Genomic DNA, 72,089 nt, shown 5'->3' with positions numbered 1-72,089 from the left:
CTGGGGCTCAAACTCATATCTCCTGCCTCTCCTGCATTTGCAGGCAGATTTTTTACCACTGAGCTACCTGGGAAGCCCCTTATAGAGTTGTAATGATGACTAAGACACAGTGCTGGCATACAGTAAATGTTCCATGAAAGTAGTTCTTATTTTTACTCTTGCTGTGTGACCCTGGAAAAGTTATTTCCTCACTGTAGCATGTGAGGGATGATAATCGTTACATAAATTACAATGATTTAATCAGATAATCCTTGTAGAATACCCAGTGTCTGCAATACAGTAGCTGCTCATTAAATACTAGTTTCCTCCCTTGTATTCCCAGTTGTATGTTCCACTCTTTTCCTTCACTTTTTCACCTGCATGTGACCAATCCTTCAGCCAAACTGAGTAACTTGTTCAAAGATGGTCCACAGTGTTTGCTATCACATCTTTTGCTCATTGAATCATCTTTTTTTCTGCATTCCTGTCTCTGTCTATAGCAACCCTGGGCACATTTTAAGGCCTAATCTCAAATACCACTTGCTTCATGATGTATTACATAAGTAAGCTTCCCAACTGGGTTATTTCTCCTTCCTTCAAACACTCCCTTAACATTCTGTTTTCTTTCTTTTTGGAACAGAGAAAGGCCATGCAAGGAGACATGTGGTTCATGCCTTACAAAACCCTGAACTCTTGTTTTATTTCTTTTTTATTTTATTTTATTTTTATTTTTTTGAACTCTTGTTTTATTTCTTTATCAGTGCATAACCTTCTTCCTTTTTCAAATTGTAGGTCTTCAGTTCTCTGTATGTGTCATAAACCTGCTCCCCAAATATTGATAGTGTAGTCATCAGTCTCCTACTCATCCACCAATCCAAACACATTTATCCACCAGACTCTAACTGATTATCTAGGAAATCTTCATCTCTAGAAAAACTGGATTCTTTCTTGCGGAAAGAAGAAAAAAAATTATTTTGTTGAATTCACATATTGAGTTAACTGCCTTTGGTGTGTCCTCATAGTAACCCTAGGATACCCTTTCATAAATCACACCCGATTTCATTGCAAAATATTGGAACTGTTTACATGAGTGAGTCCTACAGTGAATTTTAAGCTCCTCAAAGGGAAATCAGGACTTGTATTCTATTCGTCTTTGTAGCCCTAGTCCCATATACATTGTCTTACCTGCTAACCATGTGCAGTGTTTGAAAATCATAAGAACTAGGTGAAGTTACCCTTAACAATTCACTCCAGCAGTCTCATAACACACACAGAATATTCCTGTCCGTTGGTTGAAGCACAAATTTAATTCCTTGTGAAAACAGAAAATTGCTATACTTTGAAAAACTAAATATGTATGCTCAAAAAAGAGAAAAATACTATTTCTCCCATATCTTTTCTACATTTGGCTCATATGGCAACCCAACTATTAAATTAGCTAATTATCTTCTTTATGAAATAGAAATATTCCTGAAAAACTTCCAGATGATAACATTGTAAAATTAAGTTATGGTGTAAATACATGAAAAAAGTATCCTCTCTCTTCAAAGAAAGTCACTTGAATAGCAAGAATGCTCTGGAAGAGCAAAACAAGAAATGCTCCCTTTATCATGTGTGGGATGTAAATTTTTCCCTTATGTACTTTTCTTTACATCTAAATTTTTACATACTGATTAAACCTGTACATATCAGTTGAGGTCATGTAAAGAAACTGAATCCATATATAGCAGCCAACATTGCAGATAATAGATAAAAGAATTTCAATGGACCAAAAACAAGAACATGTGAAAGATGGCCATATCATGTTTTTCATTAAGTTGATTAATTTTTATTTATTAAATAATATTTCACTTCTTTCTTTTCTCTTCATTTTTCTGGTTCACCCAAGCAAGCCTTTCATCTACACCAACTATCTTTAAAAAAGCACAGTTTTTTTCAAAAGGAAAAATATGAATATCTTATCTGTAATATAAACAAAGTTAATTCTTGAAAAAGAGACTGCAAGTCTATTCAAAAGCTTCTTGCAGCTTGCTCTCTTCATGGCAATTTTTTTTTTTTTGCATTCACTGAACATTTGCTGAATAGCTGAAGGGAAGAAAATTTTGTTCTATTTTTGTTTTCCCAGAAGTTGTGCTGTATTTCTTGGAATGAATTTCAGTCCTTTCTTTCCATCTTCAGATAACGATGACATATGAACTTTCTCACAAGGTCATCAGCCAGAGCTAGAGGATTTGTGGGGATACACATTTTGAAGCCCAAAAGTCTTGGGAATGAGAAAGAACTTGAATACAGATATTGGCTGTTCTCAATACTGTGGACTCTCCAGAAAAGATGGGCTTAAATATTTAGTATTTTGGTGCTGGAAATTAATCAAATGAACAATGGTGCAAAAGTAAAAATGTGGAGGTCAATTTTGGCCTTGGCTAGTGTGGCAACTTGAACTTGGATTTCTCAGCTGAACATTTGGTCTTCATATTATGCTTAGTACCTAAACTCACCCCTTCAAGAGCCAGGCACAGTTCCTTGGTTGGCTGAGGTTTTTCCTGTGTGTGCTCAAAGATAAATAAAACAACCGACTCACTGCTCCTCTTGCCAATGTGTCTTTCTGTTGCACAAACAGAAAACAACCATATGGGCTGCCATGAATAGATTTGGCAAGGCTGGCTTGTAGGGATAACTTCCATATGGTGTAAAATTAGAATTAATTATTCAAACAAAGACAGTTACAGACCCCTCAGGTATTTTAAGTGTTCTGAAAGAAAAAAAAAAAGATCAAGAAAGGAAAAGATACTGAAACATTTCAGAGTCTATCTAAATAAATTTAGACAGGCCCTGGCATATAGCATATTATTTAAACTCTCTAGGACTTAAATAATACTTTAAGGAAAAAATGTTCACTACTGACATACACCAAAATTGATTTAAAAAATAGAATATATACATACAAGAGAGGCAATTCTTAGTACTCTTCAAAGAGGATCAGTAAATAAAAGGTATGCAAACAACCAAGCAAATCTACAATAAAAATTCACACATGCATATAAATACAAGAGTCTAAAATATTATCTCGATAAAGAGAATATAGTTTATCTTTATAAAGTTTTTATGGAGAAAGCGACACTTGGAGTTGTCAATTGACTTGTTCAAAAAGATATCATAGGCTTAGATGCCTTGGGTTTCACCTGACTTCAAACAGTTCTCTGTGTGCATGTTTATATGTGAGTGTATGTATCATTTGTATTGGATTGTATGTCATTTTTATATTAGATTATAGGTATCTAATGAATGAAGATTATGTATTCTAATATTCATAATATCTGTGTTCTAATGTAGTACATAAATCATTGCCTGGCAAATGATAAACAGTTAAAAATTATTTGCTGAATAAAATTTATAAAAACAAGTCAACATATTACTGACAAGGCAATTTCTAAGCACAATAATGATAATCCATTCATTTGCTAATTTTTCTACAATCACTTTTAAACTACTTACTTTATTCTAGATGCTGTATTAATTGGAATTTGTATCAGTCTCAAGAAAATTATAGTCTATAGATGGCTAGGATTATATATAAATAAATAATTGTAAGTACCATGATAAATCTTTCATCAGTTATATAAAAAGCATAGTACTGTAGTCTAGTCTTAATAAGTGGTAATTCTAATTAATGTAAATGGGCCAAACTCACCAGTTAACATACAGCCTATGGCTTCCCTGGTGGCTCAGATAGTAAAGAACCTGCCTGCAGGTGCAGGAGATGTGGGTTCAATTCCTGGGCTAGGAAGATCCCCTGGAGAAGGGAAGGGCAACCCACTCTGGTATTCTTGCCTGGAGAATCCCATGGATAGAGGAGCCAGGCGGGCTACGGTCCATAGGGTCACAAAGAGTTGGACTTTACTGAAGCAACTTAGCGTGCATGCATGAGTGAAATGTATAAAAGAGGTAATAAGAACAGGAAAAGAAAAAGTCTTACAGGCTCAAGGAATGATAACTATATAAGTTGTAAAGTGGTGCAAAAATCCTTAACAAAATTCTAGCAATCAGAATCCAACAACACATTAAAAAGATCATACATCATGACCAAGTGGGCTTTATCCCAGGGATGCAAGGATTCTTCAATATCCACAAATCAATCAATGTAATATACCACATTAACAAATTGAAAAATAAAAGCCATATGATTATCTCAATAGATGCAGAGAAAGACTTTGACAAAATTCAACATCCATAGGAACATGCCTCAACATAATAAAAGTATATGTGACAAACCCACAGCAAACATTATCCTCAATGGTGAAAAATTGAAAGCATTTCCCCTAAAGTCAGGAACAAGACAAGGGTGCCCACTTTCACCATTACTATTCAACATAGTTTTGGAAGTTTTGGCCACAGCAATCAGAGCAGAAAAAGAAATAAAAGGAATCCAAATTGCAAAAGAAGAAGTAAAACTCTCACTGTTTGCAGATGACATGATCCTCTACATAGAAAACCCTAAAGACTCCACCAGAAAATTACTAGAGCTAATCAATGAATATAGTAAAGTTGCAGGATATAAAATCAACACACAGAAATCCCTTGCATTCCTATGCACTAATAATGAGAAAATAGAAAGAGAAATTAAGGAAACAATCCCATTCACCACTGAAGCGAAAAGAATAAAATACTTATGAATATATCTACCTAAAGAAACTGAGATGGCTGCACTTACTCGATGGATGTGAGTCTGAGTGAACTCCAGAGGTTGGTGATGGACAGGGAGGCCTGGTGTGCTGCGATTCATGGGGTTGCAAAGAGTCAGATACGACTGAATGACTGAACTGAACTGAAAGAAACTAAAGACCTATGTATAGAAAACTATAAAACACTGGTGAAAGAAATCAAAGAGGACACTAATAGATGAAGAAATATACCGTGTTCATGGATCGGAAGAATCAATATAGTGAAAAAGTATACTACCCAAAGCAATCTATAGATTCAATGCAATCCCTATCAAGCTACCAATGGTATTTTTCACAGAGCTAGAACAAATAATTTCACAATTTGTATGGAAATACAAAAAACCTCAAATAGCCAAAGCAATCTTGAGAAAGAAGAATGGAACTGGAGGAATCAACCTGCCTGACTTCAGGCTCTACAACAAAGCCACAGTCATCAAGACAGTATGGTACTGGCACAAAGACAGAAATATAGATCAATGGAACAAAATAGAAAGCCCAGAGATAAATCCATGCACCTATGGACACATTATCTTTGACAAAGGAGGCAAGAATATACAATGGAGAAAAGACAATCTCTTTAACAAGTGGTGCTGGGAAAACTGGTCAACCACTTGTAAAAGAATGAAACTAGAACATTTTCTAACACCATACACAAAAATAAACTCAAAATGGATTAAATATCTAAACGCAACCAGAAACTATACAGCTCCTAGAGAACATAGGCAAAACACTCTCTGACATAAATCACAGCAGGATTCTCTATGACCCACCTCCCAGAATATTGGAAATAAAAGCAAAAATAAACAAATGGGACCTAATTAAAATTAAGAGCTTCTGCACAACAAAGAAAACTATAAGCCTTCAGAATGGGAGAAAATAATAGCAAATGAAGCAACTGACAAACAACTAATCTCAAAAATATACAAGCAACTCCTGCAGCTCAATTCCAGAAAAATAAATGACCCAATCAATAAATGGGCCAAAGAACTAAACAGACATTTCTCCAAAGAAGACATACAGATGGCTAACAAACACATGAAAAGATGCTCAACATCACTCATTATCAGAGAAATGCAAATCAAAACCACAATGAGGTACCATTTCATGCCAATCAGAATGGCTGCTATCCAAAAGTCTACAAGCAATAAATGCTGGAGAGGGTGTGGAGAAAAGGAAACCCTTTTACACTGTTGGTGGGAATGCAAACTAGTTCAGCCACTATGGAGAACAGTGTGGAGATTCCTTAAAAAACTGGAAATAGAACTGCCTTATGACCCAGGCTTCCCTGGTGGCTCAGATGGTAAAGTGTCTGCCTGTAGACAGGGAGAACTGGGTTCGATCCCTGGGTTGAGAAGACCCCCTGGAGAAGGAAATGGCAACCCACTCCAGTACTCTTGCCTGGAAAATTCCGTGGACTGAGGAGCCTGGTAGACTACAGTCCATGGGGTCACAAAAAGTGGGACACAACTGAGCGACTTCACTTCACTTATGACCCAGCAATCCCACTGCTGGGCATACACACCAAGGAAACCAGAATTGAAAGAGACACGTGTACCCCAATGTTCACTGCAGCACTGTTTATAATAGCCAGGACATGGAAGCAACCTAGATGTCCATAAGCAGATGAATGGATAAGAACGCTGTGGTACATATACACAACGGAGTATTACTCAGCCATTAAAAAGAATACATTTGAATCAGTTCTAATGAGGTGGATGAAACTGGAGCCTATTATACAGAGTGAATTATGCCAGAAAGTAAAACACCAATACAGTATTCAGTTCAGTTCAGTTCATTTCAGTCGCTCAGTTACGTCCAACTCTTTGTGACCCCATGAATCGCAGCACACCAGGCCTCCCTGTCCATCACCAACTCCCAGAGTTCACTCAAACTCACGTCCATCGAGTCAGTGATGCCATCCAGCCATCTCATCCTCTGTCGTCCCCTTCTCCTCCTGCCCCCAATCCCTCCCAGCATCAGAGTCTTTTCCAATGAGTCAACTCTTTGCATGAGGTGGCCAAAGTACTGGACTTTCAGCTTTAGCATCATTCCTTCCAAAGAACACCCAGGGCTGATCTCCTTCAGAATGGACTGGTTGGATCTCCTTGCAGTCCAAGGGACTCTCAAGAGTCTTCTCCAACACCACAGTTCAAAGCATCAATTCTTCAGTGCTCAGCTTTCTTTATAGTCCAACTCACACATCCATACATGACTACTGGAAAAACCATAGCCTTGACTAGATGGACATTTGTTGGTAAAGTAATGTCTCTGCTTTTGAATATGCTGTCTAGGTTTGTCATAACTTTCCTTCCAAGGAGTAAGCATCTCTTAATTTCATGGCTGCAATCACCATCTGCAGTGATTTTGGAGCACAAAAACATAAAGTCTGACACTGTTTCCACTGTTTCCCCATCTATTTGCCATTAAATGATGGGACCAGATGCCATGATCTTAGTTTTCTGAAAGTTCAGCTTTAAGCCAACTTTTTCACTCTCCTCTTTTCACTCTCATCAAGAGGCCTTTTATTTCCTCTTCACTTTCTGCCATAAGGGTGGTGTTATCTGCATATCTGAGGTTATTGATATTCCTCCTGGCAATCTTGATTCCAACTTGTGATTCTTCCAGCCCAGCATTTCTCATGATGTACTCTGCATAGAAGTTAAATAAGCAGGGTGACAATATACAGCCTTGATGTACTCCTTTTCCTATTTGGAACTAGCCTGTTGTTCCATGTCCAGTTCTAAATGTTGCTTCCTGACCTGCATACAGGTTTCTCAAGAGGCAGGTCAGGTGGTCTAGTATTCCTATCTCTTTCAGAATTTTCTACAGTTTATTGTGATCCACACAGTCAAAGGCTTTGGCATAGTCAATCAAGCAGAAATAGATGTTTTTCTGGAACTCTCTTGCTTTTTCCATGATCCAGCGGATGTTGGCAATTTGACCTCTGGTTCCTCTGCCTTTTCTAAAACCAGCCTGAACATCTGGAAGTTCACGGTTCCTGTATTGCTGATGCATATATATGGACTTTAGAAAGATGGTAATGATAACCCTGTAAGTGAGACAGCAAAAGAGACACAGATGTGTACAACAGACTTATGGACTCTGTGGGAGAGGGCGAGGGTGGGATGATTTGGGAGAATGGCATTGAAACATGTATAGTATCATATGTGAAATGAATTGCCAGTTCAGGTTCCATGCATGATATAGAATGCTTGGGGCTGGTGCACTGGGATGACCCAGAGGGATGATATGGGGAGGGAGGTGGGAGAGGGGTTCAGGATGGGGAACACGTGTACACCCATGGTGGATTCATGTTGATGTATGGCAAAACGAATACAATATTGTAAAGTAATTAGCCTCCAATTAAAATAAATAAATTTATATTTAAAAAGTTATAAAGTGGAATTAGGCATTGTGTTTTTTAAAAACACAAGATCTTAAGTGTACTAACCATACACATACGCACATACTATACACACACACACGTACAAGGAAGCTACGTGAGGTGATAAATGAGTTAATTTACTTGACTATAGTAATAGTTTCACACACTGCTATACCTTAAACGATCACACTGTACAACCTAAATAGATATAATTTTTGTCAATTATACCTCAATAAAACCAAAACACACAAGACAAAGCTGGAGAATTAGGCAGGACCATGTGAAAATGCCAAAGGTCAAATTTTAAAAATCTTTTGTTAAAAAACTTTAAAAAATTATTTATTTATTTGGCTGCACTGGGTCTTGGTTGCAACACGCATATTTTTAGTTGCGGCATGTGGGATCTAGTTCTCTGACCAGGGATTGAACCCAGGTTCCCTTCATTGGGAGCATAGAGTCTTCACCACTGGACCACCAGGGAAGTCCCATAACTTCTTTGAAACTTAAAGGCATTTTAAAGCCATTGAAAAACTTTAAGAAAGAAAAGAGTGATATAATTAAATTGTGTTTTAAAAAATGAGTCTGGGTGAAGTGAAAAGAATAGATTAAAAAGAGTTAAGAGTTTATGCATGGAGATCAGTTTACGGGGTCAATGTAGTAGTTCATGTACAGAGTGATGGGAGCGTAAACCAAGAAAATGTTGAAAGGGAACAAAGGAAGAGGGATATGAAAGTTATTTAGAAGGTAACATTGAACCAATGAATGTAGAGATAAAGGTGTGTTGTCAAAGATGGTGGCCCTTGTTTCTGGTTTGCACAAGTTGGTGCTAATTGAGATTAGTTCATAGCTTGTGGGAGAAATTAAAATGGATATACATAGTGAGTTGAAATGCTTTCATGATATCTAGTTAGAAATATAGAGTAGGTGGTTGGGGTCTCATCTGAAGTGGAAATACAAATTTGATAGTCATCAGCTCATGCAAATAAAGTGGCTACATTTATTTTTTAAAATAAATGAAAATACACCTTTTCCTAGATGGTTTCTCACTTGTCTTCCTCCACAGAATAGATGGTTTTGTACTCAGAGATGAGGAAGGGGATAAATGAGTCCTTAGGAGTAAGTGACTGTCATTTCCTTTTGCTTACTATTTTTCAACTCTTTCACCAGTAACTATAATAAACCAAATTATAATAGTAGTAATAATAAAATCAAACAATATATTGCACAATCTCAACAAAATTAAGTTATATATAGTGAATTTAAACCACTTAAGTCCACTGGAATGATTTGTTCAGAGTAGGCGATCAATACATATTTGCTGCTTGACCAAGTCACACAAAAAGTATTACTAAATCACTTTATAATGATGGCTTATAATTGAGTTTGTTATAAGAACCATAATTATGGCCATAAATACTTTTATGTATTTGAGAAGACAAGAGAAAGCCCTTCCAAATCTGAAGAGGCTGACATTGGCTACCATAGTTCAATGACCTAGCTTGACCTCAGACCCAAAGTTTCAGGCTGTCACTCAGACCTTGGTGGGCTGTGGGCCTTCACACCTAATATAATTTGGCAAACACAAAGTGTTTTATAAGACAGGGGATGTGGAAAGAACTCGGTAATTTTGCCAGTGTTTTTAACCACTCACCGTCCCAAATACTGCCTCAGTCAAATTAATTTACAAAGGTCTTGCATTTTCCATGTCCTTTTCCATTCCCTCTCTAGGGACCGAGGACTTGGCATGAATCCTAGCTCTAGTAGCCCCAAGGGATCAGGCTGAATAGTTAGCTATCTGGAAGGACCAGAAAAAGACACTATTTAAGAAGCAAGTTCAAGTTCAAGGAAAGCAAGTCAAGGGTAAAGCCAGAGGAATAATAAAATATACACTGGGGCTTAGGGTAGAGTCTGGGGCTATAGACAGGAAATGTGGCAAGAAATCAAGAGATCAGTGATAGTTCTCCTACTCAAATGCTAGGACACAAGAATATGGAAAAAATCCAAGTGCAGTTGTGAAGACCTTTGCAAATTAATAAATAATTAATAAAATAAAAAATAAAACAAGAGTGTCAGGAGTTTCTTTTATTGGGGTTGGGCAATGGGGCATTTAAAATTTCAGGATCATCTCAGACACCTGAGTCCTTTTGCAGTACACTCCTCCTTTCTTTCGGAATGTTTCCCTTTCCCTTTGCTAACTTAAATCCTTTCTATTTTCTGCACACCAATACAAGTCCTATATCTTGTTTAAATGTTGATATAATATTTAATGGGCCTGAGAACTAGTGTGGGAAAATCTGTTTCCTAATGAAAATGCCAAGTCACTGCAGCGTGTTTGTTTTAGGAAGTAAATTTTGCCATCTTTGGTGTGTCTTAAAGTATTGTGTCCTCTTTTCTCCAGAACTTTCAGCGAATTTTTTTCTTTTCTTTCTTTACCATTAAAATTTTATTTATTTATATATTTATTTCTCTATTTTTGGCTGTGCTGGGTCTTTGTTGCTGTGTGCAGGCTTTCTCTCATTGAGGTGAATGGGGGCTACTCTCTAGGTGTGGTATGTGGGCTTTTCCTTGCTGTGGCTTCTCTTGTTGCAAAGTAGAGAACTCAAATGGCATGAACTCAATAGTTGTGGCACACCAGCTTAGTTGCCCTGTGGCACGGGGGATCTTCCCTGGGAGAACAATCAAACTTGTGTTCCCTGCATTGGCAGGTGAATTCTTACCACTGGATCACCAGGGAAACCCCTCTCTTCTTTTGCTTTGGAAAAGTTTTCTAATTTCAGGGAATAATTACTGAGGATGTCTTAGCACTTTAAATTTAATGTGTCATATTATTCTTGAGGGTTTCCTAGGTGGTGCTCAGTTCAATTCAGTCACTCAGTCATGTCTCACTGTTTGCAACCCCATGAACCACAGCACACCAGGCCTCCCTATCCATCACCCACTCCTGGAGTCTACCCAAACTCATGTCCATTGAGTCTGTGATGCCATCCAACCAGCTCATCCTCTGTTGTCCCCTTCTCCTCCTGCCTTCAATCTTTCCCAGCATCAGGGTCTTTTCAAATGAGTCAGCTCTTCGTATCAGGTGGTCAAAGTATTGGACTTTCAGCTTCAAAATCAGTCCTTCCAACGAACATTCAGGACTGATCTCCTTTAGGATGGACTGGTTGGATATCCTTGCAGTCCAAGGGACTCTCAAGAGTCTTCTCCAACAAAAGCATCAATTCTTTGGTGCTCAGCTTTCTTTATAGTCCAAATCTCACATCCATACATGACCACTGGAAAAACCATAGCCTTGACTAGACTGGCCTTTGTTGGCAAAGTAATGTTTCTGCTTTTTAATATGCTGTCTAGGGTGGTCGTAACTTTCCTTCTAAGGAGTAAATGTCTTTTAATTTCATAGCTGCAATCACCATCTGCAGTGATTTTGAAGCCCCCCCAAATAAAGTCAGCCACTGTTTCCACTGTTTCTACATCTATTTGCCATGAAGTGATGAGACCGGATGCCATGATCTTTGTTTTCTAAATGTTGAGCTTTAAGCCAACTTTTACACTCTCCTCTTTCACTCTCATCAAGAGGCTCTTTAGTTCTTCTTCACTTTCTGCCATAAGGGTGGTGTCATCTGCATATCTGAGGTTATTGATATTTCTCCCAGCAATCTTGATTCCAGTCTGTGCTTCCTCCAGCCCAGTGTTCCATATGATGTACTCTGCATAGAAGTTAAATAAGCAGGGTGACAATATATAGCCTTGATGTACTCCTTTTCCTATTTGGAACTAGTCTGTTGTTCCATGTCCAATTCTAACTGTTGCTTCCTGACCTGCATATAGGTTTCTCAAGAGGCAGGTCAGGTGGTCTGGTATTCCCATCTCTTGAAGAATTTTCCACAGTTTATTGTGATCCACACAGTCAAAGGCTTTGGCATAGTCAATAAAGCAGAAATAGATGTTTTTCTGGAACTCTCTTGCTTTTTCCATGATCCAGTGGATGTTGGCAATTTGACCTCTGGTTCCTCTGCCTTTTCTAAAACCAGCTTGAACATCAGGAGGTTCATGGTTCACGTATTGCTGAAGCCTGGCTTGGAGAATTTTGAGCATTACTTTATTAGCGTGTGATGCTAGTGGTAAAGAAATTGCTACCAATGTAGGAAAGATGGTTTTGATTCCTGGGTTGGGAAGATTCCCTGGAGGAGGGTGTGGCAACCCACCCTAGTATACTTGCCTGGAGAATTCCATGGACAGAGGAGCTGGTGAGCTACAGTTTATGGGGTCACATGGAGTCTGACATGACTGAAGCAACTTAGCCCACAGCACATAATACTTCTTGCAGGTTAGGAATCATGTTTTACTTATATTGCTTTATATACTTTTGAATAATAATGATATCTATCATTCATGAAGTGCCAAATATATTCCAGATATTTCACCTTTATTATTTTTAATTTTCGTAAAAACTGTTCCAGATATGGATATTATTCCCATTTTGGGTTTAAAAAGGTTATGCTTAGTCACTCAGTTATGTCCAACTGTTTGCTACCCCATGGACTGTAGCCTGTTAGACTACTCTGTGCTTGGAATTCTCCGGGAAAGAATACTGGAGTGGGTTGCCATACCCTCCTGCAGGAGATCTTCCCGACCCAGGGATCGAATCCAGGTCTCCTGCATTGCAGGCAGATTCTTTACCACCTGAGCCACCAGTGAAGCCCTTAGAAAGTGTAACTTGCTCAAAGATTGAACCAGTAGATGCTGGAGTTGAGATCAGAACTCGGGTTTGATCTTTCTTCTCTACGCTAGGCTGTCCTGGAACACTTGTTGACTTGATTGATTTGAATTGTTGATTACATAATTTATGTTCCCCATCTCCTAGAGTTTCTGTGACCTTCTCCAGAGCCAGTCTAAACAGGAGCCAATGAGAGAGAGAGAAGGAGAAAAAGAGAGAGATGCGCATTTTGTGCCTTCTCATTTCAAATGAGAAAAGCTTCCATTTTTTCTCTTTTGGTTTTTGTCTTTCTTCTTTTATGTCTTTGCTACTTTTTGTACTTTTGCTGCTGCTGCTGCATCGCTTCAGTCGTGTCCGACTCTGTGCGACCCCATAGACGGCAGCCCACCAGGCTCCCTCGTCCCTGGGATTCTCCAGGCAAGAACACTGGAGTGGGTTGCCATTTCCTTCTCCAATGCATGAAAGGGAAAAGTGAAAGTGAAGTTGCTCAGTCATGTTCGACTCTTAACCGACCCCATGGACTGCAGCCTACCAGGCTCCTCTGTCCATGGGATTTTCCAGGCAAGAGTACTGAAGTGGGTTGCCATTGCCTTCTCTTGCTCATAAACACACTCATTTATTTTAAGAAAATTAACTTTCTTGCATATCAATCCTTCTTACCACCTCCCCGATACAGTTTTCCGTCAATAAATGGCTGGTCTAATCTAAAAATTTTGCAAAAGCTCTTTAGATAACGACCTAAATTTTTAAAAGTTAATTTGTTTAGCAGGGGTTGCTGATTTCTATGGCCTTCCAAGGGGGAGGGAAATATACATACAGTTTCTTAGAGGAGAAAACCAATAGATTCCAGCAAAGGTTTTCTCGGAGGCAGTGAAGCTAATTTTCTAACCCAAATAGATAAACTCGGTGGAGTCTCTTGATTTGTTCAGATCTGGTCCTGAGGTTTATGGCTCTACTTACTGTGCCCCAGCCCTGTGTTCAAGAGCCTTCTATACGCCCAGATAGCTCTGGGTCTTTTGATGGTCATGGCCATGTGCTCATACATTATCAGAACATCATAGATGTGATGGAAAGAAACTAGTGAAAACAGGTTTGGAGGTGTTTCCCAGAGATCAAAGCTATGTATTGTGCTCTCAGTGTGTGCTATATGCTTTGTAAATATATATATATATATAATGATATATAATATATATCATTTAAACATAATATATAATAAATTAATAATAATAAGAGGAACGAGACCCAAGGAAAGCTCCAGACAGACCCATTTGAGTGGGGCCTTTGATGATTGATGAGGGGCTGCCAACAAGGAAAGGTGGGGGTGGGCATTTCTAGGTAAAATGAACAGTTAATACCTTAGTACAAATCAGGCAAAGGAAAAACAAAGAAAGCTTGTGAAGTGTGTGACATCTGCCCATGTTTTAATGTTTCTCAAGCAGGATAACAGATAAGTGCTCTGTGCTAAGTCATTTACTTGTGCTATTTCATTTAATCTTCACCTTGATGCATTTGGACTGTGGTGTTGGAGAAGACTTTTGAGAGTCCCTTGGACTGCAAGGAGATCCAGCCAGTCCATTCTGAAGAAGATCAGCCATGGGATTTCTTTGGAAGGAATGATGCTAAAGTTGAAACTCCAGTATTTTGACCATCTCATGGGAAGAGTTGACTCATTGGAAAAGACTCTGATGCTGGGAGGGATTGGGGGCAGGAGGAGAAGGGGGACGATAGAGGATGAGAGGGCTGGATGGAATCACTGACTCAATGGACGTGAGTCTGAGTGAGCTCTGGGAGTTGGTGATGAACAGGGAGGCCTGGCGTGCTGCAATTCATGGTGTTGCAAAGAGTTGCACACGACTGAGTGACTGAACTGAACTGAACTGAGGAAGTTAGAATTGAAGAACTGATGCTTTTGAACTGTGGTGTTGGACAAGACTCTTGAGAGTCCCTTGGACTGCAAGGAGATCCAACCAGTCCATCCTAAAGGAAGTCGGTCCTGAATATTAATTAAAAGGACTGATGCTGAAGCTGATGCTCCAATGCTTTGGCCACCTGATGCGAAGAACGAACTCCTTAGAAAAGACCCTGATGCTGGGAATGATTGAAGGTGGGAGGAAAAGGGGACGACAGAGGATGAGATGGTTGGATGGCATCACTGACTCAATGGACATGAGTTTGAGTAATGTCCAGGAGCTGGTGATGGACAGAGAAGCCTGGCATGCTGTGGTTCATGGGGCTGCAGAGTCGGACATGACTGAACGACTGAACTGAATTGAACCAAACTGAGGAAATTAGTTCTGTTATGATTCCTCTTTTTCATGGTAGAAACAGGCACAGAGAAACCAGTAATGTTTTGAGAGTCATTACTTTTATTATACTATTGATAAGTAGTAGAATCAGATTGTCTGCCCCCAGAGTCTGTGTGCTAAATGCTATGTTATACTTCCTTCCACATGTTTTTTGAACTAGAAATAAATAGTAGTGTTAGTTCCTTCTGTGGGTCACTTGTGTCTTTCACTAATTGTAAACCCCTATGTATTTTTAATTAATTTTTATTGTAGTATAGTTGCTTCCCTGGTGACTCAGTGGTTAAGAATCCTCCGGCAATGTGGGAAGATCTTCCCTAGGCTGGGAAGATCCCTTGGAGAAGGACATGGCAGCCCACTCCAATATTCTTGCCTGGAGAATCCCCATGGACAGAGGAACCTGGTGGGCTACAGTCCACAGGGTCACAAAGAGTTGGACATGAATGAGTGACTAGGTACATAGTTGTTTTATAATGTTGTATTAGTTTCTGCTGCACAGCAAAGCAAATAAGTTATATGCATATTTCCTCTTTTTTAGACTTCCTTCCCATTTAGGTCACCATAGAGCACTGAGTAGAAGTCCCAGGGCTAAATAGTAGGTTCTCACTAGTTGTCTATTTCGTACATAGTGTCAATAGTGTATATATATATCAATACCAATCTCCTAACTTATCTCACTCCTGCTTCCCTTGGTAACCTTAAATTTGTTTTCTATATCCGTGACTCTATTTCTGCTTTGCAAATAAGTTCATCTGTATCATTTTCCTAGATTTCACATATAAGTGATATTATAAGATATTTGTCTTTCTCTTTCTGACTTACTTCATTCTGTATGACAATCTCTAGAGTCACCTATGTCACTGTGAATGGCACTATTCTGTTCCTTTTTTTTATCACTGTGTAATATTCCATTATATAATGTACCATATCTTTTTTATCCATTCCTCTGCTGATGGACATCCATGTCCTGGCTGTTGTAAATAGAGCTGCAATATCCTATAAATCCTTAAATTTTAATAGCCCTTCATAAAATCTCCTTAGGAGAAAAAAAGAAAAGCAGATCTGAAAGGAAAAGAAAAACCTTGAAAGTGGAAGGAGAGGGCCAAAAATAAACTCAATCCTGGGTTTAGTTATAGGTCGGAATATCATGTTGGGACAGGAAGTGATAAAGGCCACCATCCCTGCTTAACACTAGAAGGGCAGTGAGAGCCCAAAAAGCATGCAAGGCAAGATTCAGACAAAAATGTGTCTCATTCACTGGGATAATGTGCCAACTTTCATAAAAGGAAGATAGAGGTTCCTGCTAGGGTTTAAGTAATTCATGTTCCTGCCAGTTGCCTTCGGGAATTTCTTGTATTCTGGGCTCTATTTTCCACTGAGGTGCTCTACAAAGATCTGAGGGAATAAGCACATGTTGAAGCTCTGGATTCTGAGGGCTTTGGGGGAGCAGATTTGTGAGAAAAGAGTGGAAAGGAAGCAAGGAGGAGGATGTTTATTTTTAATAAAGAGACCCTGCCCTCCCTTCCTGAACTCAAATCCGTCTAGACTTGTTTTTTCCATTTTGCACAATGTTCACAACAACAGAATAAATGTATTAAAGTCAAACAAACTGGGGGCTGAGTTTTGGCATGGAGAGTCAGACAGGAATAGAATCAGCTGCTTTGAGCTGAGTCGAATAATTGATTTACAAACCAGTGGTAGATTAAGGCTGTGCTGGCCTGAACTGAACCAAAGTTATTTTCATTCTGAGGAGACAATAAGGAAGCGATATGTCTGGCCTGGTGCCCAGGACAGGAACTATCAGTCCGTTGTGCACTCTTTGTCCTTCAGTTTTCCAAAATTGACAATGTTAGTTCACGAAATCTTTCCAGTCACATTTCCCATCACTTATATTGTGTGGTGGGAACTAGGTTTCAGAGAAGTAAGATGTCTTCCCTTGTTAGTGCTGGATCAAACCATGTCTCAAACAGTACCTACAAAGGGGCAGGGGGTGGGGGGATGGCTTCTCTGGTGGCTCAGACAGTAAAGAATCCGCCTGCAATGCAAGAGACCTGGGTTTGGTCCCTGGGTTGGGATGATTCCCTGGAGGTGAGCATGGCAACCCACTCCAGTATTCTTTCTGGGAGAATCTCCATGGACAGAGGAGCCTTGTGGGCTATAGTCCATGGGGTCTCAAAAGAGTCGGACATGACTAAGCACAGCATAGCACCTACAAAGGAGGAGTTTCAGTTTTGGCTCTTCTGGGTTGAGAAATTAATGTAGAAACAATTTGGCTTGAACACAGCTGATCATATATTCTGAGTTAACACTTTATGAATTGATAGACTTCATGTTTGAGGATTCTCCTGTTTTGTCCCTTCTCCTTCTTAGCCATTCAAGACTGCCTTTTATAGTACATCTGGACAGGGTGTGTGTGTGTGTGTGTGTGTGTGTGTGTGTGTGTCTAAACAGGGCTGGTTACAGGAGTTTCTGAGTCCAGGCCAAAGTCAATGTGTATTTTTACATCTCAGAATGTTTTGCATTCCTCAACTCATTTAATCTTGACTATATAAATGTGAGGAGTTTGAAAGTTTATGACAACCCTATTTTATATGCTGGGAAAATGAGATCTATGGTATTCCCAAGATGACATGCTGAATTTAATGGGCAAATCCAGATTCAAACCCAAATGTCCCCTCTCTTCATGATGAAGAGGGACTTCATCATGTCCCTCTTCTACTGTTCCTTCCTATTAATATGAATTAGAGAAGTTGTTTAATAAAGGAAGACTGGAAGGTATGTGTGCTTCTAGGTTTATTTTCACAAGAGATGCTTCTGTTTCTTCAATATGTTGGGTGCATTTTGAAAAGTGTTTGGATTCTTAAGAGTCACTTCTTTTTTGGACTCTATTATTTTAAATTTTAATTCTCCATGTCTAGTCTAAAGAGACAGATCCTTGCATATACCTCTTTGTGGACTATCCACAGCCAACACTTCTAGTGGACAATCATTATGAAAATTTATTAGAGGTAAGATGTCTTAATCAAACAAAATCTGTGACAGTCTCTTAAAAAATGTTTTGTTTGTTTATTTGTTCGTTTGGCTGCATTGGGTCTTAGTTGCAGCATGCGAAATCTTCATTGCATTACGCAGGATCTTTCATTGTGTTTCACAGACTCTCTGGTTGTGGCACATGGGCTTAGTTGCCTCCCACCCCAGGGCCTGTGGGTTCTTAGATCCCTGATGAGGGATTGAGCCCATGTACTCTGCATTGCAAGGTGGAGTTTTAACCACTGGGCCACTGGGCCACTGGGGAAGTCCCCCATGACCATCTTTTAAGTGCTGAACAGAGGAGTAACTTGATGGAAGGGACAGTTGCCTGGAGAGGTGATTTTTTTTCCTTTAGAGATTTCCTATTCCCTTGACTTTTCTTCCTTTTCATACAACTGTGAGCACTTTGCTCAGATTCTAAGGGGTCAGTCCCTCATAGGAAAAAAATTAAATCTTTTATCTCGATGGATTATTGAGTATCTGTTTTTTTAAGGATAAACTGAAACAGTCAAGAATTTGTAGAGGTGCATGAGAAATCACCGTTGGCTTCCCAAATGAAAACACCTTTGCTGTGGTTTGGATTTTATTCTGTTTTTGGTGACTAAGAGTTGTATCTATTATATGGTTTTTTCCAAATACATCCCTTTTAAGATCCCACTTGATGGTTATCACAGCCTTCCTCATTCATTCCTTACTTATATAGCAACAAAGTCCTTTTAAAGTTTATTCTTAAAATTTCTATCTCTTCGCAGAAGTTGAGAACATTGTGGTTAAAACCAGATATTTTGAAAACTATGTGAAAGTTGTGTTTTGTGACTTTTCAGACATGGCTTGTGCTAATAAGATGCTAAAATATAATTAAAATCACACAATTAGAAAATGGTGACTTTCTCCCTGAAGAAGTCCTGATGAACTTGAATATGCTGTAATTTAGCAAATTGGAAAATGAGATGGTGGAAGGAGAAAGAGAGGGTCATAAGTTGACGGCAATTCTAAAACTGTCACCTTTGGTAAATTGCCATTTTAACACTTGGTCTAGCTTCCATAATTATATCCAGGCTTAACCTCACTGACTACCATTCTTTTCCAAACACTGGTTGGCCCCAGCTCTGCAATAGTTCTCTGACCCGTTAGCCTGTTGCCTTACAAATCAACATCCCATCATTGGCTGCTACCATTCTTGCATTGCACCATCGTGTAAATATCTTACCACAAAACCACCTGCCTGCCCACAAACACCTCACATTTCCACTTGTTGACTGACTTAGCCTCTTCCCCTCTCCAGCCCTGGCATATTATTAGTGGTGTGAAGGGAAACGAGCAGGTGGAGTGAGCAGAATGAGTCAATGCAAGTAATTATTTCCCATTTTCATTCAGTGGCACGTCTGCCCAAGTAGTGGAGTGCCCACTGAGAGCAGTGAGAGTCCCATGGTCACAGAGATAAAAGTGGATGGTGTGGGACAGGGCCAGAACTTGCAATATAATGTTCAACATGTACCTGCTTCCTTCCAGATACTTCTTTCCCTGGACCCTTTGTGCTCAGCGCTCATATTATAACTCAACCTGTCTCAACCTCTCCCCCACGTAGTCACCTGGAGCAATATCCTAGGATAGGTAAAGATGGAGGAAGAAGTGGAGACAGAGACCATGTGTTGGTGAGAAAGTAATAAAAGATGGAACTCAGGGTTGGCAATTATTAGCAAGAAAGGGAATGTACAAGAAGGAATGAGGATCAGGAAGTGGAGACAGGAAGGTAAGACACTGTTGATATTGTTAAATATCTTTTCCCAACAAGCAATGTGCATGAGTGCATGCTCAGTCATATCCAACTCTTTGAGACTCCATGGATTATAGCCCACCAGGCTCCTATGTTCATGGGATTTTCCAGGCAAGAATACTGGAGTGGGTTGCCATTTCCTCCTCCAGGGGATCTTCCTGACCCAGGGATCTCATTCTTGTCTCTAGGGGCTCCTGCTTTGGCAGACAGATTCTTTACCACTGAGCCACCTGGGAAACATGATTTGCATCAAATGATCAGCGTCAGGGTATAAAGGCGACTTCTCCATTCTCCAATTTGGTATGACCCTGAAAAGACATTTCAGCACTTAATAGCCCCATGGGATAATTTGAGACGTTATGTGACAATATCACATACCAGCTTTTCCTTCTGCCCAATCCGATTTTCTTCATTTCCTCATAGGTCCTAAGAACACTGCCCACCACCCCCTGCTCCCCCTGCAATAAACTTCCTGAAGGAAATTCAGTCTCAGAGTCTTCTTTCTGGGAAATAGGACCTGAAACACTACACATTTGTTAATTTTTAAATTCTTACTTCACTACAGCTGGAATTACATCAAATCTCATCTATTTTTTTTCTTCCTCGAGCCTAGGCTAAAACCATGTTACCATATTAAGAATAGTGGGTCTAATGTAGACATCGAATCCTGCTATTAAGACTGAGTGCAACTGTTTGGACAATGACACAGTAAAGTCTGGATTCCACACAACTTTTCAAAACCCATACATGCAGCTTTTAACCTCCTCATCCTTCACTCTCCCTAACCTTCTGCTCTAGTGTCACTCAGAGATTTTGCTGTGAAACTCACAGAAACAATGACCTCTGGTTGCAGAACAGAAAAACAAGAATGACACCTTGACCTACCTTAGATATGATCTGAATGCAGGTGAATCTCACGCCTGTTTACGGAAGTATGATTTTAAAATTCATTTGTTTCTTTGATTTCTCAAGTATATTTTCTCCAAAGGTTCAGAATGTAAAAGAAGTTTTAAATGTTCTTCTTTTTCTATTCTTATGTCTCTGGATGTAAAAGTGCTGTAATTAGGGGCATGCGTCAGATACCATCCCACTTCCTGTTTATTTTCCTTGCTTAGGAAACCAGATCCTTTCAGGAAGGTGAAATACATGGCGAATGTTGTTAGTCGCTCAGTTGTGTCTAGTGTCTGACTTTTTGTAACCCCATGGGCTGTAGCCCTCCAGGCTCCTCTGTCCATGGGATTTTCCAGGCACGAATACTAGAATGGGTTGCCATTTCCTTCTTCAAGGGATCTTCCTGACCCAGGGATGGAACCCAGGTCTCTTGCATTGCAGGCAGATTCCTTACTGTCTGAATCACATAGGGCTGGTTCCAAACTCAATTGTGAAATAAATTTGTCTGTGGTGAGCCTCTTCCCTTTTGTGGGATACTCCTGCCACTTTTTTCTTCCCTTGACTTCTCTTCCCCAGCCCACCACCAGCCTCTCATCCATCTCTTCACATAGCTCTCCATCCAATTTTATCCAGCTTTCCCTGCTCCACTTTTCTCTATCCATGACCCAGAATCAGTCTGATGGATTCTGTGCTGCCCGTTGTCACTACAGTTGAAACTCCCCTGTTCTGTCCTTCATCAGTCAAGGCCAACTTTCTCTCTTAGGAGGCATTTCTGCCTGACTTCAGTTCAGTTCAGTTCAGTCGCTCAGTCGTGTCCGACTCTTTGCAACCCCATGAATCGCAGCACGCCAGGCCTCCCTGTCCATCACCATCTCCCGGAGTTCACTCAGATTCACGTCCATCGAGTCCGTGATGTCATCCAGCCATCTCATCCTCAGTCGTCCCCTTCTCCTCCTGCCCCCAATCCCTCCCAGCATCAGAGTCTTTTCCAATGAGTCAACTCTTCGCATGAGGTTGCCAAAGTACTGGAGTTTCAGCTTCAGCATCATTCCTTCCAAAGAAATCCCAAAGCTGATCTCCTTCAGAATGGACTGGTTGAATCTCCTTGCAATCCAAGGGACTCTCAAGAGTCTTCTCCAACACCACAGTTCAAAAGCATCCATTCTTCGGCGCTTAGCCTTCTCCACAGTCCAACTCTCATATCTATACATGACCACTGGAAAAACCATAGCCTTGACTAGATGGACATTAGTCTGCAAAGTAATGTCTCTGCTTTTTAATATGCTGTCTAAGTTGGTCATAACTTTTCTTCCAAGGAGTAAGTGTCTTTTGATTTCATGGCTGCAGTCACCATCTGCAGTGATTTTGGAGCCCAGAAAAATAAAGTCTGACACTGTTTCCACTGTTTCCCCATCTATTTCCCATGAAGTGATGGGACCAGATGCCATGATCTTCGTTTACTGAATGTTGAGCTTTAAGCCAACTTTTTCACTCTCCTCTTTCACTTTCATCAAGAGGCTCTTTAGCTCCTCTTCACTTTCTGCCATAAGGGTGGTGTCATCTGCATATCTGAGGTTATTGATATTTCTCCCGGCAATCTTGATTCCAGCTTGTGTTTCTTCCAGTCTGGGGTTTCTCATGATGTAATCTGCACAGAAGTTAAATAAGCAGGGTGACAATATACAGCCTTGACGTACTCCTTTTCCTATTTGGAACCAGTCTGTTGTTCCATGTCCAGTTCTAACTGTTGCTTCCCGACCTGTATACACGTTTATCAAGAGGCAGGTCAGGTGGTCTGGTATTCCCATCTCTTTCAGAATTTTCCACAGTTTATTGTGATCCACACAGTCAAAGGGTTTGGCATAGTCAATCAAGCAGAAATAGATGTTTTTCTGGAACTCTCTTGCTTTTTCCATGATCCAGCGGATGTTGGCAATTTGATCTCTGGTTCCTCTGCCTTTTCTAAAACCAGCTTGAAAATCAGGGAGTTCACAGTTCACGTATTGCTGAAGCCTGGCTTGGAGAATTTTGAGCATTACTTTACTAGCATGTGCGATGAGTGCAATTGCGCGGTAGTTTGAGCATTCTTTTGCATTGCCTTTCTTTGAGATTGGAATGAAAACTGACCTTTTCCAGTCCTGCCTGACTTACTTATAGTTGATTAGTATTTAAATAAATGAATGGACATATGAATAAGTGAAGTGCCCTCTCATAATGGGCCACTTAGCACCCATCTTATCCCCACACACCCAAGGTATATGTGTATTCATAAGGGCCTGATAAAGACAGTATGCCTTCCTTTGTAGCATGACCAAACCAGGTGAGTTGACAGAGAAATCTCATAACAGGTGAGTGGTAGAAGATTGCAGATAAACAATGAATGTTTCTGATGACTTGACATCTGGGAATTTGCTGCCCCTGGAGAGACTGCTCCTCCCAGAGCTAGCCAATCCTAGTGATAATAAACAATTCACCTGATAGAGTTTCTTTCATATGCAAAGCAACAAGTCCATACTTTATACCCCAACTACTTCTTTTACTGAGCTTTCACAAGACTCTCATTGCATTCTGGGACACAGTCCATTTGCTCTAATAACACCAGGGCCAGGTTCAAGGCAACTAAGGACAGTTTCTATAGCCCAGAGTCTGCTGAAATTATTTATATCAGTCCATCCTGCTTACCCTGCCTCGACTGTTCCTTCCCACCAAAGCCACAATGAAGGCCCTTTGCCCATATTTCCCCCTTGGTCCTTCTGTCTCTTGACCAACCCTGGTGCTTCCCCAAGTGGTTCTTTGTGACAGAGCTGTTCCCTCCTCTTGGGAACTGTGAGAAACAAGCTCTCTTTTCAGTGGCGATCATCTCCTGATCTGTCAGCTTCACCATATCCGGGTGATAACGAAGCTTACATTTTACAAGTTATAGTTATTTCAAGGGAGGTCGGGGTGGAGCTCAGTGGTAGAGCAAATGCATAGCAGGAATGAGGCCCCAGATTCAACTCCCAGTACCTCCATATCTGATAAAACCAAAACTTTTAAAGTTTCAACTCTTTCTACAATCTCAGGTGTGAGGCCCCGCCCCCCATCCTAATTCTTTTAAGACCCTGAAGGAAGCCTCTCCTTTGCTATAAGTTCAGACGATTAGATAAATGATTATTACCCAGAAAAGGGAGGGCAGCATTAAATTAAAAAAATAAAAGTAATGATTGAGATTTTCCTGGCAGTCCAGTGCTTAAGACTTCACCTTCTAGTGCAGGGAGTACAGGTTTGATCCCTGGTTGGGGGGATCCTACATGCGCTGGGGCCAAAACACCAGAATATAAAACAAAAACATTATTGCAACAAATTCAATAAAGACTTTACACAAATGGTCCACATTAGAAAAAGTCTTCAAAAAAAGTAATGGCAAACCTTATTTAATATATATTGTCACTTTGAGATCTCAAAAAAAATCCTATGAATTATTATTGTATTATCCTTGATGAGTGGAAGTTCTAAGATAGTGTTTTTTCCAATGTCACAGAGCCACAGACACAGAGAGGTCTCAAATATAAAGTTTCCTGGCATTCCTCTGACTCATGCTGCTCCCACTCCTTCCTTCTGTCATAGTCTTCCAAACCATCTAATAGTTTCTACAAAGTATTGTATAACATCACCACTTCCTTCATAATTTAAGGAAAAAATATGGCAGTCTTGCCAACTAGGACTAATGAATGGTTGTTTCCACAGTGAAAAATAGCTGTGACATATTAATATTTAGATATTTCAACAATAATACAGCCTTGGAGAAAGGAATATAGAGTCTTAGGAAGATAATATTTCAACAATAATACAGCCTTGGGGAAAGGAATATAGAGTCTTAGGAAGATAATTAACCTGCTCCAGTGTCCTTGCCTGGAGAATCCCAGGGACGGCGGAGCCTGGTGGGCTGCCGTCCATAGGGTCGCACAGAGTCGGACACAACTGAAGCGCCTTAGCAGCAGCAGTATCAGGAAGATAATTACACAAAGAGATGATCTAGAGATGACAGAAGTTTCTAGTACTAAGTCTGATCTTTAGTGAATGAATGAGAACCTTTAGAGATTTCTTCTTTCTAGAGAAGTTCCATTCTTTGCTCATAAGTCCCTGGTGGCTCAGACGGTAAAGAATCTACCTGCAAAGCAGGAGACCCAGATTCAGTCCCTGGGTTGGGAAGATTCCCTGGAGAAGGGAAAGGCTACTCATTCCAGTATTCTTGCCTAGAGAGTTCCATGAACAGAGGAGTCTGGCAGGCTACAGTCTATGTGGTTGCAAAGAGTCAGACGCAACTGAGCAACTAACACTTTCCCATACAAAGAACAAGATTGGCTGTGAAGGAGACAGACAAGAATATCTTTCAGTTTTGGAGAAACATAAACCTAAAAGGAATAATTAAATACCATAAGATAAAAAGAAACATACAAAGTACAAAGTATAATGAAATTGCTATTGAAGGTCATCAAGAGAAAAATACCCTGGAAGGATGTTAAGATCTGTGTAGCCAATGCTGACCATAGTTATTGGCAGGAAGACTTCAGGTGAAATAATTGAAAAATGAACCAATATTGAACAGAATATAGCTTATGGGGAATTTATGTGTTAGCATTTACCAAATACCTACAAGGGTTTGGAATCCCATTCTTTTAAGCAAAAAAGAGGGAATGTTGACAAAAGAGGAAAAGAGAAAATAATAAAGTCAATTAAATGACTTGGAAATTTTTTTAAAAGGTGAAAAATTTGGATTACGACAAATATAGAGGAAAGAAGACAGGTTAGGAAGGTTTTAGAGCAATCAGCAAGGAGTTAAAGGTACTATTTAGAGATGGTGATTGGCAGCCGTTAGGAATTTCCATGCAGAATAAGTTAGAAGAAACGAGCTTGTGTGGTTAGTAGACCTCAGCAGGATATCAGGAAGAATTTCCTGATGGTAAATGTCAAGAGTTCTGGTTCGCAGGATCAAAGGGCAGCTTCTGGGATGTGCCTATCCCAGGAATATTTTTCAGCCTCAAGCAGGAGACTGTTTGGGTGGTTTTCAGCAGCGCTGTGGATGGATGGGTCTGCCTCCTTGGAATCCACTGGTCTCATGTTGCCGAGGGGCGTGCCCTCCACAGCTGCTTTCATGGACTCCCAGCCAGCAGCCAACACCCAGCTCACAGGCCACGGAGTTTTCCCCCCAGAAAGGAACAACTAAGTCTTTCAGTGTCTGTTCCCCACTTGGACCAGCCCTTAGGTATACACTGTGGTTTTTCAGCTCTTCAGCACTTAGGCACTTTCCTTCGGAGCCAAAGGCCTCCTGGGAACAATGCAGCATTTGTGTGTTGACAGTAACAGCCTGTGGGCCAGAGACACTCAGCCAGACTCTCCCTCTGTCCCACATGGGCTGGATCGCACACCTCATCTGCAATAACCCACACTCGGTCAGCCCCAGCTCGGCCCCAGGGGCCAGGCGCCCTACTTCTCTTCCCCACTCGCCCCCAACTTCTCATCTAGTTCAATCCCCAGCTCCACTACCATGTTTATCCCAATGGTCATGCAGGATGGTCTCCACCAGCTCCCACCCCACCACGGGGAACAAGGACACAGAGGTGGCTCATGGCCTGACTCTAAACAGTAGGCACTGAAGAGGGAGCTCCACTCTGCTGAGCTGGGCAGGGGGGTATTTACAAGAGGTTAGGTCTGCAAAGAGATGCCAGCCTTTTCCTATACGATAGGGCTTTTAATTTATTATGCGGTTGTTGATGCATATGGGGAGTTGGGAATGTGAAACAAGCATAGAGTTGTACACGGTCTGTTTCTGCCAAGTTCAGAGACTTGGAAATATTGTTAGACTTCTGGCATGAAGACAATTCCAGAAAGGTGTTTAAAACCATGTTTGTGTCCTTGGCTCTGAGTCAGAGAGGGACAAGGGCTTACGAAGAGTAGGGTTTCAACCCTTAGGCAACTCTACAAGAGGTTGTATGTAAGATTCGTGCAGTATGAATTCAATATTAAATGATCCATCAGAACAGTCTCCCTCTAGGAATGCTCCCCACCCCCCAACCTCTCCCTGTCCCCCACTTTACAGCAAGAGCACAGTGTATCTCTTAAAACCTCCATCCAGTGTATGGGTCCACTCAATATGAATGTAGAAGAGAAAAATCAGATGGGTAGTAGAGAGTATAGAAAATTTAAAAGAAAGGGCAAGTAGAGTAATTGAGATTTTAAGGAACAAACTGGAGTTTTGTGTGTGTGTGTGTATGTGTGTGTGTGTGTGAAGCTTGGTGAGTCTGTTATATAGTTTCTCTGAGATTTGAGTCTTTTTATTGACCCCTTTTTATTCGGCATAAAGTAGTTACTTGATTGTATGCAGAAGAAACAGGGAAGCAATCAGAGTTCCACCTTTGACGTCTTCTCTTCTGATTCATGATTTTCTCTCTGAAAAACATCATGACATAGATATTCAGCTCTGGAGCCCAATCTTGTTTTTGAACTCTGAGATTAACAAATTAAGCTATTTAATCCCTCCTGAAAGCTCTAAATTCATCTCCCACTGTTATCTCATGAATTCTTCATATGAATTTGACTTGTTTCCCATCGATATTGTACACAGAATGGTAAAATCCAAAATTCAGCTCCTTTGAATATGCAAGACCTTCCCCAAAGTGCTTTTGGAGTTCTGTTTTGGTTTGGTTCCCATGACTATGGGCTTCCCTGATAGCTCAGTTGGTAAAGAATCCACCTGCAATGCAGGAGACCCCGGTTAAATTCCTGGGTCAGGAAGATCCCCGGGAGAAGGAATAGGCTACCCACTCCAGTACTCTTGGGCTTCCCTTGAGGCTCAGCTGGTAAAGAATCCACCTGCAATGCGGGAGACCTGGGTTCGATCCCTGGGTTGGGAAGATCCCCTGGAGAAGGGATAGGCTACCCACTCCAATACTGTGGCCTGGAGAATCCCATGGACTGTAGTGCATAGGGTCACAAAGAGTCTGACACAACTGAGCGACGTTCACTCACTCCCATGATTACATCCTAAAAAGAGTCTCGACCCTGACCACCACATCTTCCTACTCCTTTACATTTAATCAAATCCAGTGGAGATCAAAGAATTTTTATTCAATAGGAAATTAAAGGGACTGAGAGGTAACATGGATCTGATTCAATGGACATGAGTTTGAGCATGCTCCGGGAGTTGGTGATGGACAGGGAAGCCTGGCATTCTGCAGTCCAAGGGGTTGCACAGAGTCGGACATGACTGAGCTACAGAACTGAACTGAGAGGGATAAAAACCTCAACTTGCTTTACCTGCAGTTTCATACTTACCAATCCCTTCCCTTTCAGGAATCCGTCACAAAAATTTTGCACTTGCTCTATTAAGACTTCTGTTATAGGTAATGTATCCCACTTATCATCCAGAGTCTGGTAAATTGCTAAAGCAGGCAGTTCAGACATTTTTAGTTTGAAAAATGATATCGCCTTTTCATTTTGCTTCACTCCACTGTCCACCAGAATAAAAAGAATCTGCAGTTGGGGAAATTTGAAAGAGAAAGATCTGTCTGAGGTCCTTGGAATAAAGAGACACTTGGTGATTGTTGCAGTTTACACTGATTGAACTTAGGGTCTGTGCCACACAGTTTAAATCTTCATTGAATTAAAGTGAATTTCTTCTTTTACTTTGCATTGTTTTAGGTTTTTTTTCCTTTCGATCAGGTCTATTTAATTTTAAGAACATAGAATTGGAAGACAGTTTAATGATTAGCTAAGGGAGAAAGTATGGTCTAAATGGCTAAACATGGAGAATTCTTTTTAAATGTTGCCTCTGGTACTTTCTAGCTGTCTGAATTTGGGTACATTACTAGCCTCTCTGAGATTGAATGTTCTCATTGGATTTTGTTGGGGGGAGACCGAATGAGAGAATAGATAATATTTCTAGTACAGTTTTTAACATATATAGCAAGTGCTTGATAGGGCTTCCCTGGTGGCTCAGACTGTAAATAATTGTTAACTATTTTATATTATTAAACCAAACCTTCTGCCCAATGAGGAAATCTCCTTGATAACAGTTTAGTTAGAGAGTTATCTATATTTAGCAGCACTGAAAACTTCCAATGTTAGGGAAACAACCACCAGAAAGATTTTTTTCTTTCTTTTTTTTTTTTTTTTACTAAATAGCTCTCATCATTGGGGTCTCTAGTTCAATGCAGTAGACTTGAAGTAGTTGAAGTTTTACTATTTCACTGACATAAGCAGAACTGCACAAAGTGGGGAAGGGAAAAAAAACATTTATTGCTTATCCAGTAGGCAGTAGGTACAAGATATGTGTTTTATGTGAGAAATAAGCCCTGAGGTCTAAAACTTCAGAGTTTATAGTAAGGAGTAAATAAATCTCGGGGCTTCCCCGGTGGCTCAGTGGTAAAGAATCTGCCAGCAATTCAGGAGACATGGGTTTGATCCCTGGGTCAGAAAGATCCCTGGAGGAGGGCATGGCAACCCACTCCAGGATTCTTGGCTGGAAAATCCCATGGACGAGGAGTCTGGCAGGCTACCAAGCCATAGAGTCACCAGGAGTCAGACACAGATGAAGTTACTTGGCACAGCACAGATACATGAAGCTCTCATGACTAACAGGTGATTTTTATGTTCAGTCTCTTTGGATCTCTATTTTTTGTCCACCCATCAATGAATAAAAAAGAAATAGACTTACTGCTAATGGAAGATATGATTAAATACATCTTTAACAGTTTAAAATACACCTTAAGTTTTAAGGCAGAGTAATGGGATTGATTATACTCCAGTTCTTACTTCGTTATCTCTTAACCATAATTATGTTCCTCATTTCTCTCGCTTCCCTAGCCCCATCTCTCTTTTTCTGGTGTCCTACAGCTGAGTATTCAAAAGTGAATCTCCCGGTCCAGACTTACCCTCCCCTGGAAGAGCTTAGCTGCCTCCTGAAATCTGTGCAAGTTTTCTTCAAACTCTGAGGAGGCCTTGTTCATAATCAGTAGAAGATGAATTGGAATCATACTATTGAATAGCCCAATTGCAGTCTGGCAAATTGAAATGTATTAAAGCAGAATGAAAGAGAAAAGGAGGGGAAAAAATATTAGTGGCAACTCAACGACTAGGTACACTGGACCATAAATGATAGCTGTCCACCCATCACACCAATGGCAATTCCTACAAGATGGCTTTGGATCAGTTTCACTCTCCCAGTTTTTACGCAACTTAGTAGATCCCTCATCCCCACACTGAACAGGGTGGAGCTGAGTAACCAAAGGGATACTGCAGTAGTGATGGAGTGTGATCTCCAAGGGTTAGGTCATAGAAGACATAGTAGCATCTGCTTTGTTCTCTCCTGTATCACTTACTCTCTTATACTGTCCACTCAACCAGCCCTGGGAAGAGATTCACATAGTTCCTATGAAGGAACTAAGTTCTCCTGCTAACAACCAGCACTAACTTGCCAATCAGTTGACTAAACCATCTTGGAAGAAATCTTCCAGCCCCCATCAAACCTTCAGATGTTGCCTCCCTGACCAATGGCTGCAACCTCACATGAGCCCCTGGGATCAGAGGCCCCCATCCCTAGCCACTCCCAAACTTGACCCACAGAAACTGTATGAGATAATCAATTATTTTTCTGTTCTAAGTTGTTACATTTTGGAATAAACTGTTATGCATCATTAGACAACAAATACACCATGGAATATTTTAGTCACTTTTTTCAACCTCTTTTGAAATGTGGCAAGGGCAGTCAGATTTTGGGAATTCCCTGGTGGTCCAGTGGTTAGGACTCCAAGCTTTCACTGTCGGAAGTGTGGGTTCATTCCCTGATTAGGGAACAAAGATCCTGCTGGCCACACAGCACAGCAAAAACAAAGCAAAACAAACATAAAACCAAGAGAAGCCGATACACTTACAATGGGATTTGGAATCCTTGTTAGTAGTGTACACTTTTGAGTGCTTATGATGTGCTGGGTAGTGTTTTCAGGTCTTTATGTATAATAACTAATTTAATCCTCAAAGTCCCAGTTTTATAAAGAAAGACACTGAGGTGCAAGATCTCCTAAAGTCACATAAGTGATGAGCTGGAATTCTCAGCAGGCAGAGTGACTTGAGAGTCTGTACTTAAAGAATACAGACTCTATACATGAGACTATCCATGAGACTCCTATACAGCTGATGGCAAAACCTCAACTAAATCAACTCAGCCCTAAGCACGGTTGAGTTAGTCCATTTCAGGTCAGCCGTAAGATAACTGCTGCAGGAGACGGGAAGTTTGGCCCTTCTTTGCTGATTAGAGCTGCTGATTGCCCCTGGGGCTGTGGATGGTCGAGTGGAGGAGACAGCTGTGAGGCAGAGGGAGGACAGAAGGGAGACTGTAAAACTATGACTCTAGCCCCCGTCATTTCCCTTTTCAGAAACAGCGCTGCAACTATCCCTATTTTAAACAAAATCCCATTTCTTCTTACCTCTCCCTTCTAAATACAGAGAGTATTGCTATAAAACTAGCGTGTGCACAGAGAGAGAGAGCTGTAGGTTAATGAACCTTTGGGCAAAGTCCCAGGATGATGGGAATGGGAGTCACTAAATAGGATTCTTCCAGAAGCTACATACTACCCCGTAGAGAATTTTCAGCTCTACTGGCCGACATGTAGGCAAGGAGGATCCAATAAGTTATTTCCAAAAACTTTCTCCCTGGAGTTTAAAACAGGGCTTCAATTTTAAATTGGGAAGGTTAGAAATTTAAAAAATTGTCTCTTGTTTTGTTACTTAAATTTATAGCGTGCAATCTACCCTCCTAGAAAAGAGATAGAGGATAAATCTTGGGAAGAGTCAAAAAACCAAAGCTAAAGAGTCAAATGATATAGTGAGAGGATAGAGGAAGAGATTGAACATTGCAGAAATGATGAGTTTAATCGTAATAGACACAGTCCGATTTTCATCTTGAAGCCAAGTGTTGAGTATATGCATTAACAGTGCACAGGAGGTCAACTACAGGACTGGGAATTTCTACCCAGTTGCTACTGGTACAAACCTCTGCACCAGGAACAGATGAGAAATAACCATAGTAGTTGGGGCAGGTCTCAAAAAGAGAAAAACACTACTTTTGGGATATGAAAAAGTCATGATAAAACTTGCTTCTCTGGAGAAATTCTTTCCTAATTTCTTCTTGATATGAGTTGGTGTCGCCTCTAATGTAAAACTCAACAAAATGTGTCATTATTCTATAAGATGAGAGCTGGCCCAGTCATCAGAACTTAGGAAGGCTAGTCTTTGCCTCTGCCCTCATTCACCTGTGGAATTCCAGGACCCTGGGCCACAAACCAGGGACTGGAAGATTATCTTTTCTGGTCCCCAATGCACTCTTGGCAGCCTTATAGACAATGACCAGAATGATAATGGTCTAGGCACTTTTCAATGCCTTTTAAATTATTGCTACCAGTGCCCCTGGGATGCATGTGTTTGCAATCCTAGCAGAAATGGAAATGGGATCACCATTCTATGGAGACAAACATGGTGTGAGAGGTGGGCAGGAATTTAGTCAACAGGAAGAGGGGTGTTCTCTGTTGTAGGCTATGTGGGGGAATGGAAAAACCACAGGACTCAGTCAGACAGATCAGTCATGAAAATAGCTGGGACAAGTGGACAGGGCTGTCACTGAACTTCAAATGACAAGTTGTAGGGCTTGAGGAAGTCACTTCATTTTTCTGAACTCCCATTTCCTCTCCTATAAAATGGAAATAGACAATATGACTTCATGCACCATCCAATTTTCTCCCTTCAGTGATGTCTTTTCTACTTACTGTGAAATATTGAATGTTGCTTGGAACTTGAGAGTCCTCCTCTATAAAATGGACATAATAATCTCCTCTCTTCTACCTCAAAAAAAATCTGTGAGTATTATATGAAAAAGTGACATAAAAGGGTTTTGTTAGTTCTGAAAAGCATGACATGCATATAAAGTACTGTTATGAGAGAATGTGCAGCATTTCGGAGCCGAGGTAGATCCCTGGAAATCAACACTCCATCACTTAATGATGTAAGTTCAGGAAAGTAAAAGCTAGGATATATAAGGTAATTCTATAAGCTGTAGATGTTAGAAGGCCAGAAGATGATCAGGACAGGTGGACCAACACCTTCACCCAGGTTGTAGACAGCATGCAACAACCAAGGAAGACACCCAGAAAGAAACCTGAGACTCCAGGAGGGTCTAGGCAAGTGCTGATTGTACCCGACAGAACTGCTGGTCATGAGTCTGCAAAGAGGTAGACACAGAAAATGGGAATAGGCGTGTAAAAACTTAGAAATTTTACATTGTTGCAACATCCAAATATGTGATCAGTGTTTTTAAACAGCTCATTTGTATTTTACAGAAGTATTGGTCTCTAATGCTTTAGGGAAAAAATTGACCTTCAGCATTTTTGCAGTTGTGACAAGCTTGCCATCTTGTTTGAGAAGCATGGTCTAGAATGCTGGTCACATCAGAGTTGCTTCACTGAACTCCCTTGCAATCAAACTCAGAAGTTTTTGATTAGTCACCTTAACTTTGCATTCTGACTCTCTTACTAGTCATGTAACGTGTCATCTCACTTTTCCATTTCTTTGTTGGGTAAGAACAAGTTTATCAATCTTAAGGGTTGTAGTAGGGATGGCAATAAACACAATTTCAAGTTGATTTAATGATGGTTACTGTTATTATGGGCTGCCCTGGTAGCTCTGTTGGTAAAGAATCCACCTGCAGTGCAGGAGACCCTGGTTTGATTCCTGGGTCGGGAAGATCCACTGGAGAAGGGATAGGCTACCCACTCCAGTACTCTTGGGCTTCCCTTGTGGCTCAGCTGGTAAAGAATCCACCTGCAATGCGGGAGACCTGCGTTTGATTCTTGGGTTGGGAAAATCCCCTGGAAAAGGAAATGGCAACCCAGTCCCATACCCTTGCTTGGGAAATCTCATGGACAGAGGTGCCTAGTGGGCTACAGTCCATGGGGTCCCAAAAGAGTCTGACATGACTTAGTGACTAAACAACAATAACAACTGTTATTATTCATTAAAAGATCAGAATGCTTGGAGGAAAGGATTTCTCCTATGAAGGCAATTACCCTCCCTGACAAAGGGACTTAAGGGTCTAGAGAAAGGGGCTACTTACTATAACGTTGTACTCTGTAACCAAGTGGAGGTTGTTACTCTCAATGAAACGGCTTAACTTGGTGGCATCCATGCTTTCAATGTCTTCACCCTTTAAATCCAGTTGTTTGTTATCCACCTGGGTCACACAGAAAGGATAAAATTGTCACTGTTCTGTCATCAATAAATGTTTCTGAACTATTAACTTCAAGTCAGGCACTAACTCAATCTCCAAAGACAGAAAGGTAAATGTGCCTGGCCCTCGAGGAATGCACTGTCCTATGAGTCACGGAGACGTAAACAGGAATATGCCACAGAATGTGACAAGTATCATCACAGACCCGTATGTCACCTAAGGAAGAGGAGAAATGCTTCCAGGAAGAGACAGCTCCTAATGAATGGCTAAGACTTGGTCAGATGAATGAAGATGGGGTGGGAGTTTAAAATAAAGAACAGTGTTTGCAAAAGGCAAAAAGATGACAGACGTTCCGTTCTAGAAGCTGCAGTTAGGTTAGCTCGACTATAGCAGTGGATGTTAAGTGCAGTAGGAGAGAGACATGGACAGTGGGGTGGAAAGTGACTGCAGCTGGCCAGACTCCTCTATTCTTGTGATTTCCCAGGCAAGGATACTGGAGTGGATTGCCATTTCCTTCTCCAGGGGATCTTCCTGACTCAGGGATCAAACCCAGGTCTTCTGCACTGCAGGCAGATTCTTTAGGATCTGAGCCATCAGGGCAATGGGGTAGGCAGGGCAAATTCCCAAAGAACCTTGAGGTCAAAATAAGTAATTAAATTCTAACCTGAGGGCAAGGGGAGCCACTTACAGGATCAGATTTATGTTTTATTTAGGTACATTTCTAATGTGAAATAAAACACACATGCAGAGAAAAGCACAAAACGGAAAATATAAAGCTCAGAGAATTCAGGAAAAGACATAGAATATTGCCAGAATGTCTGAAGCCCTCTGTGATCTTTCTATTGTTGTTGTTTAGTAGCTAAGTTGTATATGACTGTCTGCGACCCCATGGACTGCAGCACACCAGGCTTCCCTGTCCTTCATGATCTCCCAGAGTTTGCTCAAGTTCATGTCCATTTTATAATCCATTATTTTTCTGCCAATGTTCACTATTATCCTGACTTTAACATGACAATTTTCATTCTTTATAGCTTTACTGCTTAAAAATGCATCTCACTGTCACAGTTTAGTTTAATTGTGTTAAAAATATTATGTAGGGACTTCCCTGGTGGTCCAGTGGTTAAGATTCCATGCTTCTAATGCAGGTGGTGTGGGTTTGGGTCCTGGCTGGGGAACTAAGATCCCACATGCAGTAAGGATGCATGAAAAAAATGATGTAAGTGGAAACAGACTATGGTTTTTTGTTTGTGTATCTCAATTATTTTGTTTGTAAGAGTCATCCATATTATTGCATATAGCTGTAATATGTTCATTTTCCTTGCTGTAATAGTATCCCATTGTATAAATATGCAAAATCTTATTTTACTACTGATTTTTCAGTTGTTTCTAGGATCTGGTTATTAAAATAATGCTGCAATGAACTTTCTTGTTCATTTCTCTTGGAACTCATGCCTCTATATCTATTGAGCATGTATTTAGGGTTGACATTTTTGATGATAAGATATGTATATTTTTGATGTGCATGTTGATTTTTTTGGGGGCGATAAGGCCAAGCTATTTTCTAAAATGAATGATAATGTACACTTGCATCTGTACTGTTTGAAAGATCCCAACTTTTCACATCCTGGCCAGCGCTTGGTATTATCTGCCTTTCTAATTTTATTCATTTTGACGAATATGCGGCAGTATTTCATTGTGGTTTAACCTCCAATTCCCCAATTAACTAGTTATATATCATCTTTTTTTGAAGTGTCTGTTCAAGTCACTTGCTTATTTTTCTATTGAGTTGATCCTTTCCTTGTTGATTTGAAGATGTTTTATATATTCGGGATATGAGCCCTTTATGGCTATATATTACATATCTTTTCTCATTGGGGACTTCTATTTTAATGGTAACTGCATATGAATAGAAGTTAATTTCAATGTAGTCATCAACCTTTTCGTTTATAACTAGTGTGTGTTTTTGTTTTGTTTTGTTTAAAATGCTTTGACTAAACCAAAGTATTGAGATCCAGAAGTGCTGACATTCACTCAACTGGCGACTTAATCACCTTATGATTGTTTTTTTTGTTTTTTTTTTCACATCTCAAACTTATGAAATACATAAATACCGAGGTACAGAAAATGTTTGCCTTTAAAAAAAGAATCTTGAAAAAAATTAATCGAAACCACAGGATATTTTAAAATGTGAGTTCCCTTTGCATATTTAAAATTGTTTTAAAATTCACACTGGGAATTCATCCTGGGAGAGAACTATGAAAGCAGGAGAAAAAGTCGTCCTAGGTGGGGCCTCGCCCACCCTTCTCCCATCCCTCTCCTCTAGGAGAAAGAAAATGAGCACAAAGGATTTTTGAAGCTGCATAATGCCCAGGTTGTGCTAGTGGTAAAGAATCTGCCTGCAAGTGCAGGATAGGCAGGAGATACGAGTTCAGTCCTCAGGTCGGGAAGATCCCATGGAGGAGGAAATGGCAACCCACTCCAGTATTCGTGCCTGGAGAACTCCATGGACAGAGGAGCCTGGCGGGCTACAGTCCATGGGGTTGCAGAGGAGACACGACTAAAGCGACCTAGCAATGCCTTGTACCTTTCCTTCCTAAGGTTTTGCTAATTGCACAACCATCAGAATCATTATTGTAATCACAACCAGGATCCTTTTTATGTTTAATATGTCTAAACACTTTCTGATTATTTTTCTAGAAACTTGGAGGCCTGGTGTCTACACCACAGCGGATAGAACTGTGCTCAGAGCCAGGAGCTCCTCCCTTGCTGCTCTCTTTTCCCGCAAACCCTCGCGTTTCTCAGAACAGGATGAACAGGAAATGCCAGCTACTCCAGGTGGCTCTGGACTTGAGGAATGCAGTATAGGGGAGGCAGAGTTTGTGAAGGGGTGATAACATTCTCTAAAAAGCAAAGATCTTTCATAAAAGCCATCCTCCCGAAGCCTCTCTGGTTGGTCATGGCTCTCTAAATGAAGCATACCTGAGTATTTCTCTATTTCTTAAACCAACAAACTCTGGAGTGCTCATGTGTAGGGTTCCTGGAAACATTTAAACAGGAAACCTCCCTTCTGTAAAGGGAATTTATTTGCATAATGCCCTGGAAAGAAAATCCGACCCTGGATCCCAGAGTGGGAGAAAATATTTTTTAATATATTTTTCCAGTTTTTGAAAAGAATTTTCCTTGAAAAATCACATTATTTTTCTCCTCAAGAAAAGAGACCAGAAGAAAAATAGAAACAGTAAACCAGAAGGGTTGTCACCCTACAATATAATTTTGAGGTTCCCCGAGAGTATCAGATGTAGATTATTGTATGATTCAGACACTGTATCATACCAATGGATTTTATCATTCTTCTTCTGTTTGTTAGTATTTCAGCAATACTCCTTTGAATTAATTCCGGTAGATTCCTGTAATTAACAACCCAGCTTTTTGTAAAACATTAAAGTTGTTTTAGTTTGCACCAGTTACAATATTAAATATCTTGGCTACCATGGAAAAATCATTTGTTCAGTACATGCCCTCTCGTCTCTGAGGTTTGTTTTTATAAGCTGCTTGATTACCATATACTTGGTAAATATATACTTTAGGATTTCTCTGGTGGTCTAATGCTTGGGAATCTGCCTGCCAATGCAGGAGGCATGGGTTCTAATCCTGGTCCAGGAAGATCCCACGTGCTGCAGAGCAACAGAGCCCATGCACCACAACTACTGAACCTGAACTCCAGGACCTGTGAGCTGAACCTGCTGAGCCCACGTGCCCTAGAGCCCATGCTCCGCAACAAGAGAAGCCACAACAATGACAAGCCCACACCCCGCAACTAAAGAATAGTCCCTGCTCACCACAACTAGAGAAAGACCGTGCACAGCAGTGAAGACCCAGTGCAGCCAAAAATAAATAAATTTATATATATATATATACTTTAGAAAAATATTTTAAAATTTGGCATATCTTACTATTGCCTTTCTTAGTTTATTTTTATGCACTCTGCTCTGACTCTCTGCTTGGCTAGGGGCATTCTCCAGTATTCTGGCCTGGAGAATGCTGGGTATGAGTCAGATGTTTGTGACTCTATAGTTCTGAGAGTCTAGACATCAGAATCAAGCTCATTGAACTTTAGTTTCTTTATTGATAATGCAGGGTCGATAATGGGCTTCCCTGGTGGCTCAGACAGTAAAGAGTTCCCCTGCAGTGATGGAGACCTGGGTTCAATCCTTGGGTCAGGAAGATCCCCTGGGTGAGGGCATGGCAACCCACTCCAATATTCTTGCCTGAAAAACCCTGTGGATAGAAGAGCCTGGCGGGCTTCAGTCTATGGGGTCACAAAGAGTCAGACACAACTGAGTGACTAAGTGCACACAGGGATGATATAATAATTTCATCAGATTCTAGTGCCTATCCTAAATTAGGCACTAAAACAAACAGATGAAATTCTAGATCTTAAATAAAAGAAAGTATCAGAAGATCTGCAATTGGTTCACATTTCCCAGTGTCAAGAAGGAGTCTTAACTGCAGATGTAAAAGGGCCTCCTAATGGGTCTACAAGGAGAAGGCAATGGCACCCCACTCCAGTACTCTTGCCTGGAAAATCCCATGGATGGAGGAACCTGGGTGGCTGCAGTCCATGGGGTCGCACAGAGTCGGACACAACTGAAGTGACTTAGCAGCAGCAGCAATGGGTCTACATAGAGTCACAGAGACCAACTGGCAGGAATCAGTGAAGACCATGTCCATTGTGTAAATATGTCTGTTCACTCCCAGACCACCCCTACAGGACACAGGAATTGATTATCATTTCTAAACATAGCGATCCTCTTCTGAAGGGCATGATCACATTGTATGGTATTTTTTGAGTATATTAAAAGCCTCAGTTTGTTCAATGCCAAACTTTTAAATATACCTCAATTTAAGAAAACACTAAAAAAAGAGAACAGTCATGGTTGATGTTCTTTTTCTTTTTTAAAAAAATTATCCCCAAAACCTGAATAATAATCCTAGTAAAATTTGGACTGAATTTTCCAAAGTGTAGGGCTCCAAAATCACTGCAGATGGTGACTGCAGCCATGAAATTAAAAGACGCTTACTCCTTGGAAGGAAAGTTATGACCAACCTAGACAGCATATTCAAAAGCAGAGACATTACTTTGCCAACAAAGGTCCGTCTAGTCAAGGCCATGGTTTTTCCAGTAGTCAGGTATGGATGTGAGAGTTGGACTATAAAGAAAGCTGAGTGCCAAAGAATTGATGCTTTTGAACTGTGGTGTTGGAGAAGACTCTTGAGAGTCCCTTGGACTGCAAGGAGATCCAGCCAGTCCATCCTAAAGGAGATCAGTCCTGGGTGTTCATTGGAAGGACTGAGTTGAAGCTGAAAGTCCAAGACTTTGGTGACCTGATGCGAAGAGCTGATTCATTGGAAAAGACCCTGATGCTGGGAAAGCTTGAGGGCAGGAGGAGAAGGGGATGACAGAGGATGAGATGGTTGGATGGCATCACCGACTCAATGGACATGGGTTTGGGTGGACTCCGGGAGTTGGTGAGGGAGGCCTGGTGTGCTGCAGTTCATGGGGTCGCAGAGTCAGACACAACTGAGCGACTGAAGTGAACTGAACTGAAACTGAGAAAAAAATGTTTATCTAAAAGCTGTCACCACAGACCTGCCAATGGAGCAGGGTGCTTGTTTTCAGTATGGCACATAAATAATCTCGTCTACAGAGGTTCCAAGAGTTCATTCGGTGTAGGTCTGTCACTGGTGGGAAACAACCAGCAGATTCTAAAGAAGAGCAAGCAGCTCTGGGAAGTCATCAACAGGGCTTTGTAGAGAATAAATCGTAAACAAAGTTAAAGCGTTCGTTAGAGGTCGTAAAACCTGCAGAGACACTGGAAGCAACAAGCACTTGTTTTTCTTCCCAAATGTGTATCTTGGTGGAACTAGGACTTTTAAATCAGGCTTTCATAAGACTATAAACAACAAACTGGGAAAGAAGTACTTGTGGATCTGAGGCTAATGGGAATTTTTTGTATTGACAGGTTGCTACAAATAGTTCAGCGGTACCAGGAAATGCATTAGTGTAACCTTCTATATCTTTCTTAAAAAAAAAAAAAATCTTTTTTTTAAAATTGAAGTATAGTTAACTTACAATGTTATGTTAGTCTCTGGTACACAGCAAAGTTATTCAATTATATATTTTTTATATATAATGTATGTATATTTTCATATTCTTTTCCATTATGGTTTATTATAGTATATTGAATATAGCTCCCTGTGAAATACACTAAGACCTTATTATGATCTATTTTATACATAGTCCATATCTTTCTCACCAAAACTCTTCACAGGAGGATTTGATTTAATCCTATTTTACAGTGCAAACCAGCAGCTTCTGTCCAGGTGGGGGAAGAACTGCTGAAGGGACTCAGGCATCTTCAGACAGAGTTTTGGGAGTGAGTAAATTCCTCAAACACTTTCCGAGTGTCTTCGAGGTACCAGAGACCTACTGTAGACCTTTGGGACATAGAGATGAATAAGTCATGGTTCCTGCCTTGAATAAGCTCATGGTCTAGTAGGGTAAGAGGTGAAACACACAGAAATACATGACATGCACTCTAAAGTGGTCAGTTACATGGGATTTTAGCGGAAACTCTGTCTGTGCTCAGCCGTGTCCGACTCTTTGAGACCCCATGGATTGCAGCCTGCCAAGCTCCTCTGTCCATGGGATTTTCCAGGCAAGACTACTGGACTGGGTCGCCACTTCCTACTCCAGGGGAGCTTCCAACCCAGGGATCAAACTTGAGTCTCCTGCATCTCCTGCATTGGCAGGCAGGTTCTTTACCACTGAGCCACCTAGGAAGCTTTAGAGGAGTAGTTACGACAATTTGGAGATTCCAGGGAGCCTTTCTGAAGGATAAGCTGCTGGAACTGATTCACTGGAATGTGAGGAGGAGTTGGTTGGGTGAGCCTACGAGAAAGGGGCCCTGAGGGAGGCTGGCATTCTAGGCAGAGAAATAGCCCATGTGACATGAGAGAATTATGTCCTCATACTGTGTATAGTTGGGTATTGAAACAGTAGAGACTAGGGTGGGAATGTGCTAGAAAAGGGAATGGAAAAGCAGGTAGTGGCCTGGTCATAAAAACTACGCATTTAAATGTCTTGATTTTGTTCTTGTAATATGGGGGAATATTGAAGAGGTTTTTAAGAAGGAGGTGTCATGGTCAAATGTCCATTTAAAATCCATCATTGTCATACCAATCTAGAAACTGAGTAAGAAATAGTGAAGGGAAACCTATTAAGAAGGTATTGAAAATGTTTATGCCAAAGATGCTAAGAGTCTAAGTTAGGAACAAAATAGCAAGAGCAGAGATAAAGTCCATTTTGTGCATAACACCATCAGTACATTAACTGAATCAATAATGATAACACAGGAGCAACAAAAGATACGGGCAGCCATAGACACAGAAAATATTTCAATCTGTTTAATAAAGACGGAAGTATTAACTGGATAATAAAACGTGTCATGGCCATGGCTGTGGGACTGGCTAAATCAGACTCTATCACGGAGCCTCACCAGCGGCAACCCTGAGTTTTCATTTCTGTTAAGGGACCTCCCTCATAGCTTTGATAGTAAAGAATCTGCCTGCAGTGAAGGAGACCTAGGTTCAATCCCTGGATCAGGAAGATCCCCTGGAGAAGAGAATAGCTATTCACTCCAGTATTTTGCCTGGAGAATTCCACAGACAGAGGAGCCTGGTGGGCTACAGTTCATGTGATCCCAAAGAGTTGGACATAATTGAGCCGCTAACCCTTTCCCTTACGTTTATGAACTCATTATTGTTGATTACTGTCTTCCTTCAGAAGTATCACTTGTGTTTTATGTGTCTCTACATATATTTCGATGGTGCCTGAATAAACTGATGTAATAGAAAGTAAAAAAGAAGAGTGAAGGAGAACATAGGCTCCAAATACAGGGTGGGAGGTATGATCAGCAAAGATTAGAGACTCAATGAACAAAGCTATTCAGTAAAATAGTGTTTTCATGGGAATAACGTGACACAGCAAGGGAAGATGACAAGTTCAGTTTTGACTAAGTGAAGACTGCAGTCAGTTCAGTCCCGTTGCTCAGTCATCTCTCACTCTTTGCAGCCCCATGGACTGCAGCACGCCAGGCTTCCCTATCTATCACCAACTCCTGGAGCTTGCTCAAACTCCAGGACTGCAGTATTTATGAGGCGATTCAAATAGTTATATCCAGCAAGCATCTGAATCATGGAGAGGTCCAGGCTAGAGATAAAACATGCCGAATCCTCAACAAACACATAACCGTCAAACATAAGAAAAGATCCTACTACTGAAGACTTACTCATTCTTTCATTAGTTGATTCATTCACAGGCAGAGCACAGAGGAATTTAAGGGCAGTGAAAATCCTGGAATACCATAACAATAGATTTATGCCATTACTCATTGTCCAAAACCATACATTGTAGAACACCAAGAGTGAACTATGATGTAAATATAGAGTTTGAGTGGTTATGACATTTCAATGTAGCTTAATCGGCTGTGATAAATCTACCATTCTGGTGGAGATGTTGCTGATGGGGGAGGCCATTGATGTGTGCGGCAGGAGACATAAGGGGAATCTTTGCATTTTACTCTCAATATTCTGCTCTGAATTTGAAACTGCTCTAAGTAAATAAAGCCTTTTCCAAAAATTAAAAAAAATGATTCACTCACATATTCATTTATTCAACAAATATTTATGAGTACCTGCTACATGGCAGGCACTTTTATTTTTTATTTTGTTTTTTTAAAGGTGCTTACTTAAATTTATTTTTAGTTTATTTTTGGCCACAGATCACCCCATGCAGAACCTTAGTTCTCTGATCAGGGGTCGAACCCATGCCCCTGCAGTGGAATTGCAGATTATTAACCACTGGACCACCGAGGAAGTCCTGACAGATGCTGTTAAATGCTCAGTGGCTGCAGTAGTGAATAAGACAGTCTCTGCCTCCATGGATTCTGTAACTTAGATTGGGAAGAGCACTGGGTCAGGCAGTAGTGTGGAGAGAGAAAGAGAAGAACTCAAGGAGGCTAAAGGAAGAGGTGGACCGAGAGAAGCAGGTTCCTAGATCAAGGAAAGAGAGAATATTAAAGAGAAAAGAGTGGCCAACAATGTCAAATACGGCATAAATTGTCAGTAAAAGATCTAAACAGTGTTGGTTGGGTTTGGAGATATGGAGCCATGGTGACCTGGATGAAAACAATTTTAATGGAGTGAAATGCAAATTAGATAACAATGTATTAAGAGCTTAAAGAAAGCTGAAGACTCTGAATACAAAATGCATTTTAAAGAGATTTGGATGAAGAACGTAAGAAAGAGGATAAAGAGTAGTGGGAAGGACATTCAACCAGAAATTTTGAAACTTTAATGTTTGCTCACTTTCTTATTTCCATTGGACTCTGGTCATCTTCACTTTGACATTCCACCAACAACATAAACTCAACAACCAAAGAAAACATCACAAATACCTACTTCTGTTATAACCTCACTATTTCTTAGATACTGTGACTTCCAACCTCTCCTCCTTTCCATAATTTGATATCTGATCCTTGCAGTAGTGTGGACAGAGAAAGAGAACTCAAGGAGATTAAAAGAAGAGATGGACCCAGAGAAGCAGGCTCCCAGGTCAAGAAAAGAGAGAATATGATGCCTTTTCTTCACTTTCTGCTGCTACCTCTTTGCTACAGATCCTTAGTACGCGATCTATCTCCTCAGCCTAATAAAAGTTCTCTTTATTCTTGTCTTTTTTGCCTAATCATCCATCTGACTCATTGCTGCCAAAATAATCTTGCGCAAACACATCTCTGTTCATGTTACTCCCCTGATCTAAAGGCTTGAGGGGCTGCCCAGCGCCAGTCAACTTAAGTGCAAACTCATTAAGCTGGTATTCAAATTTCTCGACAATATGGTTCCAATCAAATTGCTCTTTTATTCATCTGCCCAAAACATGTTCCCTGAGATCCAGTCAAGTTGGCTTGATCACTCTTTCCCAAGTTTAACTTTTTTCCCCCATTTTGGCCATGAATTCTCCCCTATGTTGTCCAAATTTTATCTGTTCTTTAAATCCCAGTTCAGTTATCTCCTTCATAACTTATTTTGGTCAGAATTCCTACTCTGCTTTTTTTTTTAATTCATTTTTTATTCTTTTTATTAGAATATATTACCCTTAACACTGTGTTGATAATAGCATTAACATTAGAAACTGTGTTGATGTCAGTACTGAGAACATCCTTAAGAAGGGAACAAGGGAAGTATGTTCCAATACTCACTGAAATCTTCTTAACCTACTGTTGATTTTCTTCATTGTAAAAGGGACAGGGAAAGGGTAGGGGTTTGGGAGATGGTTCAAAGGAGGAAAATGACATGTTATATTTTGCACATTTCTGGATTTAATGTGTGCAGGCAATACAGAAGGTCCAGAATGTGGAATAAATCTTAAGGCCATTCAGCCAGAGCTTTATCATGGGTTACAAAGCTGATGTTTTGGGCCAAGTCATTTAGCGCCTATCTTGCTTTGACCATTTAAACTCTTGTAATGCTTCACCTGGAGAAAGAAATGGCTACCCACTCCAGTATTCTTGCCTGAAGAATTCCATGGGCAGAGGAGCCTGGAGAGCTCAAATAGGGGCCTGGAGGTCTATGGGATCTCAAATAATCGAACACGACTGAGCAACTAACACACACACACACAATATTTTACCCATGGTGATGCTGTTTCTATTCTAGATACTTGTATGTCACGTTTACAATCTCTATCATATTTTAAGAGCTATGAGAGGGGAGAATATACTCACTGTGTTTTAAGGATCATTACCTTGCAGAGAGAACCCAGTAGCTGTTAACACATGTTTGATAAAGGTAAGTAAACTCTCAAAGATATGAAGATACTAAAAAGTATATATATGGAAATATAAAAATATAAAAATCTCTGAAGCTCCAGTACTTTGGCCACCTCATGTGAAGAGTTGACTCATTGGAAAAGACTCTGATGCTGGGAGGGATTGGGGGCAGGAGGAGAAGGGGATGACCGAGGATGAGATGGCTGGATGGAATCACTGACTCGATGGACGTGAGTCTGAGTGAACTCTGGGAGTTGGTGATGGACAGGGAGGCCTGGCGTGCTGCGATTCATGGGGTCGCAAAGAGTCGGACGCGACTGAGCGACTGAACTGAACTGAACTGACCCAGGGATCAAACCCAGGTCTCCCACATTGCAGGCAGATTCTTTACTGTCTGAGCCACCAGGGAAGCCCCATAAATGCATTTATTATAGAACTGCTGTAATATAAAATACTTGGGGTTATCTAATTATCTGTAGAGAGCTAACCAGGAGACCTGAGTTCAGTCCCTAGATTGGGAAGATCCCTTGGAGAAGGGAATGGCAACCCGCTCCACTATTCTTGCCTAGAGAATTCCACGGACAGAGGAACCTGGTGGGCTACAGTCCATGGGGTCGCAAAGAGTCAGACACGACTGAGGGACTAATACACCCACCAAATTATCTATAAATAGGAAAATGGCTAATTAAGCTATGCCATGTCCAAATTATGGAGCTGTATGCAGTAGTTTTTTCTTGGTATTTTTTCTTTTTAAAGTTTATTTATTTTAATTAGAGTATAATTGCTTTACAATGTTGTGTTAATTTCTGCTGTACAACATGAATCAGCTATATGTATATATATATCCCCTCCCTCCTGAGCCTCCCTCCCACTCCCCTTATTTTATAGATGAAAGAATTGAAACCAAGAAAGTGTTTTGTGACCTGCCCAAGTCACATGGCTGCTCAGCGACAAAGCAGTGCTGTAAATCTTATGTCCTGACCCTCAGTCCAGGCCTCTTCCCATTTCATGACAGCATCTGTTTAGGAAGCTTGAGTTGAGCCATCCTCCTCATATGGTCCCTGATGCTGGCATCACCATTGCGATTCAAGATCTAGACTCCTTTCTGGTCTCCGAAGTCTGTGTATTCACAACGCAAGGGAAAACTAGAAGGCTGGAGCTGCCCACCTGACTTACCAGACGGAAGAGGGAAATGGTATTCCCAGTGATGTTGTAGTGAGCCAGAACCTCGGAGGCAGTGCTGATCCCAAAAGACACGTCTTGGAAATTTTGCACCACACTGTGGATTAGGGACACTGCTGGTACTTCTAAATCCTAAAGACAAGAAGGAAAAAATAAAATAAAATAAAAAAACCCACAGGTTGTTTCTGGAGGAAAGAGACTAGGGAGTCGAAATATGCTCACACTTATCAAATCGAAGTGTCTAGTGAGACAACACTGACCTCTAAAAATGTAGGCTGGCTTCTCAGGGACATGGTTGAATTTTCCAGGCTGGGTGGGTTAATAGGTAACTATGACATAGTGGCTAAGTCTAGAACACCTATCTGGTTTTACCATAGAACTTGTAGCTTGTTGGGCTTCACTAGTGGCTCAGCCGGTAAAGAATCTGCCTGTAATGCAGGAGACACAGGGTCAGGAAGATTCCCCTGGAGAAGGGCATGGCTATCCACTCTAGTTTTCTTGCCTGGAGAATTCCATGGACACAGGAGCCTGGCGGGCTACCATCCATGGGTTGCAAAGAGTCAGACATGACTGAATGACTAACTTGTAGTTTGTTAATAGCTGAGAGGGGGCTCAAAATCACAAAGACCTGAAGAGTTGGCCTCCACAGTCATTGATAAACCAAAGGTGGCAAATATTTGGGGAATAGTTTGTAGAGGAAAGAAGAAACGTAAAAATCAGAAACAGGTGCTGTCAAAAGGACAAAAAAAGAGAAAATTAAAATAAGAGAAATTAAAGTGGAAGCTTAGAAGTTTTATTAACAAGGCTGTGTAGGACGTTGGGGTGCTCTTTCCACTGTTGCTCCAACTCTAGAAGCAAGGCCTGCAAGACAGAGCAGGGAAGCCTGTTCTGAATGATGATTCCAGGCCTTTTACAGCAAGCTGGCCTTATTTCCCTGTGGTCATGGGACCCTCCTCCCCAGAAGCTCTGAGCAATAAACAGCCGTGAACATGTTTGTCCTTGACATTTCTCTGGCAAGAGAAGGAGATGTGCTCAGAGAAAAGATCATGGTTAGCCTTGCAGCTGGGGTCAAGTAGAGGGAGCTGGCACTTTGCTCATCCGAAAGGGCGTGTGGAGTTCATTTCAGGTTATGAACAATTGTTCTTCAAGTCTTCGCCTTTTTTAAAAAATCTGCTCCTTAGAGTGAATTTGCTCTCGGAGCAAACAGCGACACCTGGTGGCAATTTGAGTTACCGCACCCTCCAGTTTCACTTCCTTGCCACTCCCGCCTGAGTGTAGGCTGCTGTTTTTGTCTACAGGTCGGATCTCTCATCACTGAAAAATTTGCCCCCAGGCCTCACCCCCTCTTCCCCACTCCACTCCCGTCTTCCTCCCCTACTTATATCTCATCGATTTTATTTCCAGCTGTGTACACAGAAAAGACAAGATGATGGTGATTTGGAATTAATGAATAGAAACAGACAAGAAGGTCTGAGAGGAGAGAGTAGGGGATTGATTAGCTGTGAAATCACCAGATGTTACCTCCAGAGGGGGGAAAAAAAAAATGCTGGAATAATGCCTTCTCCTTTATGGTTGATTTTTTTAGCCAGGCAGCCAATCTGGAAGATTGGCTAAGACCTTCAATATGCAAAATGTCATCCTTGTTCAACATTTCAGAGCAAACAAACGAAAACAAAAAAAAAAAAAAAGAAGAAGAAGAAGAAGAAGAGTGTGTATGCATGCTCAGTTGTACAGTTGTGTCAGACTCTTTGCGACCCCATGGACTGTAACTCACCAGGCTCCTCTGTCCGTGGGATTTCCCAGGCAAGAATACTGGGGTGGGTTGCCATTTCCGACTCCAGGGGATCTTCCCGACCCAGGGATTAAACCTGTGTTTCCTGCATTGGCAGGCGGATTCTTTACCATGCAGCCACCTGGGAAGCAAAAGAACAGTGGGGGACTCCTTACTTGGTAAGAGGTTCTAGACTGGAGGCAGCTATTCACAAGTGTGTTGCCTGCTTGATACAAGTTGGTTTACTCTGGGCCCTGCCTTGGAAGTTAAAATACTGACTGAAACTTCAAAGCAGGTACAGACGGAGAGACCCAGACAGCAGCCTCAGAACTCTCAAAACAAATATGAGAAAGATGTGATTCAGAGACTGGGAACATCTAGAGATTGTGAGATCTTGATTGATAAGCTAAAATTAGACCCTGCCCTTTGACTTTAAAGGCAGTATCATCCAGCCAGCAAGTGACTAGCGTGGCTGCCTTAAGGTAGCATATTTCTGGTCACAGAGGGTCAGACACGACTGAGTGACTGAACTGAACTGAACTGGGAGAAGGGCAGGTGGCAATATCTGAACAAACCTGGAAGAAGCCTATGACAGCCACCTCAGCAGCAGCGATGAATTCCATGGCAGCTTGGACATCTGCGAGCCGTACAGGTTCCTGGGTGCCGGGACCATCTAGCCAGAGATGAGGGTAGGGGTGGGAGGAAGAAAGAGAGAGAGAGACAGAGAGTTTGCAGGAACTGAGTGGAGAAAAAGCAACTCTAAATCACAAGGGCATCTCTATTTTTCCTCTTCATACTACGGCCAAAGAGATTTAGGAGTACAGTTGTCATTCCAAGGCTTTATTTCTTTACTAACTTGTGGAAGGAGGACTCTTCTCATAATAGCCCATTTTAAAATAATATTTATTTATTTATTTGGCCACACCAAATCTTAGTTGTGGCATGCAGAATCTTTAGTTGCAGTATGTGGGATCTAGCTCCCTGACCAGGGATCGAACCTGGGGCCTCCAGCACTGGGAGCATGGAGCCTTAAGTCATGGGACCACCAGGGAAGTCCATGATGGCCTATTTCTGAAGGATGTCAGACTCCCCTCTTCTCTACTAGGCAAGGCAGATCTTTATCCAGCCTTTCCTGAAAAGTTCCTAGGTTTGGGGAACAAATACCCAGAGATCTGCCAATATCCCCTTCCTTTCTCCCAGTAACACTTTCACCCCCTGGTCACCCAAGTGTTCTTTTCTTTTACCTGATGGTGCCTGAACTTCTGCAGCAGCTTCCGGAAACAGTTTGCATGTGGAGAGAAATAACAGAAACAGGCATCTGGACGGCACGGCTTCCATTTTCCTGCTCCCGCTCCACGCCCTGGTCTTGGTGTTTGGAGCCGCTGACTCCGGGCAGCCCACTCTGCAGTTAAGGGATTGTGGAGTAATTTGTGCTCTGGGAACATTGCAGCTGGCCCCGGGGCAGGGGGACCTTCAACTTTTGAGATAAGAGACAGGATTCGGTAACAGGGCCTCAGAACAAAACCAATCAGAAGAAAGTCAGGCTAGTTCCTTTAAATAAAACAAAACATTCTATGCCAGGTGTTGACTTAGGCACTACGGACATAGCAATAATGGTGATCTAATCACCTCTCTCAACTTAGATTGTTAATATGAAAAATGGGCAATTAAATAGATCGTTTAAATGTAAAATGGAAAGTGATTAAAAAATTGGGAAACTCAAGGGTGCTAGGAGAAGATGAACTAAAGGCATTTTGGACAATGATGGTGTCTGGTGAAAGCTTTCTTCCTGCGGGGGTTGCCCAAGCAGTGCATGTGTGCAGACTCAGTCATGTCTGACTCCAGGGAGGAATATTGGACTCAGCTGCCATGTCCTTCTCCTTGGATCTTCCCCACACACGGATCGAACCTGCATCTCCAGGCCGTTTTACCACTGCACCACCTGGGAAGCATGCCTAAGCAGAGTCCTGGGTAAATAAAACTTTTTCAGGCAATGAAGGTGGAAAGGGAGTTTCATGTAAAGAGCCAAAGCACTGAGATGCAAATGTGATGTGCAAGTTACTAATTATTAGCAATTGAGCATTACCAGAAAATGGAATAATAAATCTGGGCAGAAAGGCATTCTGAGGCCAGATCCCAGGGGACCTTGTATACTAAGCATAGGAGCTTCAGCTATATTTTGCAGGTGATGGGAAGCCACTGAAGATCTTAAGCAGGAGAGAAAAAATGCCTGATGTGGCCCAAGTGCCTGTATAAATCCAAGGGATTCTTGTAGGGAAAGGATATGCAAGTCTCAAGCTTAGCAGAAACTTCTACCCATGGGTTAGCAAAGAGTTGGACAAGGCATGCACTATATGATAATAAAATACACTGAGGAACTTCCCTGGTGGTGCAGTGGATGGGAATCTGCCTGAAGATGAAGGGAACACAGATTCCATCTCTGCTCCAGAAAGATCCCATATGCCTTGGAGCAACTGAGCTCATGAGCCACAGCTACTGACTCTGTGCACTAGAGCCCAGGAGCTGGAACACTGAGTCTGTACTTTAGAGCCTGTGCTCTGAAACAAGAGAAGCAACTCCAATGAAGAGCCCGAGCACCATAATGAAGAGTAGCCCCTGTTCACCACAACTGGAGACAGCCTGTGTGCAGTAAGACCCAGCAGGGCCAAAGAGAAAATAAATTAATTTTAAAAAAGCCTCCTTGCTTCTATTTGACCCTTGTTCGATCTCTGGTTGGGGAACTAGATCCTGCATGCTGCAACTAATATCCACCACAGCAAGTGAGTCGTGTCCGACTCTTCGAGATCCCCTGGACTGTAGTCTGCCAGGCTCCTCTGTCCATGGAGTTCTCCAGCGAAGAATACTGGAGTGGGTTGCCATCCCCTTCTCCAGGGGATCTTCCTGACCCAGGGATCAAACCCGGTTCTCCTGCATTGCAGGCAGTTTCTGTAAAGATGGTAACATCTGAGCCACCAGGGAAGCCACAGCAAAGCAAATTAAAACAAACAAACAAAAAAGAAGACCATGCTTATTAAAACATAAATAAATAAATTGAGATTTTTCTAGCATATGCACTGAAACAGGGGGTGAAACTGCTCCCAATAATGTAAAACCTCCTGTACTGAGCTCTGCCCACCTCTTCTGAGGAAACGCTTGAATGGGAACCATCCAGTTACCGTATTTGCTTAAAGGGAGAATGCAGGGAAAGGAGAGTCTCAGTCAGCTCTTATAACTGCTTTATTCCTGTTCTCTTGTGCTGTTTACAGTGTCTCCCAGAAAAGAAAAAGCCCAGTTGGCAGGGAACATGATGAGGGACCTTCACTGAACCAGCAGTAACCACAGGAGAATCCAGGCGTGGAGGGAGGCGCAAGGACCTGAGGCAGAAGGGCTGTGCTAGTTTGCCCGCTTTCTGATCTCCAGTTGCTCAAATGGGAATAAAAGAGGGACCATTAAATGATCATCTATGGGACAGAGAGCTTGGGAGGTCTGGCCATGTTGAGAAGGAGGGCAGGATGAAAGCCCAGCTTTAAGCATCTTGTTCGGCTATCACTGGGAGACACCTTGTGGGAGAGGATGCAGTGCTAAGAGGGTGGGGGGTGCTGGGGAAGGGGCCCAGCTGTGATCAGGGAGGAGGGACCAAGGGCTCTTCTGGGTGGCAGAGAGAGGCAGAGCGAAGGGCCGAGGCACTCATTCTGTCCAGTCCTTCTTAATGGACAGGTTCCACTCCCAGGTGAGGTGGTCATGCTTGTCGTCGTCGGTGAAGAAAGACTTGTTGTGGTAAGTGCCTCGGGCCAGCATGCCCTTGGGGGCCTCCTCAATTGGAGTCAGAAACTCATATTCCTCTGGCCGAGGCCCGTAGCTGCCCACCATGAATGTTGCTTTATCCACTGGGAAGAAAGAAAAGTTCATTAGGGTGAGAGCCTGTTAGATGGAAACACTGCATGTGACAATTTGGAGCAGAGCTCACTGTGATCAAAGCCAAGAGCAATACTTTCCAAGCCTGGCTAAATGTCAGATTTACCGGGAGCAACTTTTTTTTTTTTTCCTTAAAAAACATTTTTTTAAATTGGAATCTCTTCATAATGTAGTATACTTTGACCCACTCTCAATCTATGGTTAGTGCTATTGTGAGTCCCAAGAATCAGTGTCCTTAAAACACATCACAGCTGACTCTGAGATTCAGGAAAGCTGAGGAATTAGTGCCCTAAATCAATGGGGATTGAGACTCTATGAAGATGTAGCAGATTATGTCATAGAAACAAAGCAAGCAAACAAACAAAAAACAGTTCCAGGTACTTCAAAGGTACACACTTCCAGTTACAAGAGAAGTTAAGTCCAGGGGATCGTCTCAACCCAGGAATCAAACTTGGGTGTCCTGTATTGCAGGCAGATTCCCCACTGAGCCAGGGAGGCCCTAAAGTACAGTGTGGTGACCATAGTTCACAATACTATATTGTGTATTTGAAAGTTGCCGAGAGAGTTGATCTTAAAAGTTCTTGTCACAAGAAAAAAAAAATTGAAACTGTGTGTGGTGATGGGGGTTAATTAGACTAAGTACGGTAAGTATTTTACAGTGTGTACAGGTACAGGTCATTATGTTGTATACCTAAAACTAACACTATGTTATATGCCTATTATATCTCAATTAAAAAAAAAAAAACCTGAAACTAATTGAGACCAGAGTTCTGATCTCAGCTCTGCTGCTATCTACGTTTCGGGGATTCTGTTTCTTTTCAATATAATACACCTTGAGGATCTTCCATCTACAAACTATCATTCTGTGGATAGTTGCAAGAGATAAGGTAACAGCTGGTTAGAATGAATCATTCTGATGGTAGATGTTCATTCTGATCAGAATAAACAGAAATCATGGATGGAATAATTAGATGAAATGGGAAAACCAATAATTTGGTTTTTAAAAAAAGTAGTGGTGAACTGAAACAGATGGTAAAAATAGCCAACCAGAGTTATTAAAAGGTGAGCAACTGGGATATATATTAAGAATAATGAGGACTAGAAAGTTTAAGTAAAGGTAGGTGGGCAGGCAGGCAGCTGATGTTTAAATTGGCTGTTATTTTGAATAAGTTTGGAGGAATAGCTGCAGACATTCTTGACCAGCTTTTGCCCAAGTGACACATCAGAGTCTTCACACCCAAAGGAAAATGGGAAACAGCTATTTTTTCGTGAGACTAGGTATTGGAAGAGCAAGGACGATCTTTCAGGTTAACAATCTTCTGTGGGATTTGAGTCACTAAGTGGGTCTTTCAGTTCAGTTCAGTTCAGTCGCTCAGTCGCGTCTGACTCTTTTTGACCCCATGAATCGCAGCACGCCAGGCCTCCCTGTCCATCACCAGCTTCCAGAGTTCACTCAGACTCACGTCCATCGAGTTAGTGATGTCATCCAGCCATCTCATCCTCTGTCGTCCCCTTCTCCTCTTGTCCCCAATCCCTCCCAGCATCAGAGTCTTTTCCAATGAGTCAACTCTTCCCAAAAGGTGGCCAAAATACTGGAGTTTCAGCTTTAACATCATTCCTTCCAAAGAACACCCAGGGCTGATCTCCTTCAGAATGGACTGGTTGGATCTCCTTGCAGTCCAAGGGACTCTCAAGAGTCTTCTCCAACACCACAGTTCAAAGCATCAATTCTTCGGCGCTCAGCTTTCTTCACAGTCCAACTCTCACATCCATACATGACCACTGGAAAAACCATAGCCTTGACTAGACGGACCTTTGTTGGCAAAGTAATGTCTCTGTTTTTCAATATGCTATCTAGGTTGGTCATAACTTTCCTTCCAAGGAGTAAGTGTCTTTTAATTTCATGGCTGCAGTCTGGATCTTTACTCCATGCTAATTGATCATTGTCTTCCTTAGCCTTCATTGATGGATTTGGTTGAACTGACCTATGCATTACTGCTTCACACCTCTAGGCGACGCTGTTTCACACCGTTAGGTTAACGAAACGTTGGAAGTGCTTTCATCAGCCTTCCATCTTTCATTTTTCTCTGCTCTTATTAACAGAACACAACTGAACATGTACTGTTTAGGTGCAGCTTGTCAAGGAAACTGTAGATTAAGTAATGTGATATTATTTGTTTTAGTTACAAAGTGAAAATGAGTCGCTCAGTCCTGTCTGACTCTTTGCAACCCCATGGATTGTAGCCTACCAGGCTCCTCCGTCCATGGGATTTTCCAGGCAAGAGTACTGGAGTGGGTTGCCATTGCCTTCTCCAGAGGATCTCCCCTACACAGGGATCGAACCCTGGTCTCCTGCGTTGTAGGCAGACACTTTACTATCTGAGCCGCTTTTCTCAATTCTAGAAAACTCTTTCAATATGCTATCTAGGTTGGTCTATTTTTTTCCCCCCTATTCTTTGGCTAGGAAATTGAGCACGCAGCCCACCCCTACCCCCTGCCACCTGCCTATCACACGCTACTAGCACCTCCCATTTGGGTAGGTCTTTCCTGAAGTTTATGTGTCCCTGAGAAGCAGAGTTTGGGACAGTGGCAAGTGGGCATACTTTACCTTTCACCCCCGTCCGGTAGGTGTGTTGAACATACTTCAGTCCTGACACAATATCCTTGTTCACCTGTAGGTGGGAAGGAGCCAAGTGATTCAGATTAAAGAGGGTCTTCAATTTTTCCTCGTATTTCATGCGGATCTGACCTAGCTGAGGCTTCTCTAAGGATGAAAGGACTGAAGATTTAGTTCAGAATAAGTTACTACCATCATTTAGCCTGGCGATGAGGCAGAGATTAAAGAGAGGAAGTCACAAGACTCAGTGTTACCGAAGCTGGTTCCAATTGTTGAATACTATGATTTTTGGTGTGGGGGAGGGGATGGTTAATTAGAACACTATCTCAGTATTCTACATTACATTTCTCCTTCCTCCGTGGCCCAGAAAAGGGTCTTGAGCTCCTTCTCCCTGAAGACTGGCCATAAGGCCTTTCTTGTTTTTAGGTTGCAAAGGCATTAATGGAAACTAATTATTATGTAAATATCTGAAAATCCTAACCTCAGAAATGATCCACCGAACATATGAAAAATAAACAGGGGGAAAAGTCGTAATGGAAAGTTGGACCTAGAAGATGATTTTGCTTGTAACATAACTGTGATTGGAGTCTAGAGATGAGATGAGTCACAGGAAAACAGCCTCCTTGGATGAAAATAATGGGTGAAATCCATTTGCCTCTGGCATGTAGTTTGGATGGCTGTCATTCTCAAATGTTGTCTGGAATCTTGCCACTTTCCCAAGCCTTTCAGAGAAAATTTACTAAAGCGGAATGAAAATATAGACAGCTTGAGTGCTTTATTTTTCCATGATTCATTCTACCTAGGGCTGAACCAATCTGTTAATTTTATACCATGGTCATACTTATACAAGCAAATTAAAGTGGGCATGGCACCAGTAGCTGGATGGCTTCATTAATTGTTTACCCATGTAAGAATGAAAGAGTATTGTTTCTCCTTGACAATAACCAGGGCTCCGTTTTTATTTTGGACAGAACAATCAGAGCAATCTCTCAGCGATACATTTTGTTTTGTTGGCAATGAGGTAGTATAGCCATGAATACTTCTTGCTTAGGTTTGGAACAGGCACTCAGCAAAACATGTAGCATAAAGCTATCAAAAGCAGACAGAAGGAAAACAGCTTCATTGAAGAGAGTGTGATAAAATGAAGCCCGAACTTTCTAATTCTTCTAACTTCTGCGTGTGACTCATAGATACAGGGAAAAAACCCACATCCTTCTAGAAGCCTTTAAGCTGGTCTCCTGGGCATAGTAGAAGATGTGGTCTGGTGGGTAAAAGACCAAAAAAAGACAGAAATGGTGGTGGAGTAGTAATAAGGACTTCAAAAAAGAAAGACTCCTGTTTTTCTACTGCTCCACAGATCGTCCATTTAACATAAACATGGTTGAGATGGACAAAAGAAAGGTGTGAATATTCCTTGTTATTCCCTGCCTCTGCCTGTCCACCCTTCCTGATTGTCTTCCATCCCATGAGGAAGAAGCTTTGGGAACTAAAACCGAGAGCCAGATTTAGGGAGAAATAGAAATTAACAAAAAGTATGCCAATGTGATAATGCAAGAAATTTGATTTTTTTCCTTCTGATTACAGAAAGAATTTTTAAACTTTACACAAACATACAGGGCCAGATACTTACTTTGAAGTTAATTTTGACTCTATATTCAACACCTTCCTTTAGGACAAAGGTTTCTTTTTTAAGGGCTTCCAGATCCCCTGTAGAAGTGAATTTTAAAAGAGTTAATTTTCACTGGAAGGACATTCACAGGAGATGAATGAAGTCGAAGCTCCTGAGCCATTTCTGGACTCCTCAGAGCAACACGGTCCCTATGGTCTCAGGTCAAAGAATGTTGAGATTAGTCGCTGCACAAGCACACATTTGAAACGCCTAAAATCTTATAGCCAATGTGAAAGAAACATGATAGAGCTTTCCCTCCAAGTTTGACTGCAGCCTTAAGAATACGCAAGATTTTATCCTTAAAGACTTTGCCCCCAGTCTTCAAATATATAGGAGAAAAATATTATGTAAGAATGCCAACTATTTGTTTTTGTAGATTTGTTAAGTGTGTGGTGTTTTCTTTTCTTTTTAAATTTTACTTTATTTTACTTTACAATACTGTATTGGTTTTGCCATACATCAACATGAATCCGCCACGGGTGTACATGTATAATATCATGTAGGAAAGGAATCGCCAGTCTGGATGTTTTCTAAGCTTTAGAAAATGTGCTTGTTTAGTTCCTTTTTATCATTCTAAAAAAATATAAAATTAAAACATAGATTTATGCACTTAATTCTGCTTTTGCATTTTCAATTTCATACTTTTTTTTTTTCTTAAGGAAAAGATAACATATCACTGAAGTTCTAAAGGCTTCAGGCTCCATAAAGCTGGGATCTGCCCCCTAATTCCTGTAACTTGGTTAGGGGTGGTCTTTGTTCCTTTCCCATTATGATCCTGTATAATTTGACATTTGAGGTGACTGTGTGTGTGTGTGTGTGTGTTTTGCACAGTTTTATGCAGATGCTTCATGCATATAGCTGGCACCAGCCTCCTCTGTATACATCTAGGATTCACTTCAGTAGCTTTTTTTTTGGTGATAGAAAACCAAGCTTTTGTTGTTGCTGGGAAAAAGGGACAGGGACTAAGCCTTCCCTGCAGGATCGATCATCGAGCCTTTCTGAACAGAGCAGGTTTCCTTAGTACGACTTCAGACCTTATCTTGCGAAATGACGGTTATACCTGTTAACTTTACACAATTTCTCACAGGAAGAGGTCTGAGGCCTGGTGAGAGAGAGAGAGAATTTCTTTCTGAGAGATGCTAGAACGTGGGGGTAGTTGAATGTGAGACTCTACTCTAATGATTTCGGTTGAACAGGAAGTGTCTTTTTAGCCTCCAATTTCCTCCCTATGACAAAAAGCCCATATAAGGTAAAGACTGGTTGTCTTATGAGAGAGGAACTACCTTGCTCCTAAGCTTACTGTTCCAGAGGCATGCTCTATTCTGTCTCATGAGTCTATTATATGAATCTGGTAATTATATATATATATATATATATATATATATATTTTTTTTTTTTTTTCACGAAAGACCTGCCTTTGATGTCTCCAACCCCTGGCTTCGTGGCCCTTTCCTTATTTCTCCCAGTGGCTTACTTTCCCCCAAATCAGCCACCTTTCCAGTCGCTCATCATCTCCTCCAGACCTAAGTCTCAGGAAAGGACTTGACCTTGGCAGCAATAAAGTGAAAGAAAATAACATGTGAAGTTGTACATCTTTCGTGAGGGAAGTTGCTTCTTTCAAAGAATCAGTTTTAAGCTAAAAAAAATCCTGCATATTTCACAATGGAATTCCTAGCATTAAACAGGAGGTCTTGGATTTCTTCTTGCCTTCAGGTAAGTTCTGTAGCTGACGCAGGATCAATATTTTCTCTGATCTTTATAGTGTGTGTGTGTGTGTTTGTGTGTGCGTGTGTGCACTCAGGTATGTCTGACTCTGTGATTCCATGGACTGTGGCCTGCCAGGCTCCTCCATCCATGAGATTTCCCAGGCAAGAATACTAGAGTGGGTTACCGTTTCCTTCTCTAGGGGATCTTCCCAACCCTGAAATGGTAAAATATTACCATTTCAGAAGCCTACAACTTGCTTCTTAATATTTTCATTAGCAGTCTTTTTCCACAATTAATAATTCTCCTATGCCATGGAGAGATAAAAATCTAAAAGAAATATAATACAGGTAGACATATCTAGTACTTATGCTTGACCCCTTTCAATTAAATAGAAATGGAGGTTGGGGCTTCTTATTAAGCATGGTAACTACTGTGAAAACAGTGATTTGTGATCTGGTCCCAGCATACCTTACTAGCAATCACCTTACTGCGTGCCTGCATGTACAGTTGTGTCTGACTCTGTGATCCCATAAGCTGTAGCTCACCAGGCTCCCCTGTCCATGGGATTTCCCAGGCAAGAATGCTGGAGTGGGTTGCCATTTCCTTCTCCAGAGGATCTTCCCAACCCAAAGATCAAACCCAAGTCTCCTGTGTCTCCTGCATTGGCAGGTGGATTCTTGACCATTGTGTCACTTGGGAAGCTGTTTACCTTACTAGGTTTTTTTTTTTTTGGCTGGGACAAGGGACAGAAACCATGCTCTTGTCCTCATGATGACATGAGGCCCCATCAAACAGAAGAGCTATGACCACTTACCAGTGAGGTCCATGGTGATTGGTCCTGGGGCACTTTCACAAACGAGGGTCAGGCGGGTGACAGTGACATTGGGGGCTGTTGGGTCTGCAGAAATTAAAAGGCACTGTGAGCACAGAGAAGAGGTATATGCATACAGTGTGTGTGTGTGTACATTTCAAGTAGGAAAGAGAGAAGATGAAAAAGAAAAATGGATCTCTGTCTCTAGAGGAGACATAAGGATGGAAGTGGCAGATTCACCAGGCTTGGTCTTAGTGGCCTTGGATCTTCCTGTGATGTTATTTCTGCTTCAGGTACTTGTAGGCCCACCTTATTCATCAATAGCAAACATTTCCTGAGTGGCTATGGGTAAGGTACTCTGCAGTTGGTCAGGGTGCATCCATATCTTTGGGCCATGTCTGACTCTTCCGTTGTGTATTGGAAATGATGGATGTTAGGTAAGGAGAAGGAGAGAAGGAGAAAGAGAAGAGAGAATATGAAAGACCATGGAGAGAATCCAATTCTGAGTAATAGTCTGAAACTCCTTGTAAATCCTTCCTATGTGTTATTTTTGTCTATTTCAAGGCAACGTACACCTTATCTCCAAAGAAAACTTAATTATCCATCCATAACTTGGTCTGGCACATGGAGACTGCAGCTCACTCCCTTAAGCTTAGAAGCACTTGGTACCCTCTCCTTTGTACCTGCTCCTGAGTAGCTCAAATGTTTGCCTTTTCTATGCCCCTTGACCTGCCCCACTCTGTCTCCTAACATACACATACCTGCTACCACAGGACCATCCCCCAGGAGCGTTTTCTTGTACTTAATTAGACTTTCATCATCTTTGTCCATCTCCTGAAGCTCCTTCAGGGACTTTTGTGGGGGGGGTTTGTAGTTGAGCTTGCCATCCAGCTCATCGTCATCCTCTTCCACGTGTGGTTCTGGGGCCTTTTCAGTCATTTTGATCTAGAGGGAGACAGAAAGAGAGACAGTGATGATCTGTTGGCCAAAAGTCCATGGATATGAGCTGTGCTTGAGGGGCTGCTCTTAGTCTTGTCATTGTTTAGTCACTAAGTCCTGTCCAACTCTTTGTGATGCCATGGACTATAGCCTGCCAGGCTCCTCTGTCCATGGGATTGCTCAGACAAGAATATTGGAGTGGGTTGCCATTTCCTTCTCCAGGGGATCTTCCCGGCCCAGGGATTGAACCCACATCTCCTGCACTGGTAGATGGATTCTTTACCACTGAATCACCAGGGAAGCCCACTCTCAGTGCTATTTTTGCCCTAATAAACTTCTGTAATTGTCAATGATTTTCCAGGAGACTTCCCTCTGATTCAGCCTCATTCTATTTCACAAAATAAGACTATAACACATTCCAGGTTTTCCTGTGACATGTTTGAATGTTTTCATACTGTGATGAATCCCTCCTATTCACTCAATGAAACTGACAGTAAGTAACTCACTTGTGAATTGTATAAAACAAGTGAAGCAGCATAGCACAGGCTGTCCTGAACAATGAGCGAACAGCCCCAGTTCAGAGAGTTATAGAAATGATCATAGTCCTACAAACCCAGCCAGTCTTGCAGGTGTCAAAGTGCTCAGCATGTATCAATGCAATCCCAGTTATAATGGTGTCAAGTACTTGGTAAAGCAAGTTAGTTTTTCCCCATTCATTGCATCTTTCCCTGAACTCCTATAAGAGCTCAAAGGCAACTCATGAGAAGTTTGAGGCTCCTGTGATATCTGCCTGAGTGTCCTCCCCCTGCTCCCAACATTGCTAATAATTCCCTGAGGCCAGCTAGTGGGTTTGGTTTCTCTCTCACTTTAAAAATTTATTTGGCTGCCCTGGGTCTTCATTGCATCATATGGGATCTAGTTCCCTGACCATGGATCAAACCCAGGGCCCCTGCACTGGGAGCACAGAGTCTTAGACACTGGACCACCAAAAAGTCTCTTGAATCTCCTGAAACACTTGAATACTTGTCATTTTATAAGTGCTCATTGATTGGGTTAATAGGCTCTATATCTAATGAGCTTCTGTTCTTTTGAAATAACACAAAATAATAAAGGACTCCAACTTCTTCTAGACAAATTGCAACTGTCTCTTTAGTACCCTTCTATCCATCTCCACTTCTCCTTTAGCACCTCCTTCTCTTCTCCAGATCTCCTGTGACCTTATGCTCTAAGACCTCACCTGGGCATACCCTGTTTTCTTCCTACATCGTCTACATTTACTCGTTTTGTGTTAAAACATCAAGAGAAGATCTAATACAATTATTTACACTTAAGTGTTAATGACTGATTGTAAATTTAAAAATTATTTTTCTTAAAGCATGTATAGTCCGAGCTTTTCAGAGTTGAAATGAACTGTGGAGGTGATATAGTCAAAAAACTTGCTAGTCACTCAGTCGTGTCCCAACTCTTTGTGACCCCGTGGACTGTAGCCCACCAGGCTCCTCTGTCCATGGAATTCTTCAGGCCATAATACTGGAGTGGGTAGCCATACCCTCCCCTTGTTTTATTACTGAGAAACTCAAAACCCAGAGCTTAAGAGAACTGCCCAAGTTCATGTATCTCAATGAGATGCCCTGTCCTAATAAAGAGGAAGGAATCTCTAGGAAGAATTTCAGGCCTGGGATTCGCAGAAATGGAGCTATTTGGGGAAAAAAGGGAGATATTTAGACAAGGAGATAATTTCCTGGTTTCCTTTCATTCTGCTCCCAGGGTAACTCTCTTCCCTACCTTGGGTAAAGTCTTTACTATTCCGGAGCGGTAGAACTCTAAGACAATACCTATCACATCTCATCTTATGCGACCCTGCCAAGTCCTATAAGGTTCCTCTCAGAGTGAAGCTATCTGTGGCCAAAATCAGCTGTGGTTTCAACTTTTAATGTTGCTATTATTGGCAATGGGAAGAAAAATAATTTGGAAGTCAAACAAATGCAATTTTAACAGAGGAAAAAAAAGGAAAGGAAAAGAAATGATATCTCTTGGCTCATTTATCCTCTTCCAGAAAAATAACGAGCTGAACACTAGGAGCCTTGATCAACTCTTCAAACAGTATTGCATAGGCTGGGCCCACTTCCTGTGCAGGAAGGAAGCCTGTAGGCCTGTTGCTATGGCAACTCTTGCTTCTGCGGAAGAACCAGCACCACTCAGAGCTGAGCCTCTAGAGAACAGCACAATAAACAGAGTGACTAATTCAAGTCCTACTCCAAACAACACTCAGGGAAAGTGAATGAACTGGCTGGAAAGACGATGAAGGATGCAGTGGGTGGAGGTTGTCGGCTGTGGGTAGTTTAAGGACAACCATTAAGCCACAGATAAAGAACAATGCAGATGAGACTAATTAGATGAGACAGGTTCTCCTCTGGTGACACCCAGAACCCTGACCAAATACCCAGGGTAGAGGTCACATAAAAAAACTGCCGACAGAGCATCAGCAAAGCTATCACCATGTGAGGACATCTCAGCACTGCAGAGAGGCCTTTCTGGAATGTATTACTTGGTTCTCACAAGTCGTGTGCTTGGAGTTTGACTATGAGAGGATGACATCACATCCAGACACTAATTAGCTCAAGGTGATTTTAATAATCTGTAGGGAAATGACAACCCACTCTAGTATTCTTGCCTAGGAAAATTCCATGGACAGAGGAGTCGGGCAGGATATAGTCCATGGGGTCGTAAAGAGTTGGACATGACTGAGTGACTGAACACACACACAGAAAATTGTAATTCTGCACCCTCAAACCTCAATTTTGAAAGGAGAAGGAAACAGACACACACAGAGAGAAAGATCTGGTCTAGGACAGTACTTTCTAACTTTTAATAGTGTCATACTTGGCAACATAATTTATCTGTCATCTAGATCCTGATTTTTTAATTGGTGAGACATGTCACTTCTAAATTTTTATTATATCTAAACAGATATAATAATTGCTCAGTGAAAATGAGCCACACATTTATTTAATGTGAAGCAGAGAAATGGCAACCCACTCCAGTATTCTTGCCTGGAGAATCCCATGGATGGAGGAGCCTGGTGGGCTACAGTCCATGGGGTTGCAGAGTCAAACATGACTGACCAAGCAACTTAACTAACTAACTAACTAACTAGAGAATTGAAGAGCAGAGAATAATGTGGGATTACGATATGAAATTGTGGCAGTCAAGAGGAGGAAATTTGGGACCACATGAAAATAATTTGGTCTAATTATATAGCATAAGAAAAAGAGATATGAAGTCAGATGACTCCAAATCAGTTCACTCTGAAGAGCTGATTAGAAAAAAGGAAAAAAGGTGAAAATGTCATAAAATGATAAGGAAAGGACGGGAAAGCACTTCTCAGGGAAAGCCCTTCTGAAAGCAAAATGAAGGTCACAAATATTTGATGAGCATCTAGCATTTACAAGACACTGTTCTTTAGCACATACTGATGTTTAAGTTATTCTCCAAAGTGGAAAAAGTTGGGAGATGAGCAATCTAGCCGTACCAAAAATGCCCAGCTGGTTTGATTGGTGGTTCTTAATCTTTCTGGAGATTGCAAGTCTCTTTAAAAATCTAGTAAGAGTCATGGTCTTTATAAAAGGAGAAAACCAAAAGCCCATGAAATCGTGCAAGCAGCACAGGGATTCACGGAGCCCTGAAGTCCTTCATAGACTCTACTGGAGTTCATGACTAAGAACATGACTTGAAACTATAGCTTGGAAGCAGTGAAGCAAAGCACTGAGTGTTAAACATGGACTTCCCTGGTGGCTCAGATGGTAAAGCATCTGCCTACAATGTGGGAGACCCAGGTTTGATCCCTGGATTGGGAAACCCTCTGGAGAAGGAAATGGCACCCCACTCCAGTACTCTTGCCTGGAAAATCCCATGGACGGAGGAGCATGGTAGGCTATAGTCTATTGGGTTGCAAAGAGTTGGATACGACTAAGTGACTTCACTTTCTTTTTCACTTTTTGCTTCTCTCTGAAGCCTGGCCAGACTAACGACACAACTCAGCCTCAAGCCAAGGATCATGGCTGTGAACCTGAAACCCTGGACCTGCAGAGGCAGGAGGAGATACCAAGTAACGTCTGGATCTCAGGGAACATAACCATAGTCCAGTAGAAGAGCTGTGGTTTGGGAAGAGTTCTGGGTCAATCTACTTGATTTTGGATAATTATCCCCTCAATGAACTAGGCCTCATCACGCATGAGTTTTCATTCTGGCTTTGTCACTAACTAGCTATGACCCTGTGAGCAAATGTTCCAACCACTGTGATCTTCCTTTCCTCATCTTGGGAGGTGACGGGTTAGGGGAGACCGTCTCTAGGTGCTTCCTTTTCTAAAGTTGCTACCTGTAGTCAGGTGTCAGCTCAGTTGTCCTTCAATTACCTTATTTCACCTGTATAAAAGGCTATCTGCCTCTGTTTCATTGTTTCATATTTTTTATTTATGTGAATTCCCCAAAGAGTCTGCATTTGCAATTTTACAATTCATTTCCAGGGAATTTCAGATTCTCCTGAAGCCCCAACTGGTTAATATATCTTGACACCAGTTTCCCAAGCTAACTGTGTATGTATAGTTAACTACAAGTATCATTTTTCTCCTTCTAAAAATAGTTTAAAACTTTTTTGTTTGTGTTGTGTGTGTGTGTGTTTTGTTTGTTTTTCTTGTTGTTTGTTTGTTTGTTTTTTGGCTGCACTATGTGCCTTGCAGGATCTTGGTTTCCTGACCAGGAATTGAACCCTGGCCATGGCAGTGAAACCACAGAGTCCTAGCCACTGGACCACTGGGGAACTCCCTCATTTTTCTCTTTTTACCCTTCCATTTTGTAGGAATTTTAGGGAAATGCCAGGTTGCTCTCCAATTGCATCATCTAAAGAACAGCTTTTTTGTGTGTGTTGGAGTATAGCCAATTAACAATGTTATGATAGTTTCAGGTGAACAGTGAAGGGACTCAGTCATACATATACATGTATCCATTCCACCCCAAACTCCTCTCCCATCTAGGCTGCTACACAACATTGAGAAGAGTTCCCTGTGCTGTACAGTAGGTGCTTGTTGGTTATCCATTTTAGGAATAGCAGTGTGTACATGCCCATCCCAAACTCCCTAGTTATTCCTGCCCCCCACTACCCCCCACCCCCCAAACCATAATTTCATTCTGTAAGTCTGTGAAGAACATCTGGTTTTGTTATTGATAACAATAATTCTAACAGCTATCACACATAGTGCTAAACCCTGTCCCGAGGATTATCTCACTTGGTCCTCACCAGAGCCTTAAGGATGGCTGTTATCATCATTGCCTTCTACAGATTAGGAAACTAAACTTGAAGTAAATAACTTGCCCGAGAAAGCACGCTGTGTAAGTGACAGCATGAATATGAGCCCGGAGGGTTTCTGACAGGAGGCTCTAAGCTCTGCCACTCCAGCTGTCTTTATTAAGAAGTAATAATGAAATTAGAGAGCTCATTGGTTATCTTGAGAATCTCCATGGGGGATGCTGCACAGGCAGAGGTAAGTGCTGCTTTGCAAAACTCTGCAGGGCGGCTTTAGCAAGTCAGGGAAGTGTCATTAAAGAGAATTTCGGTGCAACTCTACCCCATGTCCCCTTGCACAAGCTGCTAAACCTCTGGTCCAGTTTTGGCCTCTGCAAAGTGAGACGGTTGCATTGAAAGATCTCGGAGGCTCCTTCATAATTCAATGACTCTAATGCTGTCCTTAGGACTTCCCTGGTGGCTCAGACGGTAAAGCGTCTGTCTACAATGCGGGAGACCTGGGTTTGATCCCTGGGTCAGGAAGATCCGCTGGAGAAGGAAATGGCAATCCACTCCAGTACCATTGCCTGGAAAATCCCATGGACAGAGGAGCCTGATAAGTTACAGTCCATGGGGTCGCAAACAATTGGACATGACTGCACGACTTAATTTAAACAAGGCTGTAAACCAAGAAAGGGAAAGAGGAAGTGGATGTGAGGCTGGGGAGAACCCAGATCATCAGCAATGAACATTCTAAATTGGGCTGTGCTCACCTCCCTCTGGGGCTTGCACCCTGTTCCACAAACAGCAGGGCTGTGTCACTTGTTTTCATGCTGTGTTTGACTACAGGTTTTTACACAGTAAAAGTGAAATGAATGTGAAAGCGCTCAGTCATGTCCAACTCTTTGCGGCCCCGTGGACTGTAGCCCACCATGCTCCTCCATCCATGGGATTCTCCAGGCAAGAATACTGGAGTAGGTTGCCATTTCCTTCTCCAGGGGATCTTCCTGACCCAGGGATCGAACCCAGGTCTCCCGCATTGCGGGCAGATGCTTTAACCTCCAAGCTACCAGGGAAGCCCTAAAGTGAAATGGGGAATTATCAATTACATATTTAATAATGCCCCAAAGCACATATGCGTTTCTTTTATGTTTTCATGTGCTCACCTCTCTAGTTATCATTATTTCCTGCTTCACAGATGCCTATACAGGTGAATTTTCACAGCAAACCCTCACACACCCATGTTTACTGCTCAGTGAAACAGGGTCAAGCGTTAGATGGGCTGAGGCAGGAACTTAATCCTCTCAGGCTCAATTAAAATGCCAAATTAAATTAGGGTGGGTATTCATGGCATGGGTAAAACAGCACAAATCAGAGTTTTTGCTTAAAATTTCAGGGAAATTTCCAAGACACCGGAAGTAACATACAGCTAAGAATTTACCAGCCTCAGGAGGCAGCACACTCTTCTGGTTCATAATGCAGTTCCGAATAAGTGGAAGGCAAAGACGAGGTAAAACTCTTGGATTTAGATGAAACAAACCACCTGGTTAATTCATAAAACAATGACCCTTTGTTGTGTTTCTTGGGACTTGAGCACTGAGTCAGATAGACTAGAGATTCAAAATGTGTGTCCATGATTGACGTTCCAGGATGTAAGGGTGTTATTAGCCTCACTGAGCCTGAGTTTTCCTACCAGCAAAGTGGGAATCATAAACTTTTCTGATGGAGTTGAAGAGTTAGAGAAGACGTGGAAAGTTCTAGGACTATTCTGGCCAAGAGTAGATGTTCAGTGACCCTCTGTTCCCTTCTTCTCCTCCCTTCTTCATGATACTCCATGTTTGCTGGTTTCAGCTTCAGCGAGGTACCTAACTGCCAGACACCAAGGCTTTCTTTGGGCTCTGCCATGTTGACAAAGTCCTCTCCTTCCTTCTTAAAAATAGATTTAGTTTCTTTGAGGAGCATGGAAGAGACAAGACGTTCTGGGAACTGCCAGGATTGTTTAGGAACTGAATCAGCCTATAAAATGCAGTCGCCACTATTCTAGTTCTTTAAAGAGCAATTTAATTTTAGATTCTATTTATTGCTCCGTTTCCTAAGTGAAGCCAGAGGTCATTCCGGGACTGATGGGAAATGATAGGAGACGCAGGCACAGCAAATAGAGAGATTTTCCTTTGGCTCTGGAGGAAAGCACAGTGGAGACTTAACTCAAGCCCCGGAGTTGCGTAATCACATAACCTGATGCACCGGCCAGGAGGATTAGACAGAAGAGGTAGAGTTGATGGAGGGATAGAAAGAAATGGGGAAGTGCCAGAAGCAGGGGGTTTCCAGCAGAGAAGTACCTATGTGAGCATCAGCATTCTATGTCACCCGGTCATCTTCACTTCCTGATGTCTAGGATATGCCCACTTTCCCCAAACTGGAGGTCGTCAGTCTACAGCAGATCATGGTGAGCTGGACCGTCTCTGAAGGAGCACAGTCAATTTGGAGCCAATCAAGGAGGATTTGGGTCTGCTCTGCTGCCTGGTGATTTGGCTTCATTGGGGAATCTAACTTTATCCCTCGGGACACAGCACACTGTCTCGGTTCTAAATTCCTTTCTGGTGTGTCACTATTCCCTAATGACTCGGAGGAATTGATGCATCCAATTAGGAGCTGCTCTATACTACCTCCAACCCACCACGAGCTTCTGCAACTGCAGAGCCAGAAGACAGCAACCAAGCTTCCCAAGCCAGTGCCTGAGAGGACAGTGTCCTCTTACATGCATTAAACATTAAGATCAAGCCAGAGGCGGGGTACAGATTCTTAGGAGCAGAATTCTTTAGTGTTTCCCTTGAAGTAATTATTTCCCAAGATATAATACGTTATTCCTTCCTGGGCATTCATAGTACGGTTGGTCCTCTCTTGATACCAAGAGCACGGGACTTGCAGCATCCATGGATTTTGGTATCAAGGAGGATGGGGGTGGTCCTAGAACCAATGCCCCACGGACATCTAGATTCATATGCAAAAGGAGAGAGAACTCAGTGGATGCATTCAGCTTTCCTGAGTGTCTACTATGTACAGTCACAGTGCTAGGTGCTTTCATGAATACTCATTTTAAATAATCTGCAAAGAAAATTGCATAAAGGGAGCCATTATTGGGCGAAAGACTACACTGCAATTACTCAGTCCACTCACAGAGGTTTTAAATTAAACAGGAAAAATTATGGCTCAGACGGTAAAGAATCCACCTGCAATACAGGAGACCAGGATTCCATCCCTGGGTTAGGAAGATCGCCTGGAGAAGGTAAGGGCAACCCACTCCAGTAGTCTTGCCTGGAGAATCCCACAGACAGAGGAGCCTAGCAGGCTACAGTCCATGGGGTCACAAGGAGTCAGACACAACTGAGCAACTGACAATTTTCCAAAGACAATTTTTATAAGCACACATGGTGAATATTAGCTCATCTAAGAAAACCCAAGTGAATTTTTACCAGATCTGGTTGTGGGAACCAGAATGTGGAAACCAGTAGGGAGGGATTCAGTAATTTTTTATTAAGTGGATAAATATTGAAGTTTCAAAAAGAACACAAAACCCATCTGTGGAGGGGGGGTGCCAATATGGACTCTAACACAAGATCTGGGGTGACAATAATACTGACCCAGAACAAGGATGCTCAGAATGGGGGCTTAAAGAACATTTCTGCCATGAGGCATTTCCTAAAATGTCCTTCTGAGGCAGCATAGCTACTGATTGTTTTTTGCATCAGTGTGTGACTTCAGTCATTGCATACTTCTGAGCCTTCTTGTCCTCTCAGTGTCCTCACAGGATTCAGTTTTATATGTTTCTCACCCCAGATCTGACACACAGAATGCCCTCCACATAAGCTGGTTCTCTTTATCTTCTTAATTTTTACTGCCCCCCACCCCCACTCCTCAGGGTGTCTCTCTATAGGCCGGCTGAAGTTGAAATCTATGGTGCTCCCATGAATTGGCCAAGGCCCTCATGTTCCCATCAGACTGACTTAGCTATTCTGAGCTTCCACTGAAAACAGAACCTGCTCATTGCTCAGAGCATACTGCCTGAGGGACAAGCTCATGCTCTCCCAAATGAGAGAGAACCATAGTCCAGTGCCTGGAGGTTGTCGGCTTTTGTTCAGCTATAACCTGGTCATCCTTCGTGGGCTGTATCTGTGTAGTATGGGTGATGAGTGAACTTTTCTTTCAGGATTGCACACACATCAGGAAAGAATAAAACGATCTTACTGTGCTTGTCTCATATCTAGATCTGGGAGGGGCCTTTTCTTGTAAATGTAATGAAATCAAGCAATGGCGAAGATAAATGGCAACTGCCTATGACAACTTCCTGGGGGCCAGCACAGACCTCTTGACTTCCCTTGCTTGAGCATCCAATATGCTAACTCTGAATCCAGTGTTTCTTGGTCTCTCCATGAAGATGCAACCATAGGACCTCCAAGTAAGGGCATCTGCCTTCCCCTTGAACAGAACAGCTTGAACAGAACAGCTCAGAGTTTATCAGACTTAAACCACAAATTACCCTAGGTCCAGAGTTTAACCCACTCCATTATGCTTGCCTGAGAAATGCCAGGGACAGAGGAGCCCGGTGTGCTCTGGGGTCACAAAAAGAGCCTGATATGACTTAGCAACTAAACAAAAAACCAGAGTTGAAGTACAGACCATGTTTGTAACATGTGCTACCTGGAACATCCTTTAAGAGAGAAGAAAGTATTCCAAGTCACACCTAAAGCATTTCTCATGACTGCCAAAACCATACCCCAACATTTGGAAGGCCCACTGACAAGGTGTCCTAGCTGAGCCTATTTGAATTTTTCTAGAATGCATCTCTGAATTAGGGGCTTCCCTGATGGCTCAGCAGGTAAAGAATCCACATGCAGTGAAGGAGACAGGAGACGCAGGGTTCAATCTGGGTAGGGAAGATCCCCTGGAGGAAGAAATGGCAACCCATTCCAGTATTCTTGCCTGGAAAACCCCTGGACAGAGAAGCCTGTCAGGCTACAGTCCATGGGATCTCAAAGAGTCAGATATGATTGAGCAACCAAGCATGCATTTCTCAATAAATTGTTGGGTGTCTTCTGGGTTTCCTTTTAGCCCTCTCAGATGTAAAGAGCTGGTCTTGGCAACAGCAGCAGTTGTCTTTCTGCCCATCTCACTGGCTTTTGCTAGTGGTAGAAATGCCATCTCAGTAGACTGATGAATCAATAACCATGCGTTCTGCTATGTTCCCCCCTGGATTGTTAAATCTCATTGGACCCCAGGGGAGGCTTTCATTATATATTTCCTTTATGTGCCCAGAAAATTCCTCCCGTGGAGAACAGTTTCATGTTTGACAATTTCAAATTGATTTTTTTTTTCTTTTCAACCCATCTCTTTAAGTCTGCTTAAAAACAGGAAACCACACATCTCCACCCCAGCACCAACCAACTCACCATGTACCAGCTTGGTTCGTATCAGCTTGGTTCTACAGTCTTTTTGCTTCTGAGCTTGGCCAGATGCCGGCTTCGACCTTGTAGGAACCCAGCCAGGCACTGCCGGCGGGTGCCCTTGGAATCCTTCTCCAGGACATGAAGGATGGGTCTCCTGGGCGGGCGTGCACGCCCTCCCTCATAGACCAGCCTCCCCTGAGTCACTGTTGCCATTCCCTGCCCGGATTTCCCCTTCTCTGCAGCCTCCTTAATAACTTTCTTATCACGGTTTGTTAAAAGAGGAACAACCCCTCTTAAAATAAATAAACTGTACAGGGCGGTAGCCAGGTTTAGAAACTTCTTGCATTTGTCTGTGCTCACCTGCAGCCTTCCCCACCCTTAAGGGATCTCAACTTACTGTCAGTGGTCCACGTCTCCGTCCTGGGTGCCTCTGCCTCTCAAGCCTGACTTCTGAGCACTGGCAGTTAGAACAGGAAGGAAGTTGTGAGAAAAAAAAAAATATTTTAAACCTACTCAAAGAGGAAACCCTGGGCTGTCTCAAATCCTGTTCCTTTGCAATGCGTATCTCTTGATCAGCCAACTCTGAGCAGCACTCTTGACGACTCATGGTACATGCTAGAGCATGACCACCCAGGTGAACACACAGCTGCCTGAGGGTTCAGACAAGGGTCTGCAGCCTATCATTGTGAGTGCTGTGAATAATTGTGTGGCTGCGTCTAAAAATCAAGCCATTTCAGTGCATACGCTTCTGAGGCAAGTTGTCTAAAACCAGTAGCAGAAAATTCGCATAGGCCTTACTTTGTATGACTAACTTCTGTTCCTTTGGGGTCTCTGCCAGCTCTCTTATCAGCCAGATATGTCGAAAGTTTGCTGGCAGTGAATACTGCTAAGGGGTGCTAAGAAATTATGAGTTTTAACTACATGTATTTAGCCCTAAATCTTAACATCGGTCCTCAAATTGATTTTTAGAGTTTTGTTGGTCAGAATTTCATTACGTGGCTTGTATGCCAGCATAAATCACCACATGTTATGTATTGTAGTTTTCACTAATTTTTCTTTTAAATGAGGAAAGTCAAACCCTGTTTTGATTAAACCTAAGCATTGCAGATAAAAAATAAAACTTTGTTAATTCATAGTCTTCTAAGTCAGAACTTGTTATGATTTAACAAGTGCTAAAACTGACTTTGTACCTTATTTGAGGAAATGGCTCATGAAGTGATTTGAATGGGAACAAGTTACAGAGGCCATATTTAAATCATTTGAGGAAAAAAAAATCATTTGAGGGAAGTTTTTAAAGCACCCAAAGCACATTTTCATTAGACATCTCCACAACTGCTGCCAATAATAAATGCTTATTATTAATATTTAAATATTCAGTATTCCGGGGCTTCCCAGGTGGTGCTAGTGGTAAAGAACCCACCTAGCAATACAGGAGATGTAAGAAATGTGGGTTTGATCCCTGGGTGGGGAATATCCCTTGGAGGAGGGCATGGCAACCCACTCCGGTATACATGCCTGGAGAATCCTTTGGGTAGAGGAGTCTGATGGGCTATGATCCATAGCATCACAAAGAGTCAGACAAGAGTGAAGTGACTTAGCACACATGCATTCAGTATTTACATCGTTCCAATATGTTTAGAGCTGATTAATTATGCAAATATATTTGGAGAAACTGACATTTATTTTGTTGTCTTTGAAATGTAATGCATTTTGTTTACTTCATTTTGTATATTGATGGCACCAGCTAAATCTTATCTTTAGTCAATGGAACTAAAGTAATCAAGGAAGTGGTGATCATTTGATGGAAGA

The 72,089-nt window shown here is 41.7% G+C and overlaps 2 protein-coding genes across 3 annotated transcripts; both read right to left on the bottom strand.

Annotated features, from left to right (window-relative positions):
* On the bottom strand, nt 27,109–49,362 carry ERP27 (endoplasmic reticulum protein 27). The gene is made up of 7 exons (XM_018048440.1): nt 49,142–49,362; nt 48,473–48,570; nt 46,121–46,258; nt 33,942–34,058; nt 29,713–29,838; nt 28,115–28,312; nt 27,109–27,229 (listed from the first exon to the last, which is right to left on the bottom strand). The coding sequence occupies exons 1-7, from the start codon at nt 49,233–49,235 to the stop codon at nt 27,182–27,184; spliced, it is 819 nt and encodes a 272-aa protein (XP_017903929.1). The 5' UTR covers nt 49,236–49,362; the 3' UTR covers nt 27,109–27,181.
* Nucleotides 51,117–70,853, bottom strand: ARHGDIB (Rho GDP dissociation inhibitor beta). Of its 2 annotated transcripts, none has more exons than XM_018048439.1 (6): nt 70,678–70,853; nt 59,378–59,561; nt 58,620–58,703; nt 56,060–56,136; nt 54,421–54,484; nt 51,117–51,784 (listed from the first exon to the last, which is right to left on the bottom strand). In XM_018048439.1, exons 2-6 carry the CDS (start codon nt 59,553–59,555, stop codon nt 51,585–51,587), a joined length of 603 nt encoding a protein of 200 aa, XP_017903928.1. In that variant the 5' UTR covers nt 59,556–59,561; nt 70,678–70,853; the 3' UTR covers nt 51,117–51,584. The 2 variants fall into 2 exon arrangements, with proteins under 2 accessions (XP_017903928.1, XP_017903927.1); XM_018048438.1 differs by lacking the exon at nt 70,678–70,853 and adding an exon at nt 70,284–70,427.

Source organism: Capra hircus, chromosome 5 (assembly GCF_001704415.2).
Source record: "Capra hircus breed San Clemente chromosome 5, ASM170441v1, whole genome shotgun sequence".
Lineage (NCBI taxonomy): Eukaryota > Metazoa > Chordata > Mammalia > Artiodactyla > Bovidae > Capra > Capra hircus.
Note: the sequence above shows the minus strand (reverse complement) of the source record. Positions and strands in the feature narration are given on the sequence as shown.

Excerpts from the sequence above, each read along its gene's own strand:
- ERP27 (XM_018048440.1), bottom strand. The coding sequence starts at position 49,235 with ATGGAAGCCGTGCCGTCCAGATGCCTGTTTCTGTTATTTCTCTCCACA. Across the intron at positions 48,571-49,141 it reads AGAAGTTCAGGCACCATCAG|ATGGTCCCGGCACCCAGGAA; the intron begins GTAAAAGAAAAG and ends ATCTCTGGCTAG. Across the intron at positions 27,230-28,114 it reads TCCTGAAAGGGAAGGGATTG|AGAGAAAATCATGAATCAGA; the intron begins GTAAGTATGAAA and ends GATGTTTTTCAG.
- ARHGDIB (XM_018048438.1), bottom strand. Across the intron at positions 58,704-59,377 it reads GGATGGTCCTGTGGTAGCAG|ACCCAACAGCCCCCAATGTC; the intron begins GTATGTGTATGT and ends TAATTTCTGCAG. Across the intron at positions 51,785-54,420 it reads CTACCGGACGGGGGTGAAAG|TGGATAAAGCAACATTCATG; the intron begins GTAAAGTATGCC and ends CTTTCTTCCCAG.